Consider the following 61170-nt stretch of genomic DNA (forward strand, 5'->3'; position numbering starts at 1 on the left):
TCACTGGGGCTGGTGCTCCTGGAGAAAACCACACCAGCCCAGGGTAGCTGCGAGAGAGTGATCCTCTTCCTTCTTCGTGCCTCTTGTGAATGCGCAGTGAAAACCCAAACTTTTACAAAAAAGCCATCTTTTTCACTTTTCTGTAGATAGATGAGAGAGGAAGGAGGATTGCACGTTTTCAGCTACCACAGGCTGGTGTGCTTTTCCCCTAACGGGAGCACTAGCCTGGGGGGTATAAGGAAAGCAATTACAATCACTGGGGGGTGACTAACATTTTGGCACCTCCCAGTAATTTTACCTTTCCTTCTCTTTTAATGACAATTGTAAAAAGGGTTAACAAGCCCCTCAATGTCAGTGAAAGCATTCCTAAGCATCAGAGACATGGGTGCACACACAATTGGGTTCTATATATTTATTTGATTTATTTACCTTTTTTCACAATGTTATTATACAAATAAAGGAGCTTTTTAGAGATACAAAATCTGGAAAGCAAAGTACAAATTTCTTTATCTAGACCACTTAGGAACCTAAATTTAGAGGGGACAATATGTTGTACAAAACAAGTTTAAAACCCTGCAGATTTAAAATGAAAAAAAAAAAGTAAAAGAAAACTATAAATTTGAAAAGTAAATGGCAGCAATAACTCCAGTACTTCTTCAAACTAAAACCTTTTCTTTATTTTTTGGTTCGCAAATAAACACCTAGCATAAAATTGTCCCTGCAGATAGCCTATGTGGCAGGGGATTGTGGCAAATTCTTGGTGGTAGAGTTTGGTAAAGCAGTGCTTTCCACAGGAAGGGTGTGTGGTTATTTGATGTTCCCTTTGGTAGATGGATAAGGCTTACCACAACTTTTTTCAGACCAATATCCTGAACAATCCTAACAGCGGGATTTATTATTAACTGCTTAGCTCTATGGCAGTCTGGCTAGTAACTGTTACTCCAAATACTATGGAACTCAAACTCAACAAACAGAATTAGTAGTTTTCAACAGACAATAAATCTGGCCCTTCTATGCTTTATGTGGCAGGTATATTCCATTTAAAGCTAATTTCATTGTACAGAAAGAACTGAGGCTTGTAAAAGTGGCTTCTGCTTAGTACTGGAATGTATAGCATAATTACATTTTATGAAGAAAAATGAATGTATACACACAGAATGTATACCTATCATGTACTTTTTTATATCTATTACTGCAAGTAAATGAATACTTAATCATGTAAGCACACCCATTTAAATATACTGTCACTGTATACAGGATTCCATAAGCTACTGTGTAGATCTCTTTTTTATAACACACAACATTTCTGAGTTTACACTATATGTAGGTATTTTACACTTTAAAACAGACACCTGAGTCATTGACTTATATGTACACATTTACACAGAGAGCACATGCTTAATTATATGTGCAGATGGAGCATTAAAGAAGAGTAACTCATCTACAGTATCTTATTCCTTTTCTGTGAAGCTTTCCCTTTGGTCCAGATTTAATGTGATGCACCAAATACAATATACCTGAAATCAAAGAGTAGATTCTTTCTTTTAGCCCACTAGTATTCATTTGTTAAAATTGGATTGTAGGTTGCCAGCAGCTAAAACTGAGCTAATAGATTAGATATCTCCCTGTGTTTATTAAGGGTAGATGGTTCATACTGTCCAGCAGATATTTTTTTACCACAATGTCCCATTCCTCTTATCATAGAGTCTGATTAACTCATACAGAGCGGTTCCAAATATATTTTGTACTGGGACTGCAGAAAGCTGCCGATAGTTATTATTACCATGTGTTCATAAAGTGCCAACTTTTTACACAGAGCTATAGAATTGAATATCTCTACAGCAGTGCTGTTCAACTTATTACAGGTAGTGGACAATTTTTATCTCATACAGCATATTAGAGGGACAGATTCAATTAAAATAATTATGTCATATAGTGAATCTATGGAGCCTCTGAGCTGACTGGGGAGCATAAAATCCTTTGGAGGGCCACATCTGGCCCACAGGTCTTCAGTTTATCCCTGTTTTATAGTACCTCAGAATAATGCTCTGCCAACATCAATGTTGGTCATAATGTTGTTTCAGAATACATGCTCCAGAAATAAGGCCTAATGGCCAGAGGAATGCTATGGATATTATACATGTTGTACTTGTTCCAAGGGAAGGGTGAATCCAGGGGGCTATGAAATTTGGTGGTGCTGCAGAGTATAGTTACCATGGTTAAAATTTTGTAGGGACCTGGGATTTATGTACAAGCAGTAAATTGTATGCATATATTCCAAGCACTCTTTCAAACTCCATTTAGGTCCAATTTTAAGACAGTCCCTTATTTACAGCGCTTGGGTCAGTGAGTAGCTGAGCATCTTGCTGTATCAAAGAAAATAGGGACAGAGGTAAAACCAGCCATTGTAGAAAGGAGCCCTTTGTCCTCTATAGAGATGCAATAACATATATTGTCCTTGTTTGAAATTGTTTTCCAGATAATACTCTGCTTAGTATGCCTTTTCATTTGAAAAAAAAGAACATTTCAGTCTTTTCTTTATAGTCTTGCAACTGGGTCAAGTGCTAACCATTTCATCAAACCCTGTTTAAGATTAGTCATTCCAATCCTTTCATTAATTTTTCGCTATTTGGTCAGTTTTACATTCCAAAAAAAGAAAATTTTAATAACACAATTAAGCTAACAAAAAATATATATTAAATATAGAATACATTTGGCATTTAACTTACAATAACATATAAAAAAAGAAAACTATAAAAATTGTGGTCTCAAGTGGGCCTTTGAGGATTTTAGAACAAGAGAAAGTATTCCCCCAGCGCCCCCCCCCCCCCCCCGTTGGATAATGATTGGCCTGATTTGATGGTAAAATGTATGGCACAACAGATTAAGCTGGGGCAGAACACTCTCTGTGCCTTCTTTTATAAAGGATACATACCTAATGCCACCATTTTCCACATGCAGATTGAAGATGCATATTCTGATAAATATAACCACAAAACACTGGATAGCGATAAATGAGGATCAAATGTTCACAAATATATATGGATGTAGTAACTTGTGTAATGCAGTAATTACCATGAATGAAGAACTTTAAGTCTTCTTTCAAACCCCATACCAATAATGCTTTCTACCTCCAGTCATTCAATTGCTGTGGCAGCTCACTATAATCACATACCTCAGACCTCCATCAAACATACTATTAGCCTCCATTAAATGCATCCCAGATGGTTAATCATGCCTTCCCTTTCAAATTCAAAATCCCAAATGCTGCTTCCATGAATGAGCAGCTTTCTTTTTTTAGAAGACTCTCACAAACTTGCCCATAAAAATTTCCTTTACTCATGTATATTGCAAACAAATCAGGCTCTTAGTATGTTTTAAGAGTATCTACCAGATTCTATATCCATTTTGAGCTTGGTATATTCCCATTATAATCATCAGAACAGAACGTCAGTGCTGACAATGGTGTTTCCATTTGCTCTTAAGTCACATACATCACCCTATGGTTTCTAATTTGGCATCCAGCAGACTTGCTAAATATGTATCTGATGAATGGCTGTGTATGAATAGTCCTGTTGGCAGACTCTTGCTGGGCAGGCATGTTCTGGCAGTTACTCCTGACTTTACATCACACTGGGATGATATGTTGGCTACAATTCTATTTGAAAAGTCTTTTGTAGTTCATTAGAAAAAGGATTAGCCAATCGCTGTTGAGACTTTGACTCCAGTGCTGCCCACTGAGCTTCAAACTGGTCCACTTCCTGTGCAGTAGATGCTAGCCTTAGTTGGCTTGGATCTGGGGGCCATGATGTTCCATTAGCTGTGCCATTTGGCTTGGGTCCCATCTGGCTAGGTTGGGCTGAGGCATTGGATGTTTGCAGGATACTCTGAGGGAATGGGTTGGACTTATTTGCTAGGTTAGTAGATGGCACTTGGGTAGCAGAGCAGAAAACATTGGCCACCATCTGAGATGGAGTGATCCCCACCACTGGGACACTCGGTGCAGGGTAGGACATGGTGGGATTATAACCAGCTACAGGTACATAAGCAGCCTGCATATGAGGTGTAATAAACATGCCAACAGGTGCAGTTGCAGCATCATAAGATACAGGGTATGCCTGCACAGCAGCCGGTACAGGCATCGGCACAGCCACCATAGGCTGAGGGGGTGGCTGTTGCTGTTGGGCTTTAGCTGCCTTTGCAACCTCCTCAAGCCAGCGTTCCGCTTCAGATGGGGTTCGGCGATGTCCCATCTGGAAGCCCACAGCAGCTGCTGATGTACTAGTTTGTTCTGCCCACCCTGAGATCCCTGAAAGGAAATGATAGCAATGTCAGATATAAAATCACATAGGCAATGAACAATAATAGTTTCTATAGAGCTCTCTAGGTGTAAATCTGCATATCCAAATTCTACACAAGGTGCAAGCTAAAGATTTGCTAGTTCAATGTTATTTGAAGGGAGGCAAATACTTTAATACAATGTTATATAAAAACAAAATCAATATTTTGACAATTACTTTCATTGTCACAATGCAAGGTTATTCAGTTAGAGCAGAAAGCTTCTGAATACTGGTTACTTTACAGGTCATACTTTCCTCCAGCAGATGGTGCTATTGTACACTGTTGTCTGTATCTTTTAATGAGTCCTTTAAAGGGTATGTTTCCATTCGGAAAAATGTCTATGTGTAATTTAAAAGCCTTTTCAATTTATTTAATTTTTAAAACAAAAAATTTTCAAGCTAACCTCCATTAAACATGTGCTTTGTTGGCCCTGAATTTTATTACTCCCCTGTATCACCTGTATCATGGTGTTTCAAGTCAGTCCACTGTGAGTAATAAAGATAATAACTCAGATTGTAAGCTCTACGGGGCAGGGACCTCCTTCCTATCGGGTCTCATACCACATGGCACTTATATATATATACATATATGTATTTATTGTATTTATTTATTATATCACTTGTCCTCCCTGTGTGTAATTTTGTATTCTGTAAGACTGTACAGCGCTGCGTACCCTTGTGGCGCTTTATAAATAAAGTTATACATACATACATAAAGAAACCTGATGCAGAAGCCCCTTCCATTCTGCTTAACTTGCATGTGTTTGGGTGATTGGAACTCATGCTAGCCAATCGTATCAATTAGGTCAATGACATGTAAAATGGAAGGGTCATGCACAGTAGCATGGTATGTCTGAATTTCCAGTAAAGGATATCCAAGATTAATTGGGAAAAGGTTAATAATGGCAAGGCTCTTCAAATTCAGACATTTGTCCAGATAACTGTGATTTTTCCTCTGTCTTCACCATTTATGCACATTTACCAGGATCACTGCATGTTAAATGTTTTTAAAAGAGGTGGGAAGATATTTTCAGGCACTTTGCCACCTCCTCAGGAGAGGAGATTTCCCGTGGCTGTCAAAGAGCCCATCTGTCATTGCCCTTGAATAGGTAGGACTGGATTGGCAATTCCTCCAGCACACGACTGGTATAACACTAGCCTAAGGCTGTATCCTACAGTGCATTGTTGGGTAAAAAGACACCACTCCACTGTTACATTAGTGAGGTTATTCTCACTTACCTTGCATTGGTTGTGGTGGAAGGGGGGCCGCTGGACCTGTGCTAGGTGTTCTAGTCCCATTGCTATTTGCAAAGGGATCCTCAGAGGGCTTGTTTGCGAAGGAGCTGTTGATTTGGTTGCACAGATCATTGATTCCATCAGAATCTGGGTGCATTGAAGATTCCAGTTCAATGACTATAATAACACAGAGAAAGATTGTATCAATGGAGTAATGCAATAATGTTTATTTTATTAAACTTAATGCTCCTCCTATTCAAGTCTTAAACACATTCTGAAATGATATATTAGTGTTTTCACGTCATCCTATAGATAGCCAATAGCTTACTTGAAAAATGCTCTGAATCAGTACTTTTATCAGTGATGTAAGCCCAATCACCAAGCTGTTCATAATCACATTCTGCAATCACAGTTTCAGAATGCATGTTCTTTGTGTCTTCTTACTGGCTGGGGCAATGTGGATAAGAAGGTATTACTGACTGACAATGGGGATGGGAAACTTTGTGGATTGGTAGTTCTGAAGTGCTCACAAATTACATATGCTGCAGGGAACCTGTGCTTCTGTACACCCTTTCCAAGACTCCAGTTAGTGACAAGGAACAAAACATGTGACCAATAAAAGCAGCATTAAAGAATTATCACTATATATATATAACTACACTGGGGTTAATTTACCAGCCTATATTCTAAAAGGCATCAGTTTTGACTCTGGATGCTTGGGGTAACATCCCTTTTGAACTGTTTTTGCATTTGACCATGAACGTTGTGAACAAAATTAGGGCAAAATGATTAATTATAGTTTGAGTATTAAGCGTTTTAACTGGGTAAAAATATGATGAGCTTAAATACATAAGGGTAATGGTAAATGGGTTAACTTCATGTGTAAAAGTAAAAAGCCCCCTTTTAACTCAAGCTTATTCAGTTTGGCTTTTGTAGAAACTTGCATAAACAACTTCCAAAACTTGAACTTTCAAAAATAGAAAGGAATCCATCACTTAACAATGGAAAAAGGTGAGGGATGGGTTGAATGACCTGGCTAATTGAGATGCCAGTATGAAAGTTCAAACTTCAGTTTTAGAAATATGGTAAAAAGAAAGCAATTATAAAAGCAATTGAAAATAGTCTCTTTCTGGTGTACTACCTGAAAACACTTGAACTAAAAGGTTTAAATACATTTAAAGGATTTAATTGTCCTTTAAACATTACAAGCTTCCTTTACTGATGGCGGAGCAGGTGCAAGCCTTCATATTTTTGGCACTTTGTACCCTGCCCCACTAATAACACTCTAGTTGCAGTTTCTTGCATTCCATGTGTTCTCCCCACATGCCAATGTTTGCCAACGCCAGTGTCAGACTGGCATGCCAGGGGCCCACCAGAAAACCTTACACCAAACACCCACTCTGCATATTACTTTTCCTCTTCTGCTCACTCCGCATCCTTATTTTCTTAGTCACTTACCTTTATCATAATAATATCATTCAGCTTTCTTTTTGTTTCAAAAGAGGAATTACCACAAAATAAGCATACAAAGCCAAATGGAACAAGAGGGCCCACTGTCACCCAGGACACCAGGGATTTTGCTGTATCCTAGTGGACCAGTCTGTTTTCATGAGGGGCAGTTGGGGGGGAGGAATGTAGACATCTCCCTTCTTGTCCCCTAAACTGTGCATCTGTGCAACTCTCTGCCTGCCCTATTGTGCTTGTCACCACTGAACACTGCAACTTTATGCCAGATTTTACAGTGTGCAGCAAGACCCCAACACAAATACTTCTTGCATGAGTCTAAAGGGCATGATTTTCTAACCCTTATTGCTCTAGCACTTGCATGTGGGGGTCATCATAAACAAACTCTTATATCTAAATATCCCTGCAACTGTTTTGATGCTGTCCATTACCTATTATTCTAAAGACAGTTTTCTCTAATTTTCCCTCAGTCATCCAACATAACAAAAACTGCTTTTTCACATTAAAGCGTAAAATATTTTACCTTGACTCTTGTCCTGGAAATTGGTTTTCCTTTGAAGGGTGGAAGGGAGCTCATTGAGTCTCAGTGAAAGTTGTCGTTTAAAAGGTGAGTTCTTTTGGCTGAGGGCAGGGAAACCACGAAAGGATCCCTGTCTCACCAGCTGTTCCAGGGGAGCATGTCTGCGAGGAATAGCATGCTGCCCACCAGTCTCACTCTTCTCTGATGGGACTGTGGCACACTGGGGTGGTGACTGGTCAGGCTGTGCTGGCAGTACTGGATTTGATGGTGCACCTACAGCTGGTATACTGGAGGTGAGAGAAGGAGCAGCTTCAGCTGTAAAATATTAAAAAGGGCATTGGCCCAAAGGTTATTGATATAACAATTGTCTGTGTATGTCATTTTATGCTGAATAAAACATGGGTATTTTCATATCGGAGAAATTGTTTGTTCAAGTGACATGCTTGGTAAAGAGCTAGGAGTGTGTTGTTGTCTTTTACAGTATATAGGAAAATGAAATTAATGTATACTTATAGTGTATACAGGAGTGTATGTAGGTGAATGTGAGATACACCCAGGTATTTTGCTAGAATATTGCCAGTCAGACATACTCAAGAATGTGTATGCTTACCCTTCTTCTTATCTTGAAGTTGCCTCATCACTTCTTCACGTTCAGCCTGCTGGGAGGCAGATGTAACACGGAATGATCCCTCACGGGCAAAACTAGTTCGACTGGCATCAAATGAAGCTGTGACCCCACACTCCTTTTCCCTTTTCTGTTTTCGTTCCAGGCAAGCAGCAAAAGCACAGCCAACAGCGTGACTCAAACGTTCTCCCTGTATAGAAGAGATAGAAGAGAGAGAGAGAGATTGGAAGCCCGCTGGTTCAATGTGAGGAGACAATGAAAATGCTTTTGGAATAGGCTGCAGGTAAAATTAGCTTTATGGTTCTACACTGTATCCCTGTACAATGTTACACTTACAGAGTCCTTCAAGGCCATAAAGCAGTGACAGATCCAGCGCCGGGTTGTTCCATCGCGACAAATGTAAGAAAAGGCTTTGTCAAAGTTGCGATCAGGAGCACAAAATGAAACTTTCTCGATGGTCTGATCCACTATCAGGTCCTATTAAAAATCATACGGCAAAGCATTTGAAGAGCTGTTATATAAACCTAGACGTGCAGCAGAACGCAGTTGTGAACATTTATACAGTAAAATACAAGCAGCCTGTAGGGGTTATTTACATTGAACCTGGGCACAAGTGCAAGAGCACTAAGAGTGCCACTTGGTGCTCAACTAAGTAGCACTTTCTCCTAGGGGTCTGCTGCTCTCTGTACAGGTTTACTGTGCAGCTGTTATCAACATAAAGGGACAATGTAAGTGCTTTCGGAATAGGCTGTAGGTAAACTAGCTGTATGGTTCTACATTGTATCCTATACAATGTCAAGTTTAGGTCCTAAATATCTACTTGCACAATGCGCCATGCAGTGCAAAAAAATGAGTAATTGCAGCATTTATTGCACATTGCAAACTGCATAGTGCATTGTAAATTACCCCTTTTATATTAGAAATGTCTATAAGGTAAAAGGAATTGTTCAATTGTTATATGACTATAATCAGACTGAGAGAGGCCTCAGTGTGTATCCTCGCTTGAATTCTATGTCATGGCCTTATGGTCTGTGGTAAGTCTCCAAGAATTGTTTATAATATTTTTTCCCTCTGTTAAACTTACTTTTATTATTTTCATCATTATCATCATCATTTATTTAAATATGAAACCTATTTGACTCACCTTAGTTTTATCATCCACAACACGCAGCCCATCAGCAGAAACCCAGAGGATAGCTTTCACAGATTTCTTCCCAAGCTTGAAAGGGGATCATGTCATTAGTATTTACATACTGCTAGTAATATGCTATATATATATATACTAAAATATATACAGAGGGCAGAGTACACTAATAGAAGGGAGCAAACTAGAGCTTTCATATATAAGCAGATCAAAGGATTATGCACAGACACTGGTATAATTTGTCCTAACCCTGTAACCCAAAGCCACCAATTATATCTTTGTTTTTACACTTTTAATGGCAACAGGGCATAAAACAATAACTGCTGATTGGTTGCTATGGGATGCCTGACTTTGCCCATATTTTGAGGGAACCCTAAATTTGCCTTAGAGGCTTATAACATGTTAGCTTCTCTGTATATTCCCATATGTGGTTTAGTGCAGACATGTAGTTGTAGGCTTCTGGTGTATATGTAGCTAACAGGATTTGTCCAATGATGAGCACAGGGACATTTCTAACTGTCTGCTATTTGCCAGCTGATTTTCAAGGGAGCTCCAGGTGTGAAAGCAGCAAACAAACACAAGAGGAAGACTCCCAGGAGTAAATTAACATTGCAATTCCCATTTCTAACAATATTCATTCCTTGCTGATGGATGCAAAGTTCTTTATGCTCACACTTGATACACTGCAACTCACTGACCAGGAGTAAATAGTGCAGGAAAAATTGTCAGCCTCAGGTTCTGGAAAGCCTGCACATTTTAACAATCAGCCAATGAATGTAAACTATAACTTTCAAAAGTGTATATGTGCCTTACTTATATACACATAAGATAGCAATTGCATCAGTGTTCTTTATAATCTTCTGGCTGCAGTTTCATTTAAAGGCTGTATATCAATTTTTCTTTCCATCTAATATATGTCTTATGTATAGTGGAGAAATTGCATTACAGAGGCCATATTTAATATGCTACAGCCCCACACATACACCTCTCTTATTAAGAAAATAAACAGAAACATATTCGCTTTGTCACCAGTTCTTTGATGTGAACATTTGGATTCTTTCCTGTGCCTTATTAAGTCACTCCACACATGTGATGTGCTTTTCCCAGCCCTTTCATCTTATCTGCTACTTTCATGCTGCAGAAGATTTCCTTTTTCCTGGCTTCTCAGCTCCCTCTAATTCCCTCAGTCATATTCTGAACTTCTTATGCAAATGCACATATTGGGGTTTTTAAACCTCTCCCTATGCAATCATTTCAAGATTAGTATGATGAGTGAACAAAAGTCCTAACTTGGCAATACACTACTGAGCTTTTTGCCATTCACTGTACTTGGTAAAACTGCACAGCTACAGAAAGTGCTGTGACAGACCCTGCGGGTGTTGTACTTAGAGCAAGCCTCCGACCCACTATGATTAGGCTGATACCTCATGCATGAATCCAATACGACAAGGCTGTGCTTTTCTGTAACTACTTTGTTTTCACGTTCAAGCTTAAACATTCTCTACTAGCAATACTTAGGTTTCATATATCATCAGGCCCTTAGATGGCATTGTGTCATCTGTCTTTATTATTAAAGCCCAAAAAGACTATACAAGTTTACAGATACCAGTTCTGCCCATGAACTCATGATGAAATGATGAAAATGATTTAAAAAACAGATGTCACACCAAAATCAAGTTAAGGTCCTTTCCATAACTATTCACTAGAACAGCGCTATCCAGCTAAAGGCCCCTGGAATACTCATCAAGCAATTTCATGATTACAAGAGTAACCAACTTAGAGAATTCAACTCATAATATTAAGGTATTTGGACTGCACAATAAGCAGTGCCTTTCATTTCTATGTTTTCCAACTTCAGGGCTGTCCAGCATGCAGCCCACCAGCTATTGCTACAAAAATAAAAAAAATAATTAGATGCCGGGAATTCTAAGTGCTAAGAGCTGGCTGGGAAATTCTGCTGATAGACGCATTTAGTCTTGTTTTACATATGTCTCCCTATATCGCAACCAGAAATAAAGCCTTTGTCCTTCAAAACTATTTTGTAGTCTGGGGTTGAAATGTGCTTTAATTTTAAGCAAAAAAACCACTTTAAAGTTAACTTACTGTTTTCAGCTTCTTCACAGCATCCTCGCACACATGCATTCCCCTCGACTCCTCCACTTCCACATGTCCAAGGTACTGTGAGTGAGAGAAGAGAGATCCTGGTGAAATGTTTAAAAGTGTTATGGATTTATGGCATCTGTCAACCTGGTAGATATCCACATGCAAATTAGATACCCTTGATTTACCTTAGGTTGGTGAGCCAGGTCTTTGGAAAATGTTAATCCAAAAACTGAGCAATGGGAAATATAATTAAATTTTAATTTAAAACTTTCTGTTCCATATAACACTGACCTTTTTGTTCACTTTAATACTCTCAGAGCAAATCATTATTTTTACATCAAACAACCACTTCCACTTTTGGTGAATATGGTTGAACTGTCTGTAGTGATACTCACGAAATGCCAAAACAATGTGGCACAGGGCAGTTCTTTCAACTGTGCATTGTTTGTCAGTGAGGAAGAGCAGTTTGATCACTACAGGTATCTCTGAGAGGATTATGATGGAAGCCCTGTGATTTGTTTCCCATTGATTATTAATCTACAACCAGAGCTTCTTAATTTTTTTTCTGACTGGAGCCAGCCTAAGTGTGGGAGGTAACTTTGTGACCCATTATTAGGTTTAGAGTTAATTATCTATCTGATTGTACTAAAGGCGATTTCTCTAAACACTGTGGTGACTCATTGTTGGACCTAACCCATCAGTTACTAAATCCTGTTATGCCCGTGTAAAGAGCAGTATATAATTACTGATGTATAATAATAATGATAGCTATTATGCTATTTTGTAGCTTAGAGAAATAGTGTGATTGTGCAGCTATGTAACTATATGATGATGAGATAAATAAGGTCAGTGGATCCCTAAGAGAATTAGTATTGGTATGGCTGCTTGGCAAGGTATAATGTTTTATCTTCCCATTATGGAATACTAAATACAAAATTTCCAAGAAATAATGGCACTGTTAAATAACTGTTCTGGCTCAGAATTTATGTTGTGAGGCATATTTCTGAAAACCCAGTCCAAACATAGTAGAACATTACTGCTGTGTATGAAAACTTGAGCTTGTACTTGTTGGCAGCCAAGCACAGATACTAGCACCATGGGCTGATTTGCAAATGATCACTCACCCGCACAGGAAAGCTGCATTTTCCCCTTCTCACAGCCTCCTCATCTGCTCCCCACTGGTGCGGCCTACTGGCTTCAGGGACATACGTCGGCTTCTTTCTCCGCAGGCTCTGACGCAGTTTGTTCATTTCAGGAGCTGCAGGGCTATAAAAAGGAAGGTGCATTTTATCCTAAGCCACAAGCATATCAAAACATGTAGACATTTTTGAAATACGTTAATTTCTTTTTAAAAAAAACAAATTCACTGCAGCCCATATTCCTATCTTCACCTTCCTGGGACTATGGGTTATATGAGAACTGTGTAACCTTTCCTAACTAAATGCACAGTAGTTGCTGTTTGGCCTCAGGAAATGGAACTAGCTCTGTCTATTACTGAGCAGCCTGCTGACCCATAAATGTCCCTCCACCAAACACATCTGCAAGTCTAACACAGACAAATATTTGAAAGCTAATAAATGGGTTACACATTCCCAGAATCCTCTCTGTCTTTCCTCTCTCCACCCTTCCACACATGTTACAGAAGATTGAAAGCATATGGCAAAAGCAGAGAAAAATAACTTTTTTTCCCCCTCATTGACGAGAAGGCAGCCGGAAATGAAGGGTTTTGGAGAGAGCTGGAAAGAGAGAACAAAAATCCCAAGGCACTTATTGCAGCTCTATTTAATACACCCTTAATTAGTTCCAACACATAGGAAGAAAAAAAGAATGTAAGGGCACTCAAACACTCCAGCACTGATATTTGTCTTCATTTATTGATTTTAGTGCAGGAAAATTTAAAATGGCTTCCCTAGTGCATTTTGCTTTTAGAAATCTTTCAAGCACAAGTACTTTCTCTGAAGGGCTATGATTTAATAGATTATTAATCAAAATACTCGACAGCTCAATACAAAAAGCACAATAATGTTGATTGTTGTAGTTCTGCAGCAGCTGGAGGGCTGCAGTACCAAAGCTTTGGTATACTGGTGCCAGGGCTAGTTTACGGATTTACTACTAAAGAACCTCATTGTAGTGGAGCTGATTTTACTAAACCCAAATTTTCCTTATGTTTTTATACAGGACTAAAGCAGAGCACCAATACTTTAGTGCAGTCATGCTGCCTCACACTTAATCTGCTAGGGAAAGCAGAGGAAATAATAGCCGCAAGGATTTAATATCCAGCCATTAAGTGAGCAGTATAATCCTGTTGCTGTACCAATTGAATTAACCCTGTAGGATGAAGTGAGAGATGGCTCTCTTCGGTGCTGCCTTCATCCTGTCATTGTGACGCTTCCACAAGCTACTCTACATTATTCTCCTACAGAAACACTTATTATTTCAGGTCTAAGGAAGGACTGGCTTTTATTATCAGTAACTAGTCCTGGCATGACTAATGAAACTAATTATTATCATAAACAAGTTGGCAAGACATAAATTTATACATTTCTAGGACTAATCTACATACTGATGCTTTTGTTATATAAAGTTATTTTGATAACAGTACCCTTCCCGTATTAGAAGATATGGGTTTGTCATGGCTTAACAGTGGGCTGGGGAGCTATAGTACTAGGGGACAGGACACTTCTACAATCTCCTGCTGTTTAGGGAAAAGGTTATCACCCCACCAAGTCTGAGAGTGCACATGCCATTGAGGAACGAGAAATATCCTGGGATATGAAAAACAGCAGAGGAGGTGTCATATAGCTAGGTGTATCTTCGCTTTTTATACCCAGCAGTGGAAAAAATAGACATTCTCTCTTATAACGCTATTCTGTCTAAGCAATTTCACCCACTATTGGAAGGGGATATCCAAATGCCTTTGGAAAAGGAAAACTAGAAACAATGTAGTTCTCTATATATATCTCTAAATATATCACATACAACAGCTCATATGTAAAACCCTGCTTCATCTAAATAAACCATTTTCATAAAAATATACTACTATACTAGTAGTATGTGACATATCAGCTCCACTACAAATAGAAAATTGCCATTTTAAATACTCTGGGACCATACGATTCACAGTGCACACAAACAAACCAAGGGCACACATACATGTTAGTTTACATCAGCCAATTAATGGACAAAATTCTGCCTTTTACTCTCAGACTACTTCCTGTTACAGTGAGAGCTGCAATAATTCCTGTCAGGTAATATCTGAGGGAGCACACAGATCATCACAAAATGGTGGCACATGAGAAAAAATGTAAAAGGCAATAATTACTGATATATATTCCTGTATGGTGATCTGTTGGTTAAGTATTTATTCTGGGGTATAGTTTTCCTTTAAACTCCTTTTCCACATGTTACTGTTCTATATACATTTCTCTGTATCCAATAGTTGACTTAATCAACCACTATCACTATGTTTTATGTATGTTGTCAGTACTTGTACATAGAATAATAACTGTGAACAGGGATAGTAAGAGTCCAAAGGCTGATATTCACAGACAATTATTACATATTTGGCATATCACAGGTTAATTGTATGGCTGCATCTAAGCTGTGTGTGGTCTCTCTATGTACTGTTCCTCACTATTGGACACCCGCTGTTCTGGTAAAAGGAGAGGACTAAGACCAGGGAGACAGGACAAGTCAGTTAGAGCTTTTATTAGGATGGTTTTGTCTAACGAGCAGCTAATTAGTAGTGAATGAGGAGAGGTACAGCAGAGTAGCTCAGTGTTGGTGTTAGTGATGGAGGCTGAGATATCAAGCCTAGTGCTGTCTCTCTGCTTTCCAGTGTTCATGGATTAGTGATACCTCTCTTTAACAGCATTTCTGCACTGCTTCTCTGCAATTTTACTGCTTGCTCTTTTCAAACCTATTACATGCTAACTTATTACTACAGGTATGGCACCTGTTATCCAGAATGCTGAAGTTTTTCCAGATAAGGGGTCTTTCTGTAACGGGATACTGAAAAATCATTTAAACATTAAGTAAACCTATTAGGATTGTTTTGCCTCCAAGAAAGATTAATTGTATCTTAGTTAGGATCAAATATAAGCTACTGTTTTATTATTACAGAGAAAAAGAAATTATTTTAAAAATTTAGAATTATTCACGTATAATGGAGTCTATTGGAGATGAACTTTCCGTAATTGGGATCTTTCTGGATAACAGGTCTCCAGATAACGGATTCCATACCTGTACAATCTTGCTGCACATTGTGTTAATATTGTCTCTGAGTCAGTGTACTGTACACTGTATTAGTCTTCCAGCACCTCTACTGCACATTATGCTATTAACTCTCTGCAATTATACAGCATGCTGGGTTTGTACTGCCTCCCTTCTACTCCAACATACTCTGTATAAGCATTGCTCTTCGGTGACTCCACAAAACACTAGGCTGCCAATGTTTTGCTACAGTATGTTCTATTTTACAACACAATTGCAACACCATGCTGACATTCCACCATACATTGCAATAGCAGTGCCCTGCTGATACAGATATGGGACCCATTATCCAGAAAGCTTGGGACCAAGGGTATTCCGTATAAGGGTTCTTTCTGTAATTTGGATCTCCATATCTAAAGTCTACTAAAAAAAAATCAATAAAAATTAATTAAACCCAATAGGATTGTTTTGCCTCCAATAGGGATTAATTACAGTCATGGCCAAAATTGTTGGCACCCCAGAAATTTTTCCAGAAAATCAAGTATTTCTCACAGAAAAATATTACAGTAACACATGTTTTGCTATACACATGTTTATTCCTTTTGTGTGTATTGGAACAGAACAAAAAAGGGAGGAAAAAAACCAAATTGGACATAATGTCACACAAAACTCCAAAAATGGGCTGGACAAAATTATTGGCACCCTTTCAACATTGTGAATACATAAGATTGTTTCAAACATGTGATGCTCCTTTAAACTCACCTGGGGCAAGTAACAGGTGTGGGAAATATAAAAATCACACCTGAAAGCAGATAAAAAGGAGAGAAGTACACTTAGGGGCCCATTTACTTACTCACGAACAGGCCGAATGCGTCCGATTGCATTTTTTTCGTAATGATCGGTATTTGGCAATTTTTTCGGAAAATTATCGCAACTTTTTCGTTGCCATCCGAATGTTGCGCAAAATCTGGCGATTTTTTCGTAGCGTTAAAACTTGCGCGAAAAGTCGCTCCTTTTTCGTAGCCATTCCGAAAGTTGCGCAAACTGTTGCGATTTTTTCGTAGCGTTCAGATTCATTCAAGCTTCAGTATGGTGACTTTTCTTGGGCCAGGTTGGAGCTGCAGGGTGCCATTGAGTCCTATGGGAGGCTTCCAAAATCATGCTAAGTCTGAAAGTTTCGGCCGCTGCTTACGAGCGCTCAATACGAAAAAGTCGCGACAAGATACGAGCGAATCGTTATGGCTACGAAAAACTCGCGTTTTTTCGCGAAAATCGTATTGGTAACGAAAAAGTTGCGACAATTTCCGAAAAGTCGTAAAGGCGCCGAAAAAATTGCAAAAAATACGAAAAAGACGCAAAATGTTCGTTTTCCAATCGGAATTTTTCCGATTCGGATTCAAATTCGTGTCTTAGTAAATCAGCCCCTTAGTCTTTGCATTGTGTGTCTGTGTGTGCCACACTAAGCATGGGCAACAGAAAGAGGAGAAGAGAACTGTCTGAGGACTTGAGAACCAAAATTGTGGAAAAATATCAACAATCTCAAGGTTACAAGTCCATCTCCAGAGATCTAGATTTACCTTTGTCCACAGTGCGCAACATTGTCAAGAAGTTTGCAACCCATGGCACTATAGCTAATCTTCCTGGGTGTGGATGGAAGAGAAAAATTGATGAAAGGTTGCAACGCAGGATAGTCCGGATGGCGGATAAGCAGCCCCAAACAAGTTCCAAAGAAATTCAAGCTCTCCTGCAGGTTCAGGGAGCATCAGTGTCAGCGTGAACTATCTGCCGACCCAGGAGGACCCCACTGCTGACACAGAGACATAAAAAAGCGAGACTACAGTTTTCCAAAATGTACTCGAGTAAGCCTCAGTCCTTCTGGGAAAATGTCTTGTGGACAGATGAGACCAAGATAGAGCTTTTTGGTAAAGCACATCATTCTACTGTTTACCGAAAACAGAATGAGGCCTACAAAGAAAAGAACACAGTGCCTACAGTGAAATATGGTGGAGGTTTAATAATGTTTTGGGTTTGTTTTGCTGCCTCTGGCACTGGGTGCCTTGAATGTGTGCAAGGCATCATGAAATCTGGGGATTACCAAAGGATTTTGGGTCGCACTGTAGAGCCCAGTGTCAGAAAGCTGGGTTTGCATCCGAGATCTTGGGTCTTCCAGCAGAACAATGACCCCAAACATACGTCAAAATGCACCCAGAAATGGATGGCAACAAAGTGCTGGAGAGTTCTGAAGTGGCCAGCAATGAGTCCAGATCTAAATCCCATTGAACATCTGTGGAGAGATCTTAAAATTGCTGTTGGGAAAAGGCGCCCTTCCAATAAGAGAGACCTGGAGCAGTTAGCAAAGGAAAAATGGTCTAAAATTCCCGGTGAGAGGTGTAAGAAGCTTATTGATGGTTATAGGAAGCGACTGATTTCAGTTATTTTTTCCAAAGGGTGTGCAACCAAATATATTAAGTTAAGGGTGCCAATAATTTTCTCCAAGCCATTTTTGGAGTTTTGTGTGACATTTTGTCCAATTTGGTTTTTTTCCTCCCTTTGTTCTGTTCCAATACACACAAAGGGAATAAACATGTGTATAGTATAACATGTGTTGCTGCAATACTTTTCTGTGAGAAATACTTGATTTTCTGGAAAAAATTCTGGGGTGCCAACAATTTTGGTCATGACTGTATATCTTAGTTGGTATCAATTACAAGGTACTGTTGTATTATTACAGAGAAAAAGAAAATCAATTTTAAAATTCTGAATTATTTGATGAAAATGGAGTCTATGGGAGACGGGCTTTCCGTAATTCGGAGCTTTCTGTATAACAGGGTTCCAGATAAGGGATCCCATCCCTGTACTTGCAAAAGCTTGTGGACAATGGAAAAAGCACCAGTTCCATTCCAGCACCTCACTTATGCAAGAATTGAACAGCCTCATTACCTTAGATTGTAAAATCCACTGGGTGGAAATTATTTGAAATAATCTTTGTAAAGCACTGTGGAATATATTAGTGCTATATAAAGTATCATAACAATAATAATATATATACATATCCACGCCCTTGTTAGCACAGTCCCACTACCATATCACATAGCAAAGCCCTTGCACAAAACCCTTGCACAACACACATACCCTGCACAGCACAGCTACATAACCATTCCACGTCCACAGCCTTTGGGACAAGTAGCTATGGGCAATGCTCTGCAGATATTACTAAACAGAAAGTCTTATTAAAATGGTGAGTAAATGTTTTATAAATGAGGCATAAACATAAGTATTGCCTCTACCACTCAAACGCAAACCCTTAAGTTATTAAAGTAATACAAACCCGCAACGTGCCACAATGGGCATTCACAAGACCATGCCCTGCTGAATTCCAGCATTGCCCTTACAGTTCCCTGTGCCTGCAGCACAAGAAGTGTTTTTTCTGATATTCTACACACATGATGTGCTGTAAGACTGTAGTTACGGGTTTAAAAAGCTCAGCAGCAGTTTGGTGAGCTGCTCCCTGGGAAACCATGAGATAAAAAAAATAAAAATTTTATTGCGACTTATTTTTTGCGTCTTAACGCATGATTCGCGAAGACTATTTTGGTGCGGTATTTGACACAACGGGCGTTAATTAATGCAGCGTGCTACTTTTAGTGCACGCTTATTAACGCACGTGTGCTACTTATCACGCGCACGCCATATTAGCCATACACACCATTACGTTCGTACAACTATTTTTTTTTTTTTTAAATGACCATTTCCCTGCAAACTGGAGGCTACATCACTCTAGGGCCAACACATACTTGAACAAATCACACTGCAAAGTCCTTATTGTGTTGCCAAAAACTTTTCTATAATTACCACCTGCCCCAAGTAGGTGTTAATTTTCGCATAGACTAATGCGATATTTAGCGCATCTAAGTGTTTGCGAATCATGCGTTAGTATTATTTCTGTGCAAGAATTAACGCAACACGGTAAAATTAACACATTCGGTTGCGCGCTAACGCATGTGATATGCAACTTAACACATGCGATAATACTTTAGCGAATCACACGTTTTTTCCGCGTCAATTTTAACGCAAAAAAAATGTGATAACGCTTATCGCACTTTAGTGAATCAACCCTAAAATGTGATAAATTAAAAAGAAATTGAAAAGTAATTATTCTAGCATACACTAGTAAAACTAAAGAATGATTGTTTTTCATAAAAGTGGAGAAGTCCAGGAAACAACTGATAAAACAAACTGCAAATTTGCTTTCAAAAAGGGACTGGCTGGATTTCGGTAGAAAAAATGCAAACTGTTCTTTAGTGGAAAATGCCAATTCAGAAATGTAGTCTCTTGCCACACTGACCTTAGAAACAGAAAATTTTTCTATCTAAGCTTTTGCTTTTGGCTGTTCCCTGTACAGACACCCCCAAGTGGCATACTTACAGTGGCGGTGGGAGAGGCAGGGTGGTATTTTTTGGGCATCCAAATGTTCAAGAACACCAGTTATAAATATCAAGTTAAAGAGGGTCCCAGATGTCTACATTCGGTATCCTGAAAGAAACACATATAAATATTATCAGATAAGTGAATGGCACAATCACAGGCTGATACTCTCTATTTTAAGAGACCTTCCCATAAACTTAAAGACCCCTGTTCAGTGAAACAAAATATATGGATATAATGCATCATTATATTATGCAGATTAGGATCACTTTAAGTACTGCAGTCTGGCCTAAGTTCTAGATCTGTCAATATTTATTTTCTTTGATTCTTGTAAACCACTTTGAGAATAAACCCTAAAACCTATGCGGAAACCCCAAATCCTAAACCCATGGGAGTTGATTAAATATTACAGCAGATGGCAATCTGTAAGAGTTCCAAGCCCATCCTGTGATGCCTTCTCTGAGTAAGGTGGTTCATGTGGCAAAGACTAAACAGGTCCAACATTAGTACTTGGACACCCATTTCTTTAATTAACTACCAAAACATCTTATAAACAGATTCTATCAAATTATAAAAACTACATAATGCAGATCCACAACAAGCCTGTCTACAGATAAGAAAATGCACATAACATATCCAGATGAACAATGTCAAACGACTGAAAAACTCCAACACCCACTAGTAATGTCTACTGTCCCTCCAGTCCAGTAGTTTGGCAGATATGCTGAAATGTCGGTTATCCAGACCATAACTGTTTTGCCAGAATATATGTAAAGCAGCAAGAGGCACCCCTATAATATGGAAATACTGGTACTTCCAAAGCAGCAGTACATAACTGATAACATTAAAGGAGAACTAAGAAGTAGGCTAGAAATGCTGCACATTAAATTTTGGGATTGTGTATCAGCCACGGCGAACACAGTGCTTTAGCAAGATCTCTGCCTCCGAAGATGCCCCAAGTAGCTCCCCATCTTCTTTTCTTCTGGTTAGCTGTACATGCTCTGTGCTGCAGTCAGTTACTGAGCTTAGGGACTGACACACACAATATACTGTATACATAGAATACAAATTTCACAATACAAGGATAACTAGAAATTATTTCAAATTTTCATTACATGGCAAATAGCATCAGACTTAAATAAATAACCCTGTAGCATCTGTTTCTATGATATGTGAATCTCATTTTCTGCTTGATGGTTTGTGACGACCCCTAAACTTAGCTTCTCCACATCTGCCCAGAGCACACTGAGCATGTGCAGTGTTACTACCATGCCTAATAAATCCATGATCGTAAGTTCCTGTGCACAACTTTAATGGCCTTGATCATTACTGTTATACAGACTCTGAAAATAAGGAAGGAGGCATACCAGGGATTGACACATGTAATGTGTTTCACACATGATTATACTTCATCACGGCCAGGAAAGGAGATTTCCAGTTGGGGATGAAGCACCCTGTGTTTTAGGGCCTTTAAGTTCAGTACATAAACCCTAAATTCCCTAAAAATTGCTTTGGCCATCCCCTGAAAGTGGCCATACACTAGGTATCTGACCCTATGGATTATGGGCCACATTCTATTGTTCAGTTTTATTAGGCCAATTATGAAGTTTGGATCTGAAGCCCCATTTACTAGTAGGTGCATCAGCAGGTAAAACCTTTAGCTTAACAATATTAATCTGATCATAGGATGGTTAAAACTGCCTCCCAAAGTGACATGCATGTCCAGATGTGGTGGAAATCTAGGCATGTATGAACAGCTCTATCCCTAAGAAGATCTTTATACAAATATTTTAAAGCGGAGAATCAGTCGTTCAGACAAGAAGCTCTACGTTAGGGCAATGTTTTTTGAAGTATTCACTCACATCAGACACAATTTACTTATTTACCAGTAGAAACACCTTCTATGGCTAATTAGCATTTTGATTTTACATAGCCCAAAGCTCTTGTAAGAGCAAGAACATAGGCCATTTTGTCGACTTTCCCCCTTTATGCTAGAATAATGTTATAGACCATCCAAAGCAGTGAAGCTAGTGCTATATACCGGTAACCAATAAGTACCATCCTCCCTATATTTTCAATTGCTCCATCTTCTCCCAAGCATCATGACAACTCTGAATAAAAGGTGACAGCAGTGGCCGACTGTTCCGAATAGTTGTTGTACTGTGTATGACACATGTAACACAGAGCTCAGCTGTCAATGTAATCAGCACAAGTTTCTCCCACGTATCCCAGGAGCACGGTATCTATGGTAACAGTTGCCAGGTTATAAAATTATGGCTTGAAGAGTGTGTTGCAGGGGTAAGCACTTTAATGATGGAATCAGATAAACTGTATAGGGGCCCTGTGTAGAAGACAGAGAGGAAAGTGCAGTGTAGCATCACAAGATGAAGGAGGGAGAGGTGAAAGAAACGTTAGGCCTCCCACAGAGATTTTCTATCTTAACAATCCCCCACAACCAAAGAAACACGGGCAGTGATCTGTAAATCAGACAACTTAGCACAGCCATAAGGTTCTGATCAGCGGTCAGCCTCCCAGCAGAGTTGGCACTGACTGCAAGAGAATGTAAGACTTCTTGGCATCGCTGCTATACTGAATTACTATTTTCCCTTTTAGAGGACAGAGTGGAAAGTAAGGGTGGTAAGGATACAAGGCTCTTGTTTGCCCTGTGTTTTCATAGCTAGCTTGCAAATTTATAATAATAAGCATCTGAAAAATTCTAAAAAGGACATACTGTAGGGATTTCCAGTCTGCACCCACCATCTACAAATGAGCTGTAGGATGCAGATTTCCTGTCTTTAAATTAATAGCATTTTATAAATGTATCATTGGTAATCACGAATCTACAGGGCCTTTATTTACAAAAGAAAAATTGTCACTTATAAATGAGGGCAAAGTGCACTAGCACAGACCGTGAGGTTTAGAATCATACAACCATCGCTTCTTAATTATGACAAGTGTCCTTTTAGTGAATCGAGCGAAAAATAATAATTGATAAGATTTTTAACGCATGCTATAAATAGCACTCCTTATTTCGGACTTTAGTGAATCGGGCCCATAGTCTGTTAACATATGGATAAACAGGTTGGGCAATAGTGTTTATATCATCTTTAAGTCCATAAATGGCCTCATAAACTGTAAAAAGCAAAACATTCCTCTTACATTTGGGAGCAACAATTTGCAGGGTATCAATGTGCTAATGCACCACTAGGGAGCTGCAAATCATTGTCCAGTCTAAGCTATCCCTTGACAAGTACATATTGATATATTTTGCAGATTTGGAAACCAGGAATTTACCAAAAATGCATAAAGTCTAATCCCTTGGAACATCTGTAATTGTTCAAAGAACTCTGTTTACACAAATAATTCCGTATGGCAGTTTTATTCCTGACTATTCCTGCTTACATGCATTCCTGTAGCCAGTGGCTATAAAATTATACTCATATAGAAGCAGAAGTGGCACGTGTGTCCTACCTATATATAGTTACTAAAGAAAAATGTCAGTGCAAACATTCAGGAATTTCTGGCGTTTAGCTGTCAGTGGTTATTGGGTGTTGTAGTTCTAGCTAAAGGGCTGTAGGTTGGATGGCCCTGATATAAAGTTTTAATGAAACCATCTTGCCTTACCACATAAAATGGCCTGCAGATACAATGCCTTCACAGAAAAACAGTAAATCTGTGATGCACAGTGGAGATTTTATTTTTATGTATAAAAGAGCTGTTCTGTGGGCCCCCCAAACATGGGCTCCAACTTGCATCTTCTAAAGATTGCTCTGAGTGAGCATAATACATGCAAACCAGGTTCGGGGCTTTGTCAAGAGCTGAAAGTATTATAAACCAAGTAAATGAATTGTAAAATAAGCTAGGACAGTGGCTTCATACAGATGGTCAATGCACTTCATTTCCATCTACCATGCAAATAATTAATATAAATGACCTCTCACTCATGGTGAGGTGAAGGAAAGCTGGGGGGAGGTAACAGGCCAGCGTGTGCCACAAACAATACCAGTCTCCAATTTCTTTATGTCACTTGAATAGGCTCAGCACGAGCGTCTAAGTAGAACACAGATGCTGTAACAACAGAAGCCCCCGCCCTTCATTTACCTCCAACAATACCACTCTCCTCCCTTCCACCAACTAAAATCTCATTTGCTCCAGCCCCAGGCCTTATCAGGACATGCTAGGCCTCAGAGCAGATTGAAGGTGGTTGCCCAGAAAGAAGTGACCCAAACCCCCACCCTTTCTATTGTGTGCCCTTGTTTTAATTAAGCCCCAGTAAAGTCAAAGTTGGCAACAGCTGTTTGGGGAGGAGGAAGGCTGACAGAGTCCGGTGTTGAGGAGAGACAGAACAAAAGCTTCGGGCAGCGGACAGGGTATTGAAGGCAGCTGGGGAGCAAACACACACACTCGCACAAAAAATATTAGGACAGCTGTTTGCCAGACACCCTTCCCCCAAACTAAGGCTATGGACTTTGGTCAGAAATCATCAACAGTTGGCAAAAGTCGGGGGTAGCTGGGTCAAATCATCTCCATGGTTTGTATTGTTAATTTGTATCCCCTTTACGCCTGAGCATAAAACTGATGATGAGGAGATGCAATTGTAACTGTATCCACAGGGGAGGCAGGTGTGGGGAAGATTTAACCCTGGCAGACTCCTTGACCAGACAGCAGTCTTAAAAACGCACTTTCAAGTTAGTTAGCTGTAATTTGACAGCCGATTTGAACACCCAGATAGCACGATGTTGGATATCACTAAATGAATTTCTGTCCCAGCAGCCTCTGCTATGGTGTCAAAAGGCATAGGATGGCAATGCAGGCAGGCTGAGTGGGGGCTAAAAATTATATTTTGAATGTAAGGTATGTTTACAGAACACTTACTTATCAAAAACATTATGGGACTTATACTGTATATTAATACATCCCACCCTCTGGACTAGCAATGCATCAAAGTCCATATTATAAGTTCACCTTATTTAATGTTTATTAACCATTCTGATGCTTGTGTTATTTGTGATACAGTCAAAACCATGTCACTACTCCAAGGAAGGTCCCTAAATAATGGAATTTACTACAACCCACTTCTTTCATCTCAAAGACATGGAAGAGTAATTTTTTTCTCATTTCCAGAATGAATCCGTTTTCGGGAGGGTTCATTCCTAAAGTAAATATGACCCTGTACTTCCTTCCTAGATGGCCTAGTTCTGCGTCTTCAAGGGTGGGGACCCCCTTAGACTGTGCAGGAGACGGCGGGGAGGGTGTGTGTATGAATTTCAACAAAAGGATTTCCTTCCGGGAGAGGGACTGGTCAGTATCTGCGAGTCTGCCTGGAGCAGAGGAAACTCAGGTTTGGACAGTGGTGGGGCCCTATTTTTAACCTCTTGGCAGCAATATAAATCTCAGGTAATAAAATCTCTCTAACTTGAAAGATTTACATAATTTCACAATGAGCTCAACATCTGTGTGCATGTGTGTCTCTAATTACCAGTGGGCACAACTGAAAATTCTAGTTCAGTAAAGAGCAGCTAAGCATGCTAAGCATGACAGAGTTACACTAAGGGGCAGATTTACTAATCCACGAACGCTCGGAGCGTTCATTCGAACGCTCCGAGTGTATTTCTGCCGACTTTTTCAACGCTTGCACTACTTTTTCGTACTTTTGCGCGAAAAAAACAGAAAGGTTTTCCTGCTGTTTACAATCTTTCGTTACGAAAATTTTGTGACTTTCGGATCGCCAATACGATATTATCGTGACTAATACGATTTTTTCGTAAGCATATTCGTGATATTTGCGATCTTTAGAAATTATCGTATCCAATCCGAATTTGTCCCATTCGGGATTCGAACTTGCGTTTTCATGAATGTGCCCCTAAGGGTCTGTCACTACGCTCACACACATATAAACTTGTGCAGAGAACTGTCAATGCTAAAAAAGAAAAGAGAACTAAACATGAGCAGATATTGCCTACAGTAAGAGTGTAATTAGTAATTGAGCACTTCCCTCTAACTGTTATTAATACAGGGGTAAGATGTATATATATTTGCAGGGTTTTACCTGGAACTGGTAAAAAAAAAAAATCATCCTTTCTCTTGATTGGTCATTAGTCGCCCGCGACAAATCTCCCTGTTCGCGGGCGACTAATCTCCCCGAAATGCCAAAAATGTAAATCTCCGGTGGGATGGCATTCGCGGCGGCGCGATTTCACTGAAATCGAGGAAGTTGCCTTGAGAGGAAGACAATACATACACTGGCCGATTAGGTACTCCATCTGACCAGAGAGTGGACGGATAGCATACAAGCAGCCACATTAAGCAGCCAGCTTAATGGCACCTAAATGAGTACAATCCAGTAGGGAAAAATGGGCTGTGTTTCATCCTGCCCTCCCCTGTGGAGGAAAGTAGGATAAAATACCCACGTGTTTACACATATACAGAACAAAAAGGAGCTGCTTGTAACTACAATAATAGTGTAGTTAAAAATATAAATAACTATACTCTTAAAGATACTCCTAGCTCTGTGTATGAATTGAGCTGTTAATCTGCTTGTAAAGTACACAGAGGCTAGGAATTGGGTATTTTAATACAGAAACAATTCATCTCAGTCTGTTGTGTTGCTCTGTGTATGTAACTAAAGTGAGAGTACAAGTCATCTGGTCAAATTGCTAAGTCTGTAACCACAGTCTGGCTTCATCACTAAGGGAAATGAATGTCCTCTCCCCACAAAGCCGTGCATTTATTTTCTTAAGTCTGAGCAGCACATAGCTAGATCTGCAGATGGAGAAGCCAAGGAGAGGTGAGTCTGTGTCATTTCACAGTGCCTGAGGCGCACAGACACCAAATGAGTCAGAGAGCATTTGGGGTGGGAGACGAGGCTCGACCTCAGGGATACTGACTGGCAGTGAATAAAACTTCATTACTGGAATCCCCAGGCCAGGGAGCAAAGCTGTGGCTGACTTCAAAGTTTAAATAGCTCATCCCCAAAAGAGACCTTGTCAAGTCACAGAATAACTTTAAGAGAATGAAAGACTTTTAACTGGAAAGAAAAAGAGATTAAATGGGCACAATAACACCAAAATAACGGAAGACCAAATTGAGATCTTTAAAGGAACAGTAACACCAAAAAATGTATATATTTCAAAGAAATTAAACTATAATGTACTGCTGCCCTGCACTGGTAAAAGTTTTGTGTTTGCTTCAGAAATATTACTGGAGTTTATACAAACCCTGCTGTGTAGCCATGGGGGCAGCCATTGAAAAGAAGAAAAGGCACAGGTTATATAGCAGCTAACAGATAAACCCTGTAGAATACAATGGTGTTTTATCTGTTATCTGCTATGTAATCTGTGCCTTTTCTCCTTTTTTCCAGCTTGAATGGCTGCCCCCATGACTACACAGCAGCTTATTTATATAAACTATAGTAGTGTTCCTGAAGCAAACACCCCAGTTTTACCAGTGCAGGGCCACAGTACATTATAGTTCAATTACTTTAAAACACTTTCATTTTGTGGCGTTACTGTTCATTTAAGGTGGCTATACACGTAAAACATTATCGTACAAAGGTTTTGTACGATAACTGGTGCGTGTACGATGGGAGACAAGGTGACCGATATCGGTAAAAGCCTTGGATATCGTTACCTTGTTGATTGGGCAGGTCTGAAAATTTTGATCGGGCAATTTTGAAATGCCGAACATTATGAACGTTAATGCTAAATCATCAGGTAGGGGTAAGAACTCCTTTGTTTGCTCTTAACCTTATTAGAGTGGTTGAAGGATCTTTCCTACAACCAATTGTTGTGGATAAGATCGTTACTGTAGTGTGTATGGCTACCTTTAGGGCTCTGGCACAGGCGGAGATTAGTCGCCCGCGACAAATCTCCCTTTTTGCGGGCGACTAATCTCCCCGAATTGCCATCCTACCGGCGAAAATGTAAATCACCGGTGGGATGGCATACGCGGCGATTTACATTTTCACCAGTGGGCTGGCAATTCGGGGAGATTAGTCGCCCGCGAAAAGGGGGATTTGTCGCGGGCGACTAATCTCCCCGTGTGCCAGAGCCCTTAGCCTTCATTCTCAGGGAGTGTGTCTAAACCTAGAATGATAAGTATTGCTTTTTTCATGTTTATTTGCAACAATAACAAGATAAACTACTTGAATGTGAGAGACTCTAGTAATCAGGGATCTTAAACCTCAATTTCTTCTGCTGATGTGAATTGCATGCTGGGAGCTAAACCATTTCAAATCCTCTACTGTTCCATTCTCCACAGGAGAGCCATAAAACACTGGACATGGAAGTTATAACATCCTTGTTGCTTAGGACAAGAGAATGGTACACTGGATGACTAATCTCAATCTGGAATAACAGATCTATATGGAAAATAAAACCATATGTGAAGCTTTGAGAATCTTATAAAAACCAATTATTTAAACAACATTGTTTAAAAACAATGGTCAAATAGCATAATCACAGCAGCAGCAACAAAGGCAAGAAATGACAGTATGCAGAGTACACAAGCAGGAATAAACACAGCTGGATGGCCAAACACATCAGCCCTGTAATTCTCACCCTGTCACATACGTTTCGTTTTCTGTTATCCAGAGACAGGCAAAGAACTAACAAATGCACAGATGGTGCAAAGTAATGCAAATGCACATTAAAGACACCTTAATTAAATGAAGGTTACTTTAATTGAGTATGCACACTAGAGCACTCATCAGTCCATGGAAAAACTGCAACATCTTAGTAAGTTTGTAAGTGGATTTTTAGGTGGCTGAGAGAGGCCATATTGCTCTACGTGAATCACCTCTGGTCAGTCGGCTATAATCTGCAAAAGCAGTGCAGTAATTTTTCATGCGGTGAGCCTATTATCCCATATATGGTTCATACTATACAATACTATACAGAATTATATTAAAATGATGAATTCATACAAAGCAATCCCCCCAGGTTGGAGGCTCTGCATATACAATGTTACTTAGCATCCAAAGCTTATACTTCAAACTACTCTCTTAAAAGAAATCACTATTCTAATTATTTATTGTCAGACTAGGAAATTACAGTGACAAATTCTTACTCGTCTAACTTGTTATTACAACCTCATAACCTGAACATCTACACACAAAGTGATTCATACCACCATTATGTTAGACTCCTCCTCATCCTTCTTCTCTGCTCAGGAAAATTGCTATTTTGGTTCCAGAATGTGAAGGGCGATATAAATAAGCAGGAAAATATATTACTGATAGGAAATGTTTAATGAAACCCAATTACAGATCTGTCAGAGATACTGCCTGTGGATAGAGAGGGGCAATCGCACACTAAGGATTTTATCTACAGTGTGGAAAAAATATTAAAAAACTCATTTTAACAAGAGAATTAATTGGCACAGGAATGGCATTAGCAATAGAAACAGTATAGCAGTAAAGACACTTAGAGATTATTGGTAAATCCACACCTAGATTATAGAATTCAGATCTCAGAAATAGAAAGTTATTATTACTTTCTTTCAAATAACATGTATTCTGGTGCCACCCACCAAACTACCAAAAATGCCAGCACCAAATTTCCTTGCAATAGATTTTCATTTACTGATTTTTGAGGAAGAAGATTTAGCAAAATTCTGATTTTCATGGTTTTAGATGTTTTTAAAACCATAATTAAACTCATTTCCACTAAAACCACTAATGTCTAGTCATTTATTAAAATATTTGAATATAAAAAAAGCACAAACAAATTAAAATTCGTAACGAAAACTAAAAAACCATGAAAACCTCTAAAACCACAAATGATATAAAGAGTGTTACATTTTGCCTAGGACAACGTGACCTTGACAGATATATTTTTACATTTGTGTAATGGTGAAAAATTAATGTTTTTTTAAATTACGAAAAATATAACGTGTTACCACAAAAAAATATAAATTGTAGGAAAAAATATACGACCCTTAGAAAATCTGTCCTATGTTCTGTATTTTATATTTTAATCTGCAGCTTTCCAATTACTTATTTTAGATCATAATTCTTGATTGCAGTGTTTACTAGTGCGGCCAGAGTTCTATGAACGCAAGATAGTACAAACAATTAAAGATGAGATTGTAAGCTCTTTTGGGCATGGCCCTGTGTCCCACTTTTATCAGTTATCGGTGGTTATTGTAAATCTGTTCAATATTCATTGGATACACCCATTATTGTACAGTGTTGTATGTTGGTGCTTAAATAAATATGTTGTTAATAAAGAGAAAACAGAGGCTGTCCAAAGCATCATGAATAAAACAGACATTCCATTCTTTCCTCTCCATCCTCCTAGATATCACCCCCCACCCCCCCAGGTTCAGTCACTTCATGATGAGTCATGCTTTCAACAGAGCAGAAACTGATGAAAAATAACAGGAGGATTGTGTGGTCCCTATGATGCCAAGGATTGTGTGGTCCCTATGATTCATACAGTAGCTAATCTCTACAGCCGGTAGACCCCCGCCCCTTCCTGGTTTTAGGAAGGGCTGCCTGGGTCAAAACCTCCTGCCCAGTTTCCCAAATTTGGAAAACCGCACAGGACTCAGTAATAATGACGCGTTGATTGGCTCCGCACCCCATAACATCGCTGCCCCTCCTCATCCCGGCCTGCAACGCCACGGACCCGCCCCTGAGACGTCACCCCTTTCCTGGCTAAGAAAGCTGGCAGAGGTGACAACCCTAATATATATACTGTATATATATATATATATTTGGCTTGTAGACAGGCACTAACGTCATAGAAACAATAGCGATGCCTGGGTGCAGTCCCAATGAATTTAGGAATAATAGCAAGTAGAGATGTCCCGCACTCACAGGTCTTAAGTGAAAGTAAAAGGTGTTTATTCAAACCACATCTAACGTTTCGGCTGTTTCGTTAGATGTGGTTTGAATAAACACCTTTTACTTTCACTTAAGACCTGTGAGTGCGGGACATCTCTACTTGCTATATATATACAGTGGAGGAAATAATTATTTGACCCCTCACTGATTTTGTAAGTTTGTCCAATGACAAAGAAATGAAAAGTCTCAGAACAGTATCATTTCAATGGTAGGTTTATTTTAACAGTGGCAGATAGCACATCAAAAGGAAAATCGAAAAAATAACTTTAAATAAAAGATAGCAACTGATTTGCATTTCATTATGTGAAATAAGTTTTTGAACCCTCTAACAAAAAAAGACTTAATACTTAGTGGAAAAACCCTTGTTTGCAAGCACAGAGGTCAAACGTTTCTTGTAATTGATGACCAAGTTTGCGCACATTTTAGGAGGAATGTTGGTCCACTCCTCTTTGCAGATCATCTCTAAATCCCTAAGGTTTCGAGGCTGTCTCTGTGCAATTCTGAGCTTGAGCTCCCTCCATAGGTTTTCTATTGGATTATGGTCCGGAGACTGACTAGGCCACTCCATGACCTTAATGTGCTTCTTCTTGAGCCACTCCTTTGTTGCCTTTGCTGTATGTTTTGGGTCATTGTCGTGCTGGAACACCCATCCACGACCCATTTTCAGTTTCCTGGCAGAGGGAAGGAGGTTGTCGTTCAGGATTTCACGATACATGGCTCCGTCCATTTTCCCGTTAATGCGAATAAGTTGTCCTGTGCCCTTAGCAGAAAAACACCCCCAAAGCAAAATGTTTCCACCCCCATGCTTGACGGTGGGGACGGTGTTTTGGGGGTCATAGGCAGCATTTTTCTTCCTCCAAACACAGCAAGTTGAGTTAATGCCAAAGAGCTCTATTTTGGTCTCATCAGACCACAGCACCTTCTCCCAGTCACTCACAGAATCATTCAGGTGTTCATTGGCAAACTTCAGACGGGCCTGCACATGTGCCTTCTTGAGCAGGGGGACCTTGCGAGCCCTGCAGGATTTTAATCCATTGCGGTGTAATGTGTTTCCAATGGTTTTCTTGGTGACTGTGGTCCCTGCTAATTTGAGGTCATTAACTAACTCCTCCCGTGTAGTTCTAGGATGCTTTTTCACCTTTCTCAGAATCATTGACACCCCACGAGGTGAGATCTTGCGTGGAGCCCCAGAGCGAGGTCGATTGATGGTCATTTTGTGCTCCTTCCATTTTCGAACAATCGCACCAACAGTTGTCACCTTCTCTCCCAGCTTCTTGCTAATGGTTTTGTAGCCCATTCCAGCCTCGTGCAGGTCTACAATTTTGTCTCTGACATCCTTGGACAGCTCTTTGGTCTTTCCCATGTTGGAGAGTTTGGAGTCTGCTTGATTGATTGATTCTGTGGACAGGTGTCTTTTATACAGGTGACTAGTTAAGACAGGTGTCCTTAATGAGGTTGACTAATTGAGTAGAAGTGTCTAACCACTCTGTGGGAGCCAGAACTCTTAATGGTTGGTAGGGGTTCAAAAACATATTTCACTCAATGAAATGCAAATCAGTTGCTATCTTTTATTTAAAGTTATTTTTTCGATTTTCCTTTTGATGTGCTATCTGCCACTGTTAAAATAAACCTACCATTGAAATGATACTGTTCTGAGACTTTTCATTTCTTTGTCATTGGACAAACTTACAAAATCAGTGAGGGGTCAAATAATTATTTCCTCCACTGTATATACAGTATACCATGCATAAAGTGTAAGCTCAATGAATAGTCAATACCTGTGTTAAGCTGGCCATACACGCACCGATACTATCGTACGAAACCTCGTTTCGTACGATATTCGGTGCGTGTATGGCATGTCGGCGAGTCGACCCATATCGCAGTAAGCTGCTCATATCGGACGACTCGCCGATCGGCCAGGTTAGAAAATTTTGATCGGGCGCCATAGAAGGCGCCTGACCAAAATCTGCCGTCAGGGCTGAATCGGCAGAAGGAGGTAGAAATCCTATTGTTTCTACCTCCTTATCTGCTGTTTCAGCCCTGACGGTGTGTGGCGGATCTGACGATGTTTCGTGCGACCGATGGTCGCACGAAACATCATCAGATCGCCAGGTGTATGGCCAGCTTTTGTGAGGTTTTTATTGAAAGGAACAATATAACTCCATGGTATGTCAGTATATACAGTGGATATCAAAAGTCTACACACCCCTGGTAAAATGTCAGGTTCCTGTGCTGTATAAAAATGAGACAAAGATAAATCATTTTAGAACTTTTTCCACCTCAATTGAAAAACAAACTGAAATCTTTTAGGTGGAGGGAAGAAAACCAAAAAAACTAAAATAATGTGGTTGCATAAGTGTGCACACCCTCTTCTAACTGGGGATGTAGCTGTGTTCAGAATTAAGCAATCACATTCAACATAATGTTGAATAGGAGTCAGCATACACCTGCCATCATTTAAAGTGCCTCCGATTAACTCCAAATAAAGTTCAGCTGCTCTAGTTGGTCTTTCCTGACATTTCTTTAGTCGCATCCCACAGCAAAAGCCATGGTCCACAAAGAGCTTCCAAAGCATCAGAGGGATCTCATTGTTAAAAGATATCAGTCAGGAGAAGCGTACAAAAGAATTTTCAAGGCATTAGATATACCATGGACCACAGTGAAGATAGTCATCATCAAGTGGAGAAAATATGGCAGTGACGTAACCAAGAACTGGAAGTCCCTCCAAAATTGATGAAAAGACGAGAAGAAAACTGGTCAGGGAGGCTACCAAGAGGCCTACAGCAACATTAAAGGAGCTGCAGGAATATCTGCCAAGTACTGGCTGTGTGGTACATGTGACAACAATCTCCCATATTCTTCATATGTCTGGGCTATGGGGTAGAGTGGCAAGATGAAAGCCTTTTCTTACGAAGAAAAACATCCAAGCCAGGCTACATTTTGCAAAAACACATATGAAGTCTCCCAAAAGCATGTGGGAAAAGGTGTTATGGTCTGATGAAACCAAGGTTGAACTTTTTCGCCATAATTCCAAAAAATATGTTTGGCGCAAAAACAATACTGCACATCACCAAAACACCATACCCACAGTGAAGCATGGTGGCGGCAGCATCACGCTTTGGGGCTGTTTTTCTTCAGCTGGAACTGGGGCCTTAGTTAAGATAGAGGGAATTATGAACAGTTCCAAATACGAGTCAATATTGGCACAAAACCTTCAGGCTTCTGCTAGAAAGCTGAACATGAGGAGGAACTTCATCTTTCAACATGACAACGACCCAAAGCATACATCCAAATCAACAAAGGAATGGCTTCACCGGAAGGAGATTAAAGTTTTGGAATGGCCCAGCCAGAGCCCAGACCTGAATCCGATTGAAAATCTGTGTGGTGATCTGAAGAGGGCTGTGCACAGGAGATGCCCTCACGATCTAAGAGATTTGGAGTGTTTCTGCAAAGAAGAGTGGGCAAATCTTGCAAAGTCAAAATGTGCCATGCTGATAGACTCATACCCAAAAAGACTGAATGCTGTAATAAAATCAAAAGGTGCTTCAACAAAGTATTAGTTTAAGGGTGTGCACACTTATGTAATTTGGTGCGTCCCTAATACCAATACCAATACATACAACATGAATTTCAGCACAAGAATAAGCAAAAAAAGAATTTCTTGGCATTTATAGGATGGACTGACCCACTCTACTGTCTTCCTTGCTGTTATTTGGCGTTTCTATTTCGTAGAAGCAGCAATAAATGTGCAAAGATTAACTTGCACCAAGCTTTACCCAGGTCTATGTAAGGCAAAGGGCACAGGTGCCTCAGGCAGTAATACGTAAAATGTGCTGTCCAGAATACCATGGAAACGGCCATGACATCACTGAGATTTCCCAACAAAAAGCAGTGCCCAGCCTTTCATAATATGTGTAAACATGTGCTAGATTTTTTTGTTTTTAGAATACTCCAAATGAAGCTTTATATGAGAACACTTACTTGTACAGTGTGGCAGCAATCTGGCAAAAGTGTAGTAGCCTAAAGACTAGAGATCACAAAGCATCACTTATTACACAAAATTGCTCCATCCATCTTTAGGGTGCTCAGAGACCCTGAGCAATTTGTTTTTAGCTTTTGTGCTGAACTCCAGGTTGAGCCCAAAAAGCAGAATAAGGTAATTTTTTCAAATTATAGCATGTCCTATTCTTACCATATTTTTAACTGGTCTTCATTTTTGCTTTCTTGAATTAGTAAAAATGTTTTTTTAATAGTTATAATTTATATTTTTAAAATGATTTGCCTTATTATATTATATTGCCTTTTTCATCTTCTCACTGATCCTGCACCCAAAAACAACAACATTTTTACTGTTATTGTTACTTTATACTAGTGGTGTAACAATCAAGGAAGCAGACCCCGTGGGGGGCCCGGGGGACAGGGGGGGGGGGCTGCTTCCTCTATTTTTACGTATATACCTGCTCCACGCCGGGTCCCAGGTAGGAAGCTGGCAGGGAGCAGGGATTTATAGGAGAGTGCAGGGGAACGGGGAATGTGTCAGGGACATGTAGGGAGGACGTGTAGGGAGTGTGGGAGGCTGGGTGAGTTTGCTACTCTGCGCTGGGCCCCTCTAAAGAGTTTTTGCAGGGGGGCCTAGGGGTGACTAAATTTCTCCATGGAACATTAGCCTAATAATTAAAATAACTATTCTGCACAGCTTATCTGTTATCTAGCTACATAAAGATGTACCCTATAACCCTTCACTGGCTACATAGCAGCTTATTTACATAACCTATAGTGGCACTTCTAAAGCAAAATGTACACAGTTTCAATTTTTGCAGGTTGACATTGTTGTACGTTATATTGAAATTCACACACAAAAAAAACACTTTTTTGTGTTTAAAGGAGAAGGAAAGGCTAAAGAGTTAATCTCAAGCTAAAGGCTTACCTTCAGTTGTCTCAATAGTGCCCTTAAGTCTCCCCATATTTCTCCTGTAAAGATGATCAGAAGCCAAACAGGAAGAAAAAACGCTGAGCTGTGTAAAGAAAGTTCCCATAATGCCTCACTCCTGCACCAAGAGCAAGATCGGTGTACATGCTCAGTTAGTGAAGCTACCTGCTGATTGGCTCAGATCCACATTCCTAAGGGGGGGGATGAGTTCTTAGCATTCTTGAGGGAGGGGGGAATAGGAGAGGGGAGAGAACAGAGAGCTGCATGTCTCTGGCAGAGGAAAACAGACACAACAGATCTTTTGACAGAGAACTCAGTGCAGCATTTCTGTGAGTGTGGCTGTATTTACATAGACCTTTCTGATAAAGCTTACCTAGTTTTTACCTTTCCTTTTTCTTTAAAACTAAAGGCAAAAATTATGGTCAGCACAAGCCCTATTAATTAAACCCCTTTTGAAAAGAGGGTATGTTGCCCCTTTACTGTTCGCACAAAATAAAAAAGTGTTACCATTTTTCATATGAGTAGGGTTTATTTTACTTTTCTTTAGCTTGATTATTTGCAAGACTTGTTTATTTTTATAAAACAGAAAAAGCAATCTGATTCTATACTATGACTCTAAACCTTATTTTATATTGTTGGATAAACATATACAAGCAATAAAATAAAATACACCTATAAACACTATATACAGACACAAACCTCTATGTTTGTTTTTTTATATAACACAAAATTGCAGGTTGCTTTGCATGTCTTAAAAAAAGCAAGAAAATCCAGGCAAAACCTCTAAATCCATAACTGGTCATTACATTGTCTTTGTTAAACTTCCAAGCATTTCCCCACAAAATGGTTAAGTGATTGAGGATTTATTTAGAGATAAATTATCCCATTAAGTGCTGGATCCCCTGACAGAGGACACTCCCTGCTGGCTCTTATTCAAATGGATATATCCAGTGATGTATTGTACATCAGACACTAACGCCACTCAACACCAGATATATTACTGGCTTCTAGTAATCAGGGAGAGCAATATATGTCTGGTCTGAAAAGTCCAAAATGGAACGAAGGGGCTCTTTGACTTCTTCTATATGTATTATACAAGGTGGAATTTCACACACAAAAGCATCTTTAGTAAATGTGCCATTCTGATAACATTCTAATAATGGCCCCATCAAAGGCTTGTAGGATACCTGGGAAGCATGCACATAGTTTTATATCTTGCCATTCAGGCAGTCACCTTTGGACACATGTGTAAGAAGCGCCATTGCTGGTACACTGACAACCAATATTTGAAGTTTAGTGTGTTACAGGGGCCCTCTAATTGTAGGCTATTGAAGGCAATAGCAACTTGTACTTTATCTTTCTTTCCTACTGCTTGTTGAAGCTTATAGTCTTGTATAGAAGCATAGATACTGCATTAGAAGATGGATACATTGTATGCATGCACAAAGGGCAGGTAAGGACACCATTACCCAGAAATGCTCATATCAAGAACAGTGGTTGTTTATAACATGCCAATGTGGCATTTTCACAGCTTTCCTAATCACTGTTATTTATATTTTTAATTACAAAAAATACTGTAAAGCAGTTCAGGTTGGGGACAAATGGGCAGTATAAAGTTAAATAGTGTTGATAAATATGTTGCAAGCTTTCAATACCATTCAAAACTAGTTTCTAATAGTGACAATCACAATGGGCTTATAATGAATAGGGGAGGGGAATTTACTCAATTGTAATATGCTGTCCTGGATGCACTTAAAACTAACCTTGCTATGAGATGTAGGGACACTTGGCCAAATGTTAAGGTGGTCATACACAGGCAGATTTAAGCTGCTGATTTGGTTCCTTCTGACCAATTCTGAACTTACTGATATAATGTATTCATGGGCATTTATATAAGCTCTTGTTATGTTTAGTATTGGTGTCCTCTGCTATAGCTAAAGACCCATAGGGCAGAATTAGGTCAATGAACACATGTGGAAAGGGATGAAATTACACAAAACAGGAAGTGCATGTTAAAATAAATATCCCTGGTCTTAAAACCACACCTACAGAGAGATATAGGTACCCAGCTACTGAATTAAGGCTAATGTCACATAAGGCACAGCCTCATATTATCTGTAGGCGGAGATAAGCTGATGCACTCCTCTTCACTCCACTAAGTCTCTCTGTGTGTAGACACACTCATCAAGTACCAGTATCAGAAACTGTGCATTCTCTCACCGATATCAACACCTGGGAAGAGCATCAGCTTTTCTTCTCCTAAAGAGAAAAAGTAGGCAAAAAGAAGCAAAGGCAGAACCTTGTATGACATTAGCCTATGCAATGGTTTCCTCTGGGGACCATTTTTCCCTCCCACACTACAAAAATCAGGCACATTAAATGGCTTTTGAAAAAATCAACTATGGTTTGTTTGTGTGTGAACGGTAAGCTCCACTGGGGCAGGTTCTAATGTGAATGTTGAATAATCTCTGTAAAGTTCTGAAGACAATTTTTACCACTATATTAATAAAGGGTAAGAATAATAATAATACCTTAAATTTCTTCTTTAGTTAGTTATTTATTTTTTGCCTGAGGAAGCAGTAAAGCATGCATTAAATGCTACATGGCAACAGTGGTCAGAACTGCAATATGCAAGCTATGTCGATGGAGTTGCAGAATGTTCCATTTTATCTGTAAAAACTAGTATTTATACAAGACAGTATTAAAAAAATATTTAGTTTACAATAAAGATTTCACAGAAAAAGAATCACATTTTCACAGACCACACTTTAGAAAGTTATGATATACAAAGTTTAGAAAGAGTCCAGTGGTTACAAAAACCAATTGAAAACCTGTAATTAAACCAAAGGTCAGGTTCACAATCACATGAAAGCCTGTCTAGCACTGGCTGAGCACTGAGTAACATGCTTCAATGCAATAAACATAGATGAGCAAGAAAGAAAAGCAGCAGCACCGCATTTAGGGCCTTTTTCTGCTTTTCTGGCCACCAACTGCTGCAACCACAAGAGCAATCAGCTGAGAAACCTGTAAACACTATAGGCAGCATCTCCCTAGGGACCACGACTTGTTGCTGGGGAAAGACTGAGATGCCTATTGTTACTAATTATTTGCAGCTCAAGGGATTGGCTAGCCAAAGAGTAGGTTACAGAACATCTAATTAATATTTTTATTATTATTTTTAACATGTACTTATAACAAATTCCGCATCGCTATACAATGAATGCGATTTTAAATACAAATACATACAAAATGAAAATGTAAAAAGCAGCCAAGAACTGATACAAGAGGTGAAGAGGGACATGCCCAAAAGAGCTTACAATCTATAAGGAGAAGGGGTTGAGACGCAAGCTGTGGGAAAGGGCAAGATTAGAATTAAAGGGGACCTGTCACCCTAAGAAATAATTACAAATTGTTTTCTATTGTGTTTGTCAAGCAAAATAAACTTCAATTACACTATATAAATTATTGTAAACTTATTTCCTTCAGCACTGGAATTCACAATTGCAGAAAACAGGCAGGCTCCATTTTGTGGATACTGTTATTAAGGCAAGCTGTGCATCCTGCTAAAATCTTGTTTCTGTGCCAGTATGGGGAGACCTGATACCAATATCCATGCACTGGTTACACAATTAGATGGTGAGGATGGAGGGGAATGTGAGGAGTACAGTGACATCTAAGAAGTTCTGAATTGAAAGTGAAAGTAACTGTCTGCCCCACCCCTATGCTTAAGGCATAGAGGCAGGTCAGGCAATATATGATTGACAGCTGGGACTTTTAAATGCTTATATAATGGGTATAGATGTGTTAATAAAAATGACTTTGGGCTACATGTTTGATTTGAAAAGGGCTTTTTATTATACAACTTTTTATGTCTGGGTGACAGGTCCACTTAAAGTAAGTTAGGGATGTAGCACAGGGTATTGCTTTTAGCAACACACTGAAGTTGTGCTAAGCTTAATGAGAGTAATTTTCTCTGAATAAATATGGTTTTAGAGATCTTTTGAAGGAAGAAAGATAGGGAGAAATTTGGACAGAATATGGGAGAGAGTTCCAGAGAAGGCATGCAGCCCTTGCAAAATATGAATTCATTCCTTACCTGTGCACATTGTATAATACAGGGCCATAATGAGTGAATGACTAGCAAATGGGTAAGTCACACAAGACAGCTTCAGCTGATATGCCAACCCCAATCATCATATATTTTCACAGATTTTAACAGATATGTTGCAGCAACCCTAATTAACTCTCTAGGTAACTGTCCATATTATACAAGATATGTCAATAGATTGATTATCTTACTAAAGGCTGTTGCACATGAAGCATTTTGTAAAAACTATATACAATGGGACCCAGCAAGTAGCCCAATTTTTACAATAACCTCGTACATAAATGGCTGCAAGAGAATAATCAAAAAGAAAATAAAGAGATACTGGCAACTTGCAGTGGTGCCTATTAGAGGAAAAGAAGGAATTCATTGCAATTCCTAGAATGTATTGCTGCTACATTTTATAATACAGCAGTTATCAAAAGGATATATGTGCCATCAGATTCACAGAACTGCTAGCCATCATCTATACAAGCATTTGCATGCCCAACTCACTCATATACTTCCATCAGCTTTAGATAATTGCTGTTCTAAGCAGTGTTTTTACAATGGGGGGTGACACGGAACAGACTACAGCTTTGCAAGTACCACTGGAATAGTGATTTATTTGCATGCAATAAATGGAAAGTCATTTTCACTGCTGCAAGTAAATTATGGCATGCAGACACAGAGATGGCCAAAATCCCAGAAGTCTGGCAGCAATGGTTCCTATTTTACATATATATCTATCTATCATAAATGTATACCAATGGCTCCTTAAATTAATAATATATATTTTTTTAATAATAATGCTCTACACATTAATATGCAAATTAAAGACAAGGTTATATGATAGATATGTTATATTATAGCCCTCCTACAAGTGTCAAGATGTGAGAATATATATATGTCCTATAAATGTTCTTCAACAGGGAAACACACTAAGGACATCAATTATATTATGGGCAGATTTCTGCTTAGTATATCTCCTTGCAGCAAGCCTCTGACACCATTAAAATGTTGGCCAATCAAATCACATATTTTCTACTCAAGCCTCCCGTATGCTTTCTGCTCTGTACCTATACCCTGACCCATTTATGCCTCGTCATCTGTCTGTAAATCCCCACAGGTATTGTGTTCATGTTCAGAGACAAGTCATTCTGAATAACAGCAAAAGAGGGGGGAATGGATATCTGTGCAGAGCTAAAAACACAAAAGACTATTGATCCATGGAAATGGTCATTTGTATTACTGGAATTGAGAAGAATCATGTGTTCCAACCCCCATCGTGTCTGTTTAGAAAAGAATTAAAGGGGAAGCTCACCCTCCAAGCACTTTTTCAGTTCAATTGTTTTCGTATAGCACACCACAAATAACTATTTTCCCTGGCCATTCATGTCAGCATTGACTTATGGGTTATTCCACCTGCTGATAGCTGATAGGGCAGAATTAAAAAATAATTGCACAATCAATATTACTAAAATTCCTACATATGGCTCCACCTTTTCCCCCTTAAGACCTTTCCCCCTTTTTTGTCCTATAAAGCTTAGTAAGCCTTTTTCAGGTTAGAATTTTTTACTAACCTGGTTGCATTTTATGGGTAGCCATACCAGGCAAATTTCAGTCTCTCTTTCTCTCATGAGCCATTGCTAATTGCTGTATTTCAAGTTAGTGTTATTATGCTGTGCTTCTACTAGCACAGCATAATACTATGTATATTATAGTATGACATTGTATAATATAGTAACACTGCAGGTAGCATTGGAAGGCTGTAAAGGTGGCCGTATGTGCTGGGCCATATTGGAATAATCCGATCATTTGGCCCTTGGGCCAACAATCAGATCATAACAGAGGTCAATGCAGGCCCTCAGGTAAGGACTGCATCAGTGCACCAATGCGGTCCAAAAGGATATTTTTGGCCAGCTATCTGTCATAAAAGAAAGTCGATGATGGCCCATTCACAGACATATATAGCTCGGACTGAAAGGACAGAATCTGCAACTTAAATCTGCCTGTGTATGGCAAGCTTTAGTCTGTACATGCGGTGGTATTATTAAAATACAGAAGCTTTAGAAATTAATAAATAGTCTATTCTATAACACTATAGCAGTTATACCCAACCAGTGGCTTGTGAGCAACATGTTGCTCATCAACCCCTTGGATGTTGCTCTCAGTGCCCCCACACTAGGTAGTTACTCTTGATTTCTTGACTTGGTGGCAGGTTTGGGTTTAATAGAAACAGGATTTACTACCAAATAAAGCCCCCTATAAGCTGATAGTGTGCATAGAGGTTATATAATAGGCAATCTTATCCTTTATTTGGCACCCCCATGAACTTTTATGATGCTTGTGTTGCTCTCCAAGTCTTTGTACATTTGATTGTGGCTCATGAGTAAGAAAGATTAGGGACCCCTGCACTATAGGGTAGCATTACTATGCTTCTATTTTCAGTCACTAGACTATGACTAGAAGCTGTCATTGCTATACAAATCCTCTATGTTCAATATAATACTGTGTGTATCCCTGTAAATTAGCATATTTAGATTATGTCACTGCAACAGTTACATGACAAGGTGTATACTTGCATATTGGCACTACTGTTTCTCTGCTGCATTTACTACAGGTATGGGACCCATTATCCAGAATCCTCGGGACCTGGGGTTTTCCGGATAAGAGTTCCTTCCATAATTCGGATCTCCTACCTAAAGTCTGCTAAAAACATTATTTAAGCAGTAAGTAAACCAAATAGGTTTGTTTTGCCTCCAATAAGGATTAATTATATCTTAGTTGGGATCAAGTACAAGGTACAGTTTTATTATTACAGAGAAAAGGGAAATCATTTTTAAAAATTTTAATTATTTGATTAAAATGCAGTCTATGGGAGATGACATTTCCATAATTCGGAACTTTCTGGATAATGGGTTTCCGGATAAGTGGTCCGATACCTGTATATCAAATGGGTGTGTATCACAGATTTCTCACAGCAGGGTGGCGAAACTACAATGTGCTTCTGCTGCTTTTACAATTCTGATGCTGGGATATTGCAGTCTGTTCATTCTACACTATATTCTTATTTTAATGTGAACGATCTCTGCAAAAGCAATAAGTGTGGTGGCACTATATAAATAGTGCATAATAAATAAAACAGATGGCCTATGCATGGCTGTATTTCAATTCGAACCTCAACCCGTCCCCCCCCAACCCTCAATAGGCACATACACAGAAGGACCTGCTGCACTGATCGCATATAACAAAATATGTCCCAGAGACTGAATGTTCTAATCAGAGGCACTAGGGAGACAAATAAAAAATCTAGTGACAGAGAGTCTTAAGAGCTTTCACTCCTTAATGATATACAATTCAATCATTACTATAGTTTTAAGCAAGACATAGACTTGATTATTCATCTTAAAACTGAGAAAACAGAATAGTGGCTTAACTGTATAGTTTCTATTAAGGTAGATTGTTTGTGTGCCAAGGAAGATTCCTGCTTTGGGTTTTTTTCAAGCATGCTCAGTAACAAACTAGAAACAAGAATACTAGTTTACAAAAGACATCCACTCTGGCTGAGATATAAGATGGAAATGGGCACACTTGAGTGGCAGGACAGAGTTCAGACACATGCATTCTGGCTTAAGCTTCTGAAAGGAAATGCTCAGTTATGGTCTGGAAAAAATGTACAGTCTAGCCTCAGGGTGACAGGAGATCTGAGTTTTCTGAGTCTACTTCAAGCGAATGAAGTAGAATGCTACACATAGACCAGGAACAGACACTAGCCTGGGGGGAGACAGGAAAGCATTCCTTCTGGTTTAATATAATGCAGGGCAATGCTACATATATATATCTATATACATACACATAAATTGAAACAACCACACTGTAAGATCCTTTTGAGCATGGCCCACTTTACTTATATAGATTATTGGTCCTTATTTTTATGTCATCTGTATGTCCGATGTGCACATCAATTTATTGTGCAGTGCTGCAGAATATATTGGCACTTTATAAATTATTGCTGTTAATTATAACAATTATAATGAGAATAGCCTAGAAAAGAACACAGAGAATCCCATTATGGCTGCATTGATTGCAGCAGAATACTAAGAATAGGCCAGAAACATACACTAGCCTTGGGAAGACAAGAGAGAGAAAGCTTCCATTCTAGCTACAGATAACACGGGGGAATGCTATAAAGACAATAAAGTACAGCAAGGGGTAGAGGGAGATTTAGCCTGCCTAGTCTGCTGCATGTGTAAGGATTATGCTTCTATCCTGTGTTTGCCATTATATACAGCTGGTTACTGCATGGGCAGGAGTAGGTGAGAACACTCATGTGTCCCTCCTAGTTTTATGTATCATTCCAGCGCTGAGACTGTGGATGATGGGTATTGTATGCAGTACAAGCCATTAACAAAAATTTTGTATAGGCAGGTCTTAAAGGTTTGTGCATCATATAATACAATTGTTCAATTCTGTTTAATACCCCTTTAGAGACACCTAACTTGAAACTGGGGAGAGGAGATCTCACCATAGGTTAATTAGCCAGTGGTATCCACATTACAGAGGGTACTGCACACAGGAATCGATTGAAATATATATAAAACAATACATTTGTATTAGTTAATATCAGTATTTCCTCTCTGTGTCCCTGCAGACTGCATATATATAAGATCAAGTATGAGACACGTGTATTGAGTACAATTTTATTTAGCAGTGGACTGTATGTATTTCCCCAAGTTCCTATACCAATATTCCCCATAGTCACCGCACATTGTTAAACATTATGTTTCATCACCAAAATATTGCATAACCAGACCTGTTAAGCATCTTTCTAACTGACAGAATAAGCTGCTTTCAGTGCACTGTGGCTCCTTTCTAGACAGTAGCTGTCAAATTTAAACCTATGGAGGTGCCTATATGCTTATACAATAAGCCTTTGAGTGTCAGACTGAAAATAATGCTCAGGTGGGAATTCTACCTTGTAATTTTACCACCTTTTGGTGTTCCAAGAGCATCTAACCAGTTTATGCATTCTGGAAATTCTGTGTGTGTGTGTGTGTGGATTTTCAGAATGTAAAATTTTATGTAAGGCCACACATCTAACAAGGGTTACAGGCACACAAGCATTGGCTGTGCAAAAGGGAAAGACAATGTAGGAAAATTTTAACTGGATCCGAAGAGTTAACATATCCTATGGTGGTTTAGAGAAAATGTAATGGTTCTGTGTATCCTACGGTAGTTAGGGTCAAACAAAATAAAAGATTATGTATATAATTATAGAAAGATCTATGAATGAACATGGCTCTGGTACGGGTGGGAAAGTGTACTAAAAGACTGCAATGTAAATATTATTCAGGACTTCTAGCTGAGTGCTCTGCAGAATTTCTAAGTGCATAATGTTTTGAACTGATTGGGTGGGAGCACTGGAAAATGTGTGTTTTCATTTGGTTAACAACTCAGTGGGTGGGTGTACTGGAAGATTTCTGTGTACTGAGAGTTTAGCACTGGCTATGCTGGAGTGTGGGAGATTTAGATTTTAAATGGTCTCTGTATACCTGCATCTATGTCTAATGTACCAATAAATCATCAAAAAATCTTGCTGTACCTGTGAAGAAGCTGTCCACATAGGGGATGTCTCGGTAGTTGTATGCACATATGTGCATATAAGTCTGTATAGACATATATCTATGGATGACATTTAGGCAATTACCTACAATGGATGGTATATGAGATCATACACAAAAAACACAAATAATTGTAAGCTCTATGGGGCAGGGACTTCCTTACTACTGTGTCTTTTACCACGTGATACTTAATTGCTGTATATTTATCCTTAATTATTCATTATTATTTAGTATATGTTCTCTTCCCTGTGTGTACTTTTCTATATTATAAAATTGTACAACGATGTTCATCTTTGTAGCACATTATAAATAAAGTTATACATATGAATAACATGTAAACTATATCTTTATAATACGCAGGAATCATGAATTGCCTGTAAAATATATCCTTATAATACACAGAGCCCTGAATATCCTTTATATTATACCCTTAGAAACAATGCTTAGTGATATCATCATTTATAATGGGTTGTATAAAAGCACACAGCATCTTTATGACCTTTATAAGGTTATGGAAAGCCTCGGTGACTTCAAATATCCTTATGATGTACTATAAGAAACACATTATTCCCTCTATAAACAATGCTCAGTGATGCTTTTGTTATAGTCATTGGTAGCAATATATTATATGACTGACTAAAACTTGTTTAATAAATGATATAAAGTATCCTTTAGTTTACATTAGACGTTTAATAGGAGCACTTGTCCCATGGTCTATGCACACACGTCATTCGGTGTAAATATGGGAGAGCGTGCATGCTGGGATATATATAAACTAGAGACTGCACTGTGGGAGATTTGTATATATAATATATAAGGGGGATGGGCAGTGGTTGTACTAGCATATTTTTTTATAGGGAGTAAACTATTCCTGAAGTATTGCACTAGAATATTGATGCATTAGAGAGCAATAAAGATGCCTTGGTAAAGGTGTATGAAGTAAACATCTGGGTGCTTAGGTGTTTGATTGTTTGGTTGTGTGATTAGGTAAACTATGAGATATGTCTATGGGTAACAGGACACTTTTTTTTCATAACGGTAACATTTTGGTGTGAGGGAATGCTGTAAATGTAATCCCTGGGTGAACAGTCACATTGTGAGGTATTCAGATGGGTAAAGTCTGGATAAGAGGGCATGCTGTGAGCTATTTAGATGGCCAAATACTGGGTAAGTGCGCACACTGTATGGTATCTAAGGAAAAATCTAGGTGTGGTATGTATTTGAGTAAAGTTTAGTTGAAGTGAGTGGGCACAATAACAGTTATGTATATGGGCACAGTTAAGGTATATTAGTTGATATTGGTTACTGCACCTGGGCAAACATTGCACCAGTCATTACATATGGGGTAAACTTTTGTCCTCTGGGTGCATCTAACACTGTAATTTAAACTGCTAAATTAGCATTGTCTTAGAGAGTATCCAAGAAAACAGATTGTTAAAAGCCAAGCTCATATACAATTCAGGGGAGGAGCAAGCATTTCCTTTACTTAGTACACACTACAGGAAGTCTGCCAGTGTACAATTGGAAACGTATCCAAGGGTTAGGCTTCATGTGGGCCTTTAAATTTTCATGTTTGCTTGGGTGTGTAACTGGGAGATGTATATGTGCAGTTAAAATGCATTTATGTGTATATACTAGGAGACACAAAAGTGAAGGCTGAAAAAGGGAGACATTTGCTGAAACATTAATGTTTGAGTCGCAAAACTATTATACTGTATGGGTTTGAAAAATGATCCTTAATGGGTTGGCCATGGTCTGGGCTAGTGCCACTGGCTTAAGGGCCAATTAATTTTCCTTGCCAGCTAAGCCAAAACTTGCCAGACCTACCCTTGAAGGCATAATATAAGAAAGCAATCATAACATATCACTGCATTTCTTTGAGTGTAACAATTAGATAATCATCTATTTAATGTAGTGACATGGTGTTACAAATATCAATATAAACTTTCTTACACATATATGTGCAAGTAACCCAGCTGTGTATATAAACAGACCAGGTGGAAGCAGAGAGTCTGGTAGTGCACACTTTGCATGCGTGTTTGAAAAGTGAAGTAGCTGTGTATGTACACAAAATTAATGTACACTGGGGATGAGTATGCAAAGAAATCTGGCTGTATATATACCTATATTATATGGTACATCCTAATGCTAAAAAAAAGTTAATTGTGAGCTGTTTGCACTAGGTGTATATTTGAATCAGATTCACCTGAATATGTACAGTGCATGACACCAAATGAAATCTTACAGGTGTTTTAATTAGGGGATGTATATGTGAAAGTAATTTGGCTGGTTGGTTACAGACAGATGGATATGCAGATTGCATGTGTGCATTAGGAAATCCACATGTAGAGTAAATCTGTGAAGTGTACATGTACATTTGTGAGAATCTATGGATGATATCTGTGTATGAGTATAAAGTAAAATGCATATGTGGGAAAAACTAATATATATATATATATTGGCTTGAGGAAGGGCTGAATTAACGTTGCCTGTATGAATTATTTTAGTTAAGAGATGACTCTGCAATAAAACTGTCATTTTAAAAATCAAGTGCTGTGCATTCAGTGAACTTTATATGTGTGTATATAATTGAGATTGTTTTGGTGAGTACATTTTCAGATGTATATATTAAAAGGTATGTTTGTGGGTATGTTTGCTGGAAGATGCATATTCGGATAAAATCCATGTGGGTGCATATAATGGGTGGAGTATAGGGGTACAAACTAGATGTCATAGGTATTGGTGAAGTTCACTTTGACGTTGAATCATGGAAATGTACATGGAGGAGATATCCACATGGGTTTGCACAATGTGGCACATCTATGTGGGTGTGTACACTGGCAGAGGTATACTGTGAATGGAATTTGTGTGGGTGTACACATACATATTAGGATGGTATCTGCATGGGTGAGATAGTTTAAAGCCACACAGCAGCAATAGATGAATTTAGCAGAGAGAGCTGTTAGTCAGCATGTACATAGGCCCAGCTAAGACATAAAGGAAAAGTATTGATTCCGTGGCTCAAGCAAACGGCATAAAATCCCAGAACCAGACACTTTAGAAGCTTCTCTGAATTCTGCATAGAGAGAGAAGCGCTGGTCTCTGTCTAGCAAAGGGTTAATGTCCTGACCATCCAACCTTTGAAACTACAGCCCCCAGCATCCCCTGATACCATGCTAGGAGCTGGAAGGAAGATCGCAGGTTCAGCATTAACTGAAATGCCCGGCACTGTGATTAGCAAAGGGATGCGTCTCAGAGCGCACAGCTGGGAATCTCCTGGCACCCAGTGTTGGACCCCGTGGGACAGTACAGTCAGCTGGTGAGATGCCAGGACCCCGGTTGTGTTGCAGCCACTGCCCACAACCACCCATCCATTCTCCTTCCTCAAAATCGACATGAAATGCCACCCCAATTCATTCAATCTATTGGCCCAGCCTGCCAAGCACAGGATGCCGAACCTTTCCAGGGAAATGCATGTACTTACGGCTCTCAGCAGAAGAGGGGCTCACACAGCTCAATCTGATCTTAAATTCCACGATTTTGTATGTGCAAACCCAGCGATTGTGCGTGTCACTCAGAGCCTGCAACGATCTCAGCTCTCAGATAGTACAATCCAGCTTCAAAGCTTTCCAGCAGATGTGCCCTGATCTGGCTACCAGCAAATAATGTGACTGGCAATCTGCTTTGTTACCCGCTCATGGACGCATGCTCCCTGCAAAAGCTCCAATCACCATAACCACGCCCAGTACAATTTCATTGGTCAAAGCTCTTATGAAATGCAAATTCCTTTCTTCTAACCCCTCCTATTCTCCTGTTCCTCACCCGCTTGCTCAGCTCCAAAATTCTTTCCTTCTGTTACAAATTGTTCTGATTTAATGTTTTCGTCCCTAAATATAGTTCCATTACAGGGACAGGAAATTCAGTTAATCTAAGTGTAGCACCCTTAATGCTTAGTACCTGTAAGACTGCTGGGTACTGTAGTCCTCTGTGCCATCCATTACAGTTTACAGAGGAACTAGTTACTGTTTCACTCTGCTGGAAGAAAGGGACTCTCCAGCCAATCATCAGAGGGACAGTCTGAGTCCAGCTAGCAGAGCCAGAGACAGGAAGAGGAACCAGCCAGGAGAGGAGAGGTGTGCTGGGAGACTCAGGGGCTGCCAGTTTGTGTTCCAGCTTATTCTGTGACCTGCCAGAGAAACTGCTATTAATCTGCAAGGGGAAACATTGCAGTGTTCAGCCTGCTGGGAGTTGCCTCCTACTGTTCCCTGGAGGGAGTGTGTGCAGGATCCCAGCAGCCAGTGTGATCCTGGGATGCAGCCTATGAGCCATCCTGATCAGGAGAAATCTACAGTAAAAGGAGACGCAGGGTTCCTTATGAATTCTGAGTTGCTTTTAACCCGTGTTTTGCCAGTTAATGGACAACTTTAAGTGAAGTTCTGTAGCCTTTCATTTTCCTGCCAGCTCACTGAAGTGTGCTCTAAAAGGAAAAGGGACAGAGACTTTGTGTGGCTTTTATGGACTGAGGAGCGCCTAAATTGCTAGATGTTTCCACATCACTGGTCACAGAACATGCAGGCACACAAACTGGCAGCCCCTAAAACTCCCAGCACCTCTCTCCTCTCCTGGCTGGTCCCTTTACCTGTCCCTGGCTCTGATGGCAGAACGCAAGCTATTGGCTGGAGATTCTCTTTCTTTCTGCTGAAGCATTAACTAGGGCCTCTGTAAACTAGTTATTGGCACAGAGGACTGCAATACCCAGCAGTCTTACAGGTACAAAACATTAAAGGTAGTACTTGTAGTTCCAAGGAATTCTTTGATGTCTTTGGAAAGTGAGAAGGAGTAAATAACTGGAAATGATGAGCAGGACAAATAGGGAACCATTATAAAAGAGGTTTTCTTGGCAAGAACCAGGTTAATGAAGATGCTAAATAACATTACTCCTTTCTATAGTGGTGTTGGTGGAGACGGTTTACTGAAACTTGGATTAGAGGGGAACTGCAGACAAAGAAACAAATTAGAGTGCAATTCTAAGTATCTTTCTAAAATAACTTACTGATCATTTTCAGTTATTTTAATAGTTATTTGTAAATGTTGTAATTGAAACTGAAAATGATATGTGTTTATAGGCAAAAAAAATGACCTGCTGTTGGAGGGTTAATAAAATCGATCACCAAACAGGTATGACATAAAAAGCAGCGTGCAGTGTTTGTTGTTAACAAAGAGGACTAATTTGGGCACTAGGTTGACCAGACCACTATTATTCAGATTATTCTGAACACTCAGCTGCTGTAAACCTGAGCCTATAGCAACAACGCTTATTCCACCTTTAGTGTATCTGCTTTATCTAACCACATACTAATAAAGCTTATGTATCCAGTGTGACATTCAGTCTCCTATGACCCACAAGAGAACAAGGAACCCTGGGTCCAGCAGTTTGATACAGATAGTGCCAAATGGTGTAGGTTTTTAGAACCATAAATGAATGAAGAATTCACTGATGGGTATAATCATAGTATGGGGCCTACTATGACATGTGGCTACCGTGAGATCCTTTGGTACTTGAGCAGGTCAGTGTCAGCCTTTATGTGTATAGCATAGCCTGTTTGTACAGATAAGTGGTTCACTTGGCCACATATACGGATAGGCACCTCTCACTGTTTGGTCCAGGCAGACTAAGGAACTGATGAGCAAATAAACCAGTTGGTTTATTATTCCAGAGCTGCTACATAGTAAAGTTCACTTCCCATGCAAGAAAATGCATTTCTGTAATCAGAATAAGCCTGGCATGTGGAATGGGTGAGATTAAGTTGGGGCCCTTTCATATTGCAATTCTCAAATGCATTGAAATCTTCAGGACCATGATGCCCTCCCAGACCTAGATATAAAGCCTCCTTCCACCACCCTCCCTTCCTTTGCACTTACTATAAAGGGGTTTCAAAGTCACTGTTTATAAGCCTGCCTTTTCCCTTTTAGCCATTTTATGCACAGGTATCAGAATTCTGATCCATTGTTTAAGGGTTGCCTTTAGACACAGCAAGGACAAAGTAGGCAATATGTGTGCAGTGAAGGTATTTAAAATTACATTGATAGGGAAAGAGTTTGAAATGCCAGACTGAGAAATCAATGCTATTTTAGTTTATAATATCATTAATGGAGCCGAAAAGCACACAGTGCTTCCCTGATCTGTCAGTGAAAATAATGAAGCAGGGGATGTAGAGATATTTCCATATTAAAAATGAAAACAACAAACCATGAGGTCATCACCCATGTGCATATTAAATCTAATGTAGCAATTAGACTGCTTACAGATCCAGTACAATTAGACCATTTGCTCCTGGTGCTGAGTCAATCCCTAACAAGAATACTCATGCTGGAAATGATTGCAGTTAAATCCATACAGTGAAGCATAACAATAAAATTTACTATTAGAGTAATCATGTATTACTGCTTTATTGGTACAGTATGGAGTAAAAGAGATCAACTCAAACAATAAAGTTTACATTTAACAACAGGTCTGGAGTGGGCTTCAAATAGGCCCTGACACAAGTACTGAAAGGCCCAAAAAGTTCTGCACAGGCCACTAAATATAGACTGTCTATGACTTACCTTATTTTACAGCAGCCCCTCTGGCATTACCAGAATCTACAGATTGACAGTCTGGGCCTGTTTAACAACAGGGAAAATGCAGTGTTACAGGGATTCTTAATCTATATAAATAATAATAAGATATGCAATGCAAAATTGGGTCCCTCTGACTTATATGGGAGTTTCCACAATCCATAATGTAACAAGTCTTATAAATGGTGCTAAAACAAATTTTGTGTCACAGAGCTGATTCTGCAATTTAATTTGTGTTGCCAGACAAATAAGATTTAAGGGTAAGGCCCCACGTGGTGAATTGTCACCATGTGTTTATGCTTGAAAAATCAACTAGTTGTGCCTGCACCAGGATGCATTGAATCTGCCCTGGTGCACCCAGGTGGATTCAGTGCTTCTGGGTGTAGGCACAACAAGAACATTTTTCAAGCATCCAGGCGGATTGTCAGCCTGTGCTTTTATGCAGGGTGATAGTCCACCTAAACTTGATCCTCCCTATGCTGATATTATTGCCGGGACTCTTGACACAAAGTAGAAAGTGCAGAATTGTTAACAATATCCACTGTCGCCTTATGGTTTGGTTGCATGAAACTGGCCCAAACAATGAAATACGCTCCTAGACCTCTACTAATCTTTACAGCTGGCATTACACAACTACATTACACAACTAGGCAGGTTCCATGTTTCTGGCATATGCTTTACTTGTCCTTCAAACTAGCAGATGATGACATGCCAATGGCAGTGCGTAAGTGAAAAGTTAATTCATGCCACTGAAAGAGGCAGAGACAGGGGAGGCCAAAATCACTTTATCCACCACGGAATGTTGCATAGGTAAATCTACTCCGTTCTCGTTCCCTCCCTGTCAGAAAATGTATCCTGCTCTTCTCGGGATGTGAGTGGATTTCTCCAGACTGAAAAAAATGTAATCCTGAAAGAAATCCAGCTAAGCGTCATTCTATGGCTTCTGCCTGTGGGGTATTTTGGTTACATGGTGTAGCATAGAAACTCTAATGTTTTGGGTAAATAGAGACAGGAGGATGTGGTTTTCAGGGGAAAGGAGCTAGGCCTAACTCCATGGTGGGGTTAATTGCTACATTGGCAATCACACTTTATACTGAGCTGACCATGTGAAACCATACCTTCCTCTCACAGAATGGTTAAAAGGCATTCCAGCCCCGCAGGGAATGAATGCCAGAGAGCACACTAAGGACATGCCATACTCATGGCTGGGTGTGTTATTATGACTCACTTCTTTGGAGTCTACTGAAATAGCTGAAGCACAGACTCCCAGCTAGGCAGATTGCAAAGAAGGGCCTCTTTTGTACCTGATCCACACCAAAATGCCAGGAACCTTATCATGGCACACTTCCTCAGGCTCAAGTGGCAGGAAAAGAAGTTTGTTTAGAAAGTGCTGGATATGTGAGGAGAGTCAGGGGAAGAGAAGTGTACAAGGTCCATGTGTAGAAACAGCGCCACCTGCCTGTAAATTGAAAAAGGTCAAATGTCGAGAGCCCACACAGAGGTATAGCTATAATAGTTGCTCTTCGGTGTGCACAGTTTATGATCTTTTGTGTCCCCCTTATAATTTTTTCTGTATGATTAGGGCCACATGGGCTACTGTATCACCCCGTTTCACCCTACCTAATGTAGCTAACTTTAGACCTCTAGTATTTGTTTCAGACAACCCAGCTGCAGGGTATATCTGGTGACTTTTATGCAGTAGTGCCTGGCCCCAGCCTCACCTTTTCTTATTTTCTACTTCTTATTCTCTTCCTTGAATCTCAAGAACAATCTTTCCTATAATTTTTAAAAATTACGTTTATAGGATTATAATAGCTCGTAGCATATTTATCTGTGATTTCACTGGCCCCTTCCTGGATCCACTAGTCAGTTTCTAGCACCCCATGTAAACTGTATGCCCCAAGCCCTTGTTCCCAAAAGCAGCTTTGCCAAGGGAGCAGCTGGGCTGGGCAGCTTATAATGTTAATTGAATGTGACAAGTCCTGTTATTACAGTAGCAATTCTATTGACTACATAGATAGATCTGTGCCGAGGTGCATGTCAATTTTTTCCTTGTGGGAAACCGAACGTACATCATTTTATGTGTGTCAAATGCAGAACCTCATAGCTCCTGTTGTTCATAACATTGCTTTTACATTTACCAGTACTAATTTGCAGGACACCAATTCAGCAACCATCCGAGGAATATGGCAGTTATGATTGATATATATTTGGTAATGAGGCATATGGTGGGATTGCTCAACCCTTGTGCCAGGAGACCCAGATTTTGCAATTAAATCAAACCAAATCAGAGCTACCCACCTCTTGGTTATCTATTCATCCTGCAAAAAAAGCCAGCATCCTCTGGGACACAGACATTCATGCAAATAGGTGTGATAAGTTAAACATACACAATTGCCATGAATATCCTTAAAAGGGTTGTTTGCCATTAAGTTAAGTAATATGTTATAGAATGGCTAATTGTAAGCAACTTTTCATTTGGTCTTCATTATTTGTTTTTTATAGTTTTATAGGATTGCATTTTTCTTGTCATGTTCATACAAATAATGGGAAAAGCCCAATAATCTTTCTATGTAATATTTAATCTCTTACTATTTCTGCTTTAGCATACAGTAACTTCACACTGTCGCAGCTTTTGCCCACAGCAGGACCACTCATATGCACCTTCTATATCCTATTCCTCTGAAAAAAATCCCTGGATCCTGTATAAAAACATAATAAATATTTTATTACTGTAGGACTCCCTGGGAGACCTACCTAGTGCCTGCTGTAGGGGGAAGGGAGATTGGCATGTATTTTCTAGCTGTTAATCATAATTTATATACTTTCTCGCATATGCTATTGCGCTGGAAAGGGCTGGGGGCTGTGACAAAGAAAGATTGGTACGATTGTTGGAAGGTACAGTATGGGGTCGCTCTGCCTTCTAACTGAAATCAGGGTGCTTTTTTAGTATGGCAAGATACCAAGATGGCTGTACAAAGTTTAGAAGACAGTGAAAATATGCGTGATGGAGCAATTAAAATATACATTAGCAATCAGTGTCGGACTGGCCCACTAGGATACCAGGAAAACTCCCAGTGGGCCCAGGTGTCAGTGGGCCCTCCTGCTCCAAACCATTTGAACTACTTCATGGTCATTCACTATTTCTGAATGGGAACAAAGAGGAACAATAAATATAAGGACAGATTCTAGTGTGTAATTAAAAATAATAGGAGAATAAAGATGTTGAATGAGGAAAGAAGGAAAAATATTTTGGAGAGTGGGCCTATGGTTTAAGGTTTTCTGGTCGTCCCCTGGGTCCCAGTCCGACACTGTTAGCAATTAATGTTTTAGATATGAGCATTTCAACTCTAAAACAAAATGTACCACCCCCACAAGGAGTAGGAAGTGAACTATAACTCTGTGCATCTCTCAATAGCGGTCAATAGACTTACGATAGCCTTTGAGTTTGATTCCCAGTTCAGCTTCTTGTGAGAAAATCAATTTAGCTGCCTCGCACCCTACATTGACCACGGTCACCCTTTATACAATTCTATATACAATGCAGTCAGTGGTGTAACTAAAGGGGCAGAAGGAGGGTAAGGGGGTTGAGTGTGAATATTAGTAATGTACAGTTGGTGTACACAGAGCTGTATCGGAGCAAACAATGCTCCCTGTGCCTGTTCCCGTGCTACTGAAGTGACATCATAAAACTGTTTAGGAATTCCTTCTGGGTGCTGCTACTACAAATGAAACAGAGAAAACTGTTGCAGTCATGAAACTTTTATATACTTTTAAGAAAATCAAAACATGGAAACACATTACCAAATGCAGCCAAGTGTGGGCATTGAATGAAGTTGGGTTCTCTTCAGTATGTCAACCTTAACACCCACTGTTTTTTGTGCTTACAGTTAGATTGATTTTCAGACTCTTTGCTTGAATTAAAAGCCAGCTTGTGGGAATTGCGTTACAGTAAAGCTATTGTGCCTTGGTCAGTGACCCTTGCCAAGTGAACTTTTCCTCTACCCTGCAGGGCTTTGTTTGAGGACTTAAATACTTCTAGGGGGGTGGGTTTTTGTGCAAGGCCAAGATCCTGCTTTTGAGATTAGCTAGATGTGAATGGGTTAATTCTCTTTTACATACCACCAATATTTTAGGCAAAAAAGCAAATTTATGAATTACAACTTGAGGACTAATGAAAACGTGTTACATAAAACTGTCTTCTATTTAAAATCATGGTTCATGGTTTTACAGCCATTGCCTGTAGTACATTTTATTTTATAGAAGGAAACTTGTCTCTTATTCCAGACATTGCCCTGATCAGTACCATATCCTTAAATGGCAGCTTAAAAGCATAAATATTACCTTAACCCCTTTGTAAACTACGAGCTGAGAAGAAATAGTATTAGGCTTTGCAGAATCAAGTTTTTTGTTTTTTTTTTTCAAACAGACATAGCTAAAGCTACACATTTAAAGGAAACTCTAACCTCCCTCATCTTGTTCTTGTGTATATATATATATATATATATATATATATATGTGTATTTGGCAGTTCAGATATTATGCATCTTTTTTTTTTACATGATCCCAACTGAATATGAAAAAAGGGGAGAGGGTTATATTTTCCTTTAAATCCAATTAAAGGTATTAGGTTGATCCTAAAATTCCTGCATCAGGGGTCCCCTGGTGCACTGTATAACATTTGCCATGTTTCTGCATATATTTTTCACTTTTCATCTGATCCAAAACAGCCAAGCACTTATGTAGTTTATTTGCTGTAATCAGCCTAGGGGCGATGCCATTTACAAGCAAGTTAAAAGCAGAAATCGTTTTTCATATTGCAATTTTTCTATATTTCACTGGGTTATCTTTTGAATAATTTCATTTCTGCTATTTGTAGAAACTAACAATTCACTAGTTAAACAGAAATCCGTATAAGACCTCTGAGCTGGGCAGCTGGATGCTGCATGGCAAATGTGGCCCTCCAGGAGAGATTTCTGCAACCTTCTCTATCTGCGTGGCCTTTTGGATGACATCATCATATTAATATAATTCGACCCACAAATGGAATGTAGGACTATCTGCCTGCTACATGCGTGAAGCTGGACAGCATGAGAAGTCGGGCCCTCCAAGTGATCTTCATGGGCCCTAGCATGCCCTGCACTGTATTAAGTTTCTCTAAGCCAGTGGTTCCTAAACTGTGGGGACAAGAGTAAAGGTGGCCATACCCAGGCCGATTGTAGCTGCCAATATCGGTCCGTGTAGGGGCAGGAACGAGGGGCATGCCCGACCGATATCTTGCCTCAAATTGGCCAGATATCGGGCAGGTTAAAAGATTTAGTTGGATCGGGGACCGCATCGGCTCGATGATGCGGCCCCCGAACTGACTGCCCCATTGCCGCCATTATAATTTAATTATATATAAATTAGACTACATGTTCCCCGATATTGCTCACCCTTAGGTGGGGATATCGGGTGAAGATCAGCTCGCTTGGCGAGGTATGGGCACATTAATGGTTGGGCTTGTCTGAAGGTCAGATTATAGTGAGATTTGGAGACAATGTCTATTTGTTTACAGAGCTACAACAGAAAGGTCTTTTAGAGACTGGGGTAAACACACATTTGTTGTCCTAGATATTCTTAAAACTACTGAAGTATTACCGCAGTGTTTTCATCTTTCTGTAAACTTGTTATGAGCAAAGTGGTGCCTTGACCTCAGTTTATACCTTAAAGAGGTTCCTGAACAGAAAAAGTAAAAAAAAAAAAACATTGTGCTAAGCAATTACTAATGGATCCACCACGATGATAGTCTGGCATGTCTTTACTTATGCAACCATATAATAATATACAGCAAAGAATATTTGCTATTCTGAAAATTGTATCTAAATATTTTATATTATATATTTTTAATAGGTCAATTATTTCATCAGTTTACTACTTATCTCTGTGTATCTATAGATAAGTTTTAGATCATGTTTGGGCAACCTATGTCATATTTATGCTTCCTGGAAACTGAAAAAAAAAAAATTCTCAGGTTAGCAATTTTCTTTGCTCCAGCATAAAAGTGTACCTCTCAATATGCCCAACCAAAAAACACCTGCATTAGAAAACTGCGAATCGTAGAAGATCCATATATTTGCCATTCCTGCTTATATTTTCTTACGGACCCAGAGAGAAGAGATAAGTCCTCAAACACAAGCTGCGTAGGCACAACTCAGTCTTGTGTACTGGTCATGATCACCATCTATAATATTTTCATAGTGGTCTCCAATTGAAGAGACAAAGAGAAAAAGGAAATCATTTTTAAAAATTAGAATTATTTGCTTATAATATAGTCTTTGAAAGCTGGTCTTCTGTAATTCGGAGCTTTCTGGATAACGGGTTTCTGTACAACGGGTCCCATAGCTGTGCTATTATAGGACCTTTCCACTGGTTTTAAAGATCGTCAGTTGGCTCAAAGGCTTCACAAATGTACAAACATGACACCTTTATTGTCCTATTATTGCTTGAAAAATGCAATACCTCCCCAAATGACAACATACAGAGGTGTAACCATAGGCTTTCATCCAAACCAATTACCACCCGTTTCTTCATGCCAGCTACTCGGCACTTTTCCTTATCTCTTAGGTGGATGATGTTGTATCCAGGCTAGCCCTGAACAAGGGGCACTGCTGCCATGAGGAGAGTTGAGATACTTGCCTCAGACGGCAGCTCCCCTGTAGTTACCCAGGGTAGAAAAAATCCACTCCTTGTAACTTAGAGAGACAGAATTCCAATTTTTATGCCTGCTAGTGCAGAGAACACTATTGTGTATAGGCTACCTCAGGGTGGCACTTGGGATTGAAAAGCCTCTTACCTTGTATCTCAATATGGGATACAATATGCACACAACTTGCAATGTTACCTCTGAAATCATATTACGTGTACAAAAATGTATATGGTGTTAAGTCAACCACAACTGTAGGAAATATTTATATAGCCAACTAAAGACCAATTTCATATGTTAAATGTTTAATAATTTAATAAATGATTTTTATTAACAAAAAAAAACAAAACACATTGTCATCCCAAATATATCTGTATAAATAAATTTATAAAAAGGACAACACATCTACACAGCTCAAACTAACAATCTGGTTTCTTTGGTGAACATAACTCAATTGTCATGAATAACATGTGACATGATATTTCTTTTTTTACAAATATAAAAAGAGTAGCAAAAAGTCACCCTTTCATTTCAGCAAAGTAGCAGGCAAACTGTTCACATGCTTTGTAATAATACTTTGCCACTACACAAAAAAGTTACAATTGCAACTACGGAATATAACCGAGAGGCTCTAAACCCCAGGAGTTGCTGAGTGCAATGTCAAGCTGAAAGCTTTAGGGCAGTGATCCCCAACCAGTGCCTACGGAGCAACCCCTTGGAAGTTGCTCCCAGTGCCCTCAATGCTTATTTTTGAATTTCTGACTTGGAGGCAAGTTTTAGTTGCATAAAGACCATGTGTACTGCCAAAACAGTGTCTCCTGTAGGCTGCCAGTTTACATAGGGACTACCAATCACAGCCCTATTACCAATCACAGCCCTTATTTGGCACCCCCAGGTACATTTTTTCGTGCTTGTGTTGCTCCCAAACCCTTTCATGTTTGAATGTAGCTCACAGGTAAAAAAAGGTTAAGGACCCCTGATGTAGGGAGTGCTGAAGAAGTACATTGTGTCTGATGAGCACACTGATTAAACAATTTCAGCTTGAGAGATAATATTTAGTTTACATTTTCTCAGGCAAAGTTAAAGGTAATTTACATGGAATTATTTCTCCTCCTTTGGCAGGCAGACCTAACAAGGTATCTCATCTTTAAATTAACTTTTAGCTTTTTTGTAGGTTTTGAATTATTTAGCTTTTTGTTTAGCAGCTCTCAAGTTTGAAATTTCAACATCAAATTCTAATTTATTTAAGCAACCAGGCAGTGGTGTGGATGAAGAGACAAACTGATATAGGAATAGGAGAGCACAGACAGATGGATAAGTAAAAACACGTGACATGTTACAATAAAATTGTCACACACAGTAATAAGTTTTTGCCTGTTAGGGTCAGTGACCCCCATTTGAAAGCTAGAATGAGGCAGAGGCGAAGGTAAATAATTTAAAAAACTATAAAAGAAAAACAAAAAAGATCAAATGAAATTTTCTTAAGAACAGGACATTCTATAACATACTAAAGCCAACCAAAAGGTGAATTACCTTGTTAAAGGAACAGTAACTCCAAAAAATGAAAGAGCTTTAAAGTAATAAAGATATAATGCCCTGTGGCCCGGCACTGGTAAAACTGGAGTGTTTGCTACAGTAACACTACTATAATTTATATAATAAGCTGCTGTGTAGCCCTGGGGGCAGCCATTCAAGCTGGAAAAAAGGAGAAAAGGCACAGGTTACATAGCAGATAACAGATAAGTTCTGTAGAATACAATAGTGTTTTATCTGTTATCTGCTATGTGCCTGTGCCTTTTCTCCTTTGAATGGCTGATTCCATGGCTACACAGCAGCTTATTTGTATAAATTATAGTAGCCTTTCTGAAGTAAACACACAACTTTTACCAGTGCAGGGCAGCAGCACATTACATTTTAGTTACTTTTATACACTTTCATTTTTTGGTGTTACTGTTCCTTTAAGGCAGCCATTTTTCTGTAGGCATGTACTGTCCATAACCTTAACAGATTCATGTTCTTTGTAAAACATGTCGCTGAAATGTAAGTGCAAGCCTTTAAGTGCGATTACAAAAATTAAATAAAAAGCTCAAGACAAAAAGTTGGCATTTAAGTTAAACTGCTAACTTTGTTCCCCAGGCCGGTGTTCCTTTTCATGTGCAGTACAGAAGATGTTTTGACTTTACAGTACTGCGAGTGCACAAGTCCAGCATAGGTCTAACATAGATGGTGGTGTGGTATAGCCCTGGACTGCTGCCATTCTTTAAGGCCAGGTGGAAAAACTAAATGATTTAATACACTGAGGGTGCCTAACAAA

General features: G+C 39.3%; 1 protein-coding gene across 2 annotated transcripts; it reads right to left on the bottom strand.

Moving 5' to 3' along the window:
* Window positions 1–3316: 3316 nt before the first annotated feature.
* Window positions 3317–49453, bottom strand: numbl (numb homolog-like). 2 transcript variants are annotated; one of them, XM_002938816.5, is made up of 10 exons: window positions 49038–49453; window positions 20070–20177; window positions 12557–12698; window positions 11433–11507; window positions 9330–9404; window positions 8522–8662; window positions 8171–8375; window positions 7564–7875; window positions 5580–5753; window positions 3317–4309 (listed from the first exon to the last, which is right to left on the bottom strand). In XM_002938816.5, the coding sequence occupies exons 3-10, from the start codon at window positions 12680–12682 to the stop codon at window positions 3651–3653; spliced, it is 1767 nt and encodes a 588-aa protein (XP_002938862.4). In that variant the 5' UTR covers window positions 12683–12698; window positions 20070–20177; window positions 49038–49453; the 3' UTR covers window positions 3317–3650. The 2 variants fall into 2 exon arrangements, with proteins under 2 accessions (XP_002938862.4, XP_031747035.1); XM_031891175.1 differs by lacking the exon at window positions 49038–49453 and adding an exon at window positions 20749–20769.
* Between the last annotated feature and the right edge of the window lie 11717 nt (window positions 49454–61170).

The sequence above is a fragment of the Xenopus tropicalis genome, chromosome 8 (assembly GCF_000004195.4).
Source record: "Xenopus tropicalis strain Nigerian chromosome 8, UCB_Xtro_10.0, whole genome shotgun sequence".
NCBI lineage: Eukaryota > Metazoa > Chordata > Amphibia > Anura > Pipidae > Xenopus > Xenopus tropicalis.

Excerpts from the sequence above, each read along its gene's own strand:
- numbl (XM_002938816.5), bottom strand. The coding sequence starts at position 12,682 with ATGAACAAACTGCGTCAGAGCCTGCGGAGAAAGAAGCCGACGTATGTC. Across the intron at positions 11,508-12,556 it reads AATGCAGCTTTCCTGTGCGG|TACCTTGGACATGTGGAAGT; the intron begins GTGAGTGATCAT and ends TCTCACTCACAG. Across the intron at positions 9,405-11,432 it reads CTGTGAAGAAGCTGAAAACA|CTTGGGAAGAAATCTGTGAA; the intron begins GTAAGTTAACTT and ends TCCCCTTTCAAG.